The sequence below is a fragment of the Musa acuminata genome, chromosome BXJ2-6, assembly GCF_036884655.1.
Source record: "Musa acuminata AAA Group cultivar baxijiao chromosome BXJ2-6, Cavendish_Baxijiao_AAA, whole genome shotgun sequence".
Lineage (NCBI taxonomy): Eukaryota > Viridiplantae > Streptophyta > Magnoliopsida > Zingiberales > Musaceae > Musa > Musa acuminata.
In genome coordinates this window covers 32073979-32145865 of record NC_088343.1, presented here as the reverse complement: position 1 = coordinate 32145865, position 71887 = coordinate 32073979, and the positions used below count along the sequence as shown (strand labels likewise).

Here is a 71887-nt window from a genome sequence, read left to right as displayed (position 1 = left end):
TCCATTATTTAGCAACTTTTGAATCCTTCTTTCATGGATGTGACTACAATGCCATAGGTATGCACTGTTCATCTCATCTCGTTTCCTCTTGGACACATTTATATTTATGATATGTGGAGTAGTGTCTAACATAAATAAACCATTATGCAATGTTCCTTTCGTGATGATCTTATCATCTAATAATATCGAACAACCATTATTCTCAAAAACTAATTTATATCTACTAACTATCAAACATGAAATGGAGATAATGTTTTTGATAATAGAATGAACAAAATAACATGCATCTAATGCAATAAAAGCTCCACCAGGTAGATGTAGGGCGACATCGCCAATAGCTACTATAGCAATTTTTGCTCCATTACCCATCTTGAGGTCCATCTCACCTCTCTCTAGTCTCCTAGGCCTTGCTAGAACCTGCAACGAATTGCATATATGATAAGCACTACCGGTATCCAATACCCATGTGTTATCATAAGAGTATGATAAATGGAGACTGATCATGAGTGTACCTGAAGCTTCATCAAGCTTTTGTTTCGCTCTTTCTGCAAGGTACTCTTTGCAGTTCCTCTTCCAGTGCCTATCTTTGCCATAGTGGAAGCACTAGCCCTTGTCCTTTGCTGGGTCTTTCTTAGCAACCTTTGCTTTACCTGGTCTGCCCTTGCCCTTTCCTCATGTGATTACAACTTAATCTTAGGCATGTAGGCCCGACAATAAACGAGAAATATAATGGAGGCTCGCAGACCCCAATAATAATAATCACAAGTACATACATCACACGGTCCATGATCATCCGTCCATACATCATACATCACATTATAATTAATCATCATCATGTAGGACTACTAGATAATGATAAAAATAATAATCAAACTAAACCTTTTAATTAATTAGTATTTTATGAAATCAGGGACATATAGGGAATTTTTGAATTCATAAGGGTATTTTCATAATTTGGATAAAAGGACAGAATTTGAATTTATGAAATTCACAGGGGTAAAACTATCTTTTTGCCCAAGAATGCCCTAATGCCCTACTCCCCTACTGTCACCGTCGCTACCCTACTGGCGGTGACCTGTGCGGTGGGGCGAGGGCGCTACCCTCGCTTGTAGGCGGCACGCCCGCTGGTGGCGCTACCACTGCAGGTGGGCGCCCTCGCGGGCGGTTCTACCGGCGGGGCAGCGCCCACAAGCGGTGCTGCCCCTACGGGCGCCGCCGCCTCCGCGGGCGGTTCTGCCTGCGGGGCAACGCCCGCAAGCGGCGCTGTCCCCCCGGGCGGCCGCCCTTGCAGGGGGGTTTCGCCCGCGGGAGCAACGGCGGTAGGCGCTGTTGCCTTGCGGCGCCTCTGCCCGCGGGCTGCTAGCCCTACCGGCCGCAAGCCTGCTGCAAGCAGGCCGCCGGCCGGCTGCTGTAGACGTAGCCCCAATGCTGCCTGCTTGCGGCTGCGCTGCACTCACGTAGATCGAGGGCTACAACTGTTACTGCCCTTTCTCGCTATTGTGTTAACGATTTTGACGTTAAAAGTTTCTTCAAAACACAACACACGCAGTTCAAAACCAATCTATCGCACAAACAACCTGGCTCTGATACCACTGTTGGGAAATCTGAGGGGCGACATCAGATGCGTAGCGGAAGAACAAGAAAAACAAAATCCCCGATTCCCAAAGAGATGTTCATCGTCGTGCGAAGATTGATGCGTAAAATCGTAAAACTGAAAAATTGCGTGTATAATAGATTGTGTTACCTAGGGAGATCGTATATCCCTGTTTCCTTACATCTCCTTAGGAGAGGGTGAAGGAGGTCAAGCGAACTCCTCTCTAGCATTGATCCACATAGCAGGGCTGCAACGATGCTCCTAAAAACTCCAAGCCTGCTCTGAGGTGGAGAGAGGAAGGAGAATAGGAGATGCAAGCAAAGGCTCTAGCCTATGAGGCTCTGAATCCCTCCTATTTATAGAGGTCCCCTATCAAACCCTAATAGATCCTCCCCTAGTGGGTATTGGATCTGCATCCAATAACCCAAGCCTTTTAGATTAGTGGATCTCTATCCAATAATCTCTCAAGGGCTCTTATTGGATCTCGTCCATGGGATCCAATAATTCAGGGGCTTATTGGATATCCAATAAGACAAGGGCTCCGTCGGATATCTCATATCCAAACCTCTACTCATCGCAATGCCAACCATATATGTGTGACCCTCTAGGCCCAATATCGAGCTGGCCGTGAGTCATACCTGTTAGAACTCCTTCTAACTCAGTGAATTATTATCTCTGTAATAATTCACTCGACTCATCGACTACGGACGTACTAGGCCACTACGCCGTAGTCCCCAGATGATACAAGGGAATCCAATCCATTGGACCTGTCTGTCCTTAGTTACCGTGTACCTATAGTCCCTCATCCATCTAATATCTCAGAGACCGTATATCGAGCATAGTGCTGTCAGACCCATACGATTTCTACTCGAGTCTCGCTCTAATCGGATTCTCCCGGAGAACTCTTTTCTCTCAACCCGAATGACCCTGGCCAGGGATTTGTCTGAGCAAGAACACATGGGATATTCCTCTCATGACGCCGAGAGTGGCTGATCCTCTATCGACACTCAATAGCCCTCGTAAGGTCGACTACCACTCCCAATGACCAGCTGTACTAGATTTGGGACAGCCAAATCTATAAGTCTGGTATCAAAGAGTGGAGCACTCATACAGGACATCCTTGGTGTCTCAAGTCTAAGGACCATATATACCACTAGGACTATGGAATCGCTATTTGACAATAAGGCATCATCAACCATCCAGCATTCCATAAGCGGATCAATCAGTGAACTCATTCTCCAATGAGCACCTGTACTGTATCCCTAGTGTCCCTACACGAGAAACTATGAGACCAGTTGCATCCATCATATGAACGGGTATACAGCACACCAGTCTATCCGGTTATCACGATGTCCCTCTCGAGTAACTTATGACCGGGATTATTTAGGATATATGTTTAAAGGTGAATCGATCTCATTTTTGTGATCTCATCACGATCCGATTCCCATTGCACAAATCCAAGGACATCACAATATATATGTGCATATATGCAATAGTTATAAAGTGATATATGCCAAAATATAATAAGCAAAAAGATTTTGTATCAAGTTACACGTGCCATCACTCATGTGATTGGCTTGTTGGGCACCTATGACTAGTATGTCCTGCCTGACCTCTTCATGTAATGCCTTTTATGCCAAGAAGTGTTTTCATTTTGAGATTCTGCCTTGGTTTTTTTTTGGCCGCATGTGCGTGTGCTTCACATGTCTTCTCCACACCCCGACCCACCTTTCTCACGGGTAGAACTTCTTTCGGTTTACTGCGTTCCAAGTTCTTGGCAGGGGGCTTCCCTCCATGGTTTTGAGTCGGTAGGTCCCCTCTTGGACCATGTCGTAGACCCGATATGGGCCTTCCCAGTTAGGCGTAAGTTTTCCCCTTACTCGGGTCGGGTCACTCACCTCTACCCTTCGGAGGATGAGGTCCTTGACTTCGATCGACCATAGGCGGACTTTACGGTTGTACACCTAGGTTGTTGCCTTCTTGTATGCCAAGGTACGCAGATGCGCCTTAGCTCTCTTTTCTTCGAGGAGGTCTAAGTATGCTCGGAGGCCCTACTCGGAAACCCTTTGTTCGTAATTGGAGGTGCGCAAGGTCGGGAACACCATCTCAGGCGGAAGGACCGCTTCAGTCCCATACGTGAGGTTGAACAGGGACTCCCCCGAGGCAGTTTTGAGAGTCATCCGCATTGCCCATAAGATACTAGGAAGCTCCTCTACCAAAGCTCCGTGCGTACCCGAGATCCTCCTCTTGAGGCCTTCCAAAATCGCCCAGTTCATTACCTCGGTTTGGCCATTGGTTTGGGGGTGTGCGACAGAGCTGAACTTCAACTGGATCCCGTATGATTGGCAATAGGCCTTGAACTTAGCGCTGTTGAATTGAGCTTCATTATCGGTGATGATAGCCTTCGGGATCCCGAACCGAGTGATTATGTTCTTCCAGCGGGGGAATTAGTGCAGTGGAAATTTTTCAGCGATTAAAACGAAAGCTACGTTCGTTCGATAAAAAAACGATTTACGTCTAAGTGCAGATTTAGAAAGTTCTGAACTTAGAAACTTGTTCGTAAGATTGCAGAAGGCAGTAAGCAGTTATGATTGAAATCAAAACGTAAACGTAAACTGAAATATGATGATCGTACGAGAAAAGCCGATTTACGTCTAAACGCAGATTCGGAAAATTCTGAACTTAGAAACTTATTTGTAAGATCGCAGAAGGCAGTAAACAGTTATGATTGAAATCAAAACGTAAACGTAAACTGAAATTTGATGATTGTACGAGGAAAGTCGATTTACGTCTAAACGCAGTTTTACGTCTAAACCTTGAAACTCGTTCGTAAAATCGCAGAGGGCAGTAAGCTATTGAGAAGTTTGCAGTGAAGGTAAAATACTCAAAGGAAATGCAAACCGAGATTTAGAGTGTTTCGGTCAATCTTGACCTACTCCACTTTTGGCTTCCTCCACCGACGAGGTCACCGACGTCAACTAGAGGCCTTCCTTCAATAGGCGAAGGCCAACCACCCTCTTACAGATTCACTCCTTTTGACGGGCTTAGGAGACAACCCTTACAGAAGTTTTCTCTCCTCTCTTTACAACTCAAACTTGAAGAATAGAAAGAGGAGAACTAGCAGTTTTGAGCTCTAAGAAACACAGAAAGACAGCAAGATTTCGAGTGTGTGTTCTGTGCTTTCAGTGCTGAATGGGTGGGGTATTTATAGGCCCCAACCCAGTTCAAATTTGGAGCTCAAATCTGTCAATTCCCTGAATTCCGGGATCAGGCGGTTGCACCTCCTGACTGGGGCGGTTGCACCGCCTGGCAGAGCTCGAAGACTGAGCCTCTGGGCGGTGCCACCTCTGTCAGGGGCGGTTGCACCTCTCTGCCAGAGCTCGAAGGCCGAGCTCAGGCGGTTGCACCGCTTGACTGGATAGGTTGCACCGCCTGGCAGAGCTCGAAACTTGAGCTCTGGCGGTGCTACCTCTTGACAGAAGAGGTTGCACCGCCCAGTCTTGCTCGGAGACTGAGCCCGGGGCGGTGCCACCTCTTGGCTGGGGCGGTTGCACCGCCCAATCTCGCTAGGAGACATAGCCTGGGCGGTGCTACCTCCCTACCTGGGTGGTTGCACCTCCCACAGCAACCTGGGTCCGAATGGGTTGATCCATTCGGCCCAATTTGAGTTCTTCAGGGGCCCAATTGCCCCAAGATTAAGCTAATGGGATCACCTCCCATTTCTAACTTAATTAATGTGCTAACTACGATTATTTCCTAAGACAAATTCTGCAGCTTGTTCCGGTGCGTCAATCGCTTCTTCCGGCGAGTTTCCGGCGAACTTCCGTCGATCATCCGACGAACCCTCGGTGATGCTCCTGCGGACTTCCGGCGAACTCCTGGACTTGCGACAATCCACTTGGCAAGTTCCGATGAGCTCCTTTGGCAAGCTTCTGGACTTCTCGGATTTGTTCCCGCAGAACCTCCGACGACTGTCTGAACTTCCGTCGAGCTCTCGAACTCCCAACGTGATCATTGTCATGACTCCGGCGCAACTCCTGCTGCATGTTTTACTTTCATCATAGTCAATCCTGCACACTTATCTCAACACATACATTAGACAACAAATGACAATTGACTTCATCATCAAAATCCGAGATTCAACACCGACGACTGTCCGAACTTCCGTCGAACTCTCAAACTCCCAACGTGATCATTGTCTTGACTTTGGCGCAACTCCTACTGCATGTCTCACTTTCATCGTAGTTAATCCTGCACACTTATCTCAACATATAGATTAGATAACAAATGATAATTGATCATCAAAATCCGAGATTCAACACACCCATCCATAGCTAAGGATCTACATAGCTCCCATTCTAAAGAGCTAGCAAGGTGGGCGGCCAAGTTGCTCGTCTGGGTAAGTGGTGGCTTCTTTTTCCTATTTGACCCCTTTTTGCCCGGGTGTTAACACCGACCTTCACACAGAGTCAACACTATGGCATGGCGTTGGTCGACCGGTTCCTTGATGCCGAGCGCATGATTGGGCGCTAGTTGGAGGTCGACGCCGCCCGCGGGTGGGGTTTCAAAGGTCGTTGTCGTTGCCGCGGCCGAGGAGCGCGCCTCGGCACTGGGTGAGGAGGTGGCTCATTTGAAGATTGAGCTGGAAGAAAGCCGGTCACACATCCAATCATTGGATGACGAGCTACTGACCCTTTCCCATGACGTCGAGACCGCTAGGTCGGTTGCCTGGGGCGCCGAGGAGGACCTGAAGGAGGAGCGGCTGGGGCTACCCAAAAGGATTGAGGAGGTGATCGTAGGGCATAAGGCATTTGCCGATTTCGAACATGGCCTGGTGCAGTCGAGACAGGCCACGTACGAGTACAGGTACCAGGTGGCATGCGCTCGCTTCCGGGCAAAGTACCCGGACCTGGAGTTTGAGTCGAATTCCTTTGCCGACAATCTGGCAGACTAGAACGTCGATATGCCGATGAGCATCCCCTTCGATGATGGCCTCGAGACTCCACCCAACCCCCCCGTGTTTCCCCTCCTCCGATGATGGATCCACCTTTTTTGCTAATCGGGTTTGGGGGCTGTCCTGTTGGGAAATCTTTGGGGCGACATCAGATGCACAGCGGAAGAACAAGAAAAATAAAATTCCCGATTCCCAAAGAGATGTTCGTCGTCGTGTGAAGATTGGTGCGCAAAATTCGCGAAACTGAAAAACTGCATATAGAAAAGATTGTGTTACCTAGGGAGATTGTATATCCCTGTTTCCTTACAGATCCTTAGGAGAGGGTGAAGGAGGCTAAGCGTCCTCCTCTCTAGCGGTGATCACACAGCAAGGCCGCAACGACGCTCCTCAAAACTCCAAGCCTGCTTTGAGGTGGAGAGGGGAAGGAGAATAGGAGAGGCAAGCAAAAGCTCTAGCCTATGAGGCTCTGAATCCCTCCTATTTATAGAGGTCCCCTGTCAAACCCTAATAGATCCTCCCCTAGTGGGTATTGGATCTGCATCCAATAACCCAAGCCTTTTAGATTTGTGGATCTCTATCCAATAATCTCTCAAGGGCTCTTATTGGATCTCATCTATGGGATCCAATAATTCAGGGGCTTATTTGATATCCAATAAGACAAGGGCTCCATCAGATATCTCATATCTGAACCTCTACTCATCGTAATGTCTACCATATGTGTGTGTCCCTCTAGGCCCAATATCGAGCTGGCCGTGAGTCATACCTGTCAGAACTCCTTCTAACTCAGTAAATTATTATCTTTGTAATAATTCACTCGACTCATCGACTACGGACATGTTGGGAAATCATGGGGGCGACATCACATGCGCAGCGAAAGAACAAGAAAATAAAATCCCCGATTCCCAAAAAGATATTCGTCGTCGTGCGAAGATTGGTGCGCAAAAATCCACGAAACATGAAACTACGTATAGAGTAGATTGTGTTACCTAGGGAGATCGTATATCCCTGTTTCCTTGCAGATCCTTAGGAGAGGGTGAAGGAGGTCAAGCGTCCTCCTCTCTAGCGGTGATCCACACAGCAGGGTTGCGACGACGCTCCTCAAAACTCCAGGCCTGCTCTGAGGTGGAGAGGGAGAGGAGAATAGGAAAGACAAGCAAAGACTCTAGCCTATGAGGCTCTGAATCCCTCCTATTTATAGAGGTCCCTTGTCAAACCCTAATGGGTCCTCCCCTAGTGGGTATTGGATCTGCATCCAATAAGACAAGGGCTCCGTCGGATATCTCATATCCGAACCTCTACTCATCGCAATGCCTACCATATGTGTGTGACCCTCTAGGCCCAATATCGAGCTGGCCGTGAGTCATACCTGTCAGAACTCCTTCTAACTCAGTGAATTATTATCTCTATAATAATTCACTTGACTCATCGACTACGGAAGTACTAGGCCACTACGCCGTAGTCACCAGACGATACAGGGGAATCCAATCCATTGGACCTGTCTGTCCTCAGTTACCATGTACCTATAATCCCTCATCCATCTAATATCCCAGAGACCATATATCGAGCATGGTGCTGTCAGACACATAGGTTTCTACTCGAGTCTCGCTCTAATCGGATTCTCCCGGAGAACTCTTTCTCTCTCAACCCGAATGACCCTGGCTAGGGATTTGTCTGAGCAAGAACACATGGGATATTCCTCTCATGACGCCGAGAGTGGATGATTCTCTATCGACACTCAATAGCCCTCGTAAGGTCGACTACCACTCCCAATGACCAGCTGTACTAGATCTGGGACAGCCAAACCTATAAGTCTGGTATCAAAGAGTGGAGCACTCATACAGGACATCCTTGGTGTCTCAAGTCTAAGGACCAGATACACCACTAGGACTACGGAATCGCTGTCTGACAATAAGGCATCATCAACCATCCAGCATTCCGTAAGCGGATCAATCAGTGAACTCATTCTCCAATGAGCACCTGTACTGTATCCCTAGTGTCCCTACACGAGCAGCTATGAGACCAACTGCATCCATCATATGGACGGGTATACAGCACACCAGTCTATCCGGTTATCACGATGTCCCTCTCGAGTAACCTATGACTGGGATTATTTAGGATATGTGTTTAAAGGTGAATCGATCTCATTATCGTGATCTCATCACGATCCGATTCCCATTACACAAATCCAAGGACATCACAATATATATATGCACATATGCAATAGTTATAAAGTGATATACGCCAAAATATAATAAGCAAAAAGATTCTGTATCAAGTCACACGTGCCATCACTCACGTGATTGGCTTGCTGGACACCTATGACTAGCAGGACGTACTAGGCCACTACACCGTAGTCCCCAGACGATACAGGGGAATCCAATCTATTGGACCTGTCAGTCCTCATTTACCATGTACTTATAGTCCCTCATCCATCTAATATCCCAGAGACCATATATCGGGCATGGTATTGTCAGACCCATACGGTTTCTACTTGAGTATCGCTCTAATCGGATTCTACTGGAGAACTCTTTTCTCTCAACCCGAATGACCCTGGCCAAGGATTTGTTTGAGCAAGAACACATGGGATATTCCTCTCATGACGCCAAGAGTGGATGATCCTTTATCGACACTTAATAGCCCTCATAAGGTCGACTACCACTCTCAATGACCAGCTGTACTAGATCTGGGACAACCAAACCTATAAGTCTAGTATCAAAGAGTGGAGCACTCATACAGGACATCCTTGGTGTCTCAAGTCTAAGGACCAGATATACCACCAGGACTACGGAATCGCTGTTTGACAATAAGGCATCATTAACCATCCAGCATTTCGTAAGCGGATCAATCAGTGAACTCATTCTCCAATGAGCACCTGTACTGTATCCCTAGTGTCCCTACACGAGCAGCTATGAGACCAGCTGCATCCATCATATGGATGGGTATACAGCACACTAGTCTGTCCTGTTATCACGATATCCCTCTCGAGTAACCTATGACCGAGATTATTTAGTATATGTGCTTAAAGGTGAATCGATCTCATTTTCGTGATCTCATCACGATCCAATTCCCATTGCACAAATCCAAGGACATCACAATATATATGTGCATATATACAATAGTTATAAAGTGATATATGCCAAAATATAATAAGTAAAAAGATTCTGTATCAAATCACATGTGCCATCAATCACGTGATTGGCTTGCTGGGCACCTATGACTAGCAATCTCCCACTTGACCTAAAGCCAATCACCTATGTGTATGATCCCTATCAGACCCCTGTGACGCTCAAAGATAATCTGAGATAACAACTTTGTTAGTGGATCTGCAATGTTATCTTTGGATGGAACTCTTTCCACTGCTACATCTCCTCGGGTTACGATCTCTCTGATAAGGTGGAACCTCCTCAGAACATGCTTAGATTTCTGATGAGACCTAGGTTCCTTCGCTTGAGCAATCGCCCCATTGTTGTCGCAATATAAGGAGATCGGCTCCTCGCTACTCGGCACAACTCCCAAATCTGTGATAAACTTCTTCACCCAGACTCCCTCCTTTGCTGCATCTGATACAGTAATCTACTCTACCTCTATGGTCGAGTCAGCAGTAGTATCTTGCTTGAAACTCTTCCAGCACACTACTCCTCCATTCAAGGTATACATATACCCTGAATTCGACTTGCTATCATCGACATGAGACTGAAAACTTGAGTATGTGTAGCCTTCAACCTTAAGGCTACTACCTCCATATACTAGTAAAAGATCCTTAGTCCTTCTCAAGTACTTAAGGATATACTTTACTGCTTTCCAGTGCTCCAAGCCTGGATCCGCCTGATACCTGCTCGTGACACTCAGAGCATGTACTATATCAGGCCTAGTACATAGCATGACATACATGATAGACCCTATTGCTGAGGCATAAGGTATCATATCCATGTTCGCCCTTTCTTCTAGAGTCTTTGGGAACATACTCGTAGAAAGCGATATCCCATGTCTCATCGGTATGAGATCTCTCTTGGAATTTTCCATGCCAAACCTTTTGACAATGGTTTCTATATACCTAGACTGGGACAAGCCAAGCATCATCTTAGATCTATCTCTATAGATTCTAATCCCCAAGATATAGGATGCTTCCCTTAAGTCATTCATGGAGAAGTGTCCTTTACTGTGGATAGCATTCCTACGTCATTCCCAATGATCAGGATGTCATCCACATATAACACCAAAAAGGTGATAGCGCTCCCACTTACCTTCCTGTATACACAAGGCTCATCTTCATTCTTAATGAAGTCATAAGATCTGATTGCCTCATCAAATCTTATGTTCCAACTTCGGGAAGCTTGCTTTAGTCCGTAAATGGATCTAAGCAACCTACACACCTTATCTGAGCAGTTCTTGGACACGTATCCCTCAGGTTGCATCATATACAGCTCCTCCTCGAGGTTCCCATTGAGGAATGCGATTTTCACATCCATCTGTCAGAACTCATAATCATAGTGTGCTGCAATAGTCAATAGAATTCTGATGGATTTTAGCATTGCTACGGGTGAGAAGGTTTCATCGTAGTCAACACATTGTCTTTAACGATACCCCTTAGCCACTAGCCTTGCTTTATAGGTCTCTACCTTTCCATCTACTCTGATCTTTTTCTTAAAGATCCACTTGCAACCGATGGGTACAATACCTTCGAGTGCATCAACTAGGTTCCAAACCTTGTTGGAGTACATAGAATCCATCAGAATTCATGGCTTCTTGCCACTTCCCGGAGTCTATACTAATAATAGCCTCCTTGTAGGTCTAAGGATCAATATCCTCAATATCCTCTTCTCTAATATGTCCCACATATCTCTCAGGAGGATGAGATACTCTATCAGACCTACGCAAAGTTGAAACTTGTGTATTAGGTACCTGAACAAACTCGGGCTATAGAGTGGTACTTGAGTTTGGTTCTCCAACCTCGCTCAACTCTATCATTCTCCCACTATCTCCGCCAAGAATGTGTTCCTTCTCAAGGAACATTGCTCTCTTAGTTACAAAGACCTTTTGGTCCTCGAGATGATAGAAATAATACCCACAAGTTTCCTTGGGGTATCCCACAAATTTGCATCGCTCTGTCCTTGATTCTAACTTATCGGGGTTGTGTCTTTTAAGGTGGGAAAGGCAGCTCCAAATCTTAACAACCTTAAAATCAGGCTTCTTCCCTTTCCATATCTCGTATGGTGTAGACACTACCGACTTAGTTAGAACTCTGTTCAGAAGGTAAGCTGCGGTTTCTAGGACATATCCCCGGAATGAGATGGGTAGGTCAGCGAAACTCATCATGGACCGTACCATGTCTAATAGCATACGATTTCTCCTTTCAGAGACACCATTGAGCTGAGGTGTATAAGGAGGTGTCTATTGGGATAATATCCTATGATCTTTAAGGAACTAAGTAAACTCTGTACTTAAGTACTCACCTCCTCGATTTGATCAAAGAGTTTTGATACTCTTTCCAGTCTGGTTCTCCACCTCATTCTTATACTCTCTGAATTTCTCAAAGGCCTCGGACTTGTACTTCATTAAGTACACATATCCATTCCTTGAGAAATCATCAGTAAAGGTAATGAAGTAGGAGTAACCACTAATGGCATGAGTTGACATAGGTCCAGATACATCACTATGTATGAGTTCCAATAGCTCAGTGACTCTCTCCAATTCTACTAAATGGAGAGTTGGTCAGTTTTCCACGAAGGCAAGGCTCACAAGTTGCATATGACACATAGTCGAATGGATCTAGATATCCATCATTTAGCAACTTTTGAATCCTTCTTTCATGGATGTGACCTAGCTTACAATGCCATAGGTATGCACTGTTCATCTCATCTCGTTTCCTCTTGGACACATTTATATTTATGATATGTGGAGTAGTGTCTAACATAAATAAACCATTATGCAATGTTCCTTTCGTGATGATCTTATCATCTAATAATATCGAACAACCATTATTCTCAAAAACTAATTTATATCTACTAACTATCAAACATGAAATGGAGATAATGTTTTTGATAATAGAATGAACAAAATAACATGCATCTAATGCAATAAAAGCTCCACCAGGTAGATGTAGGGCGACATCGCCAATAGCTACTATAGCAATTTTTGCTCCATTACCCATCTTGAGGTCCATCTCACCTCTCTCTAGTCTCCTAGGCCTTGCTAGAACCTGCAACGAATTGCATATATGATAAGCACTACCGGTATCCAATACCCATGTGTTATCATAAGAGTATGATAAATGGAGACTGATCATGAGTGTACCTGAAGCTTCATCAAGCTTTTGTTTCGCTCTTTCTGCAAGGTACTCTTTGCAGTTCCTCTTCCAGTGCCTATCTTTGCCATAGTGGAAGCACTAGCCCTTGTCCTTTGCTGGGTCTTTCTTAGCAACCTTTGCTTTACCTGGTCTGCCCTTGCCCTTTCCTCATGTGATTACAACTTAATCTTAGGCATGTAGGCCCGACAATAAACGAGAAATATAATGGAGGCTCGCAGACCCCAATAATAATAATCACAAGTACATACATCACACGGTCCATGATCATCCGTCCATACATCATACATCACATTATAATTAATCATCATCATGTAGGACTACTAGATAATGATAAAAATAATAATCAAACTAAACCTTTTAATTAATTAGTATTTTATGAAATCAGGGACATATAGGGAATTTTTGAATTCATAAGGGTATTTTCATAATTTGGATAAAAGGACAGAATTTGAATTTATGAAATTCACAGGGGTAAAACTATCTTTTTGCCCAAGAATGCCCTAATGCCCTACTCCCCTACTGTCACCGTCGCTACCCTACTGGCGGTGACCTGTGCGGTGGGGCGAGGGCGCTACCCTCGCTTGTAGGCGGCACGCCCGCTGGTGGCGCTACCACTGCAGGTGGGCGCCCTCGCGGGCGGTTCTACCGGCGGGGCAGCGCCCACAAGCGGTGCTGCCCCTACGGGCGCCGCCGCCTCCGCGGGCGGTTCTGCCTGCGGGGCAATGCCCGCAAGCGGCGCTGTCCCCCCGGGCGGCCGCCCTTGCAGGGGGGTTTCGCCCGCGGGAGCAACGGCGGTAGGCGCTGTTGCCTTGCGGCGCCTCTGCCCGCGGGCTGCTAGCCCTACCGGCCGCAAGCCTGCTGCAAGCAGGCCGCCGGCCGGCTGCTGTAGACGTAGCCCCAATGCTGCCTGCTTGCGGCTGCGCTGCACTCACGTAGATCGAGGGCTACAACTGTTACTGCCCTTTCTCGCTATTGTGTTAACGATTTTGACGTTAAAAGTTTCTTCAAAACACAACACACGCAGTTCAAAACCAATCTATCGCACAAACAACCTGGCTCTGATACCACTGTTGGGAAATCTGAGGGGCGACATCAGATGCGTAGCGGAAGAACAAGAAAAACAAAATCCCCGATTCCCAAAGAGATGTTCATCGTCGTGCGAAGATTGATGCGTAAAATCGTAAAACTGAAAAACTGCGTGTATAATAGATTGTGTTACCTAGGGAGATCGTATATCCCTGTTTCCTTACATCTCCTTAGGAGAGGGTGAAGGAGGTCAAGCGAACTCCTCTCTAGCATTGATCCACATAGCAGGGCTGCAACGATGCTCCTAAAAACTCCAAGCCTGCTCTGAGGTGGAGAGAGGAAGGAGAATAGGAGATGCAAGCAAAGGCTCTAGCCTATGAGGCTCTGAATCCCTCCTATTTATAGAGGTCCCCTATCAAACCCTAATAGATCCTCCCCTAGTGGGTATTGGATCTGCATCCAATAACCCAAGCCTTTTAGATTAGTGGATCTCTATCCAATAATCTCTCAAGGGCTCTTATTGGATCTCGTCCATGGGATCCAATAATTCAGGGGCTTATTGGATATCCAATAAGACAAGGGCTCCGTCGGATATCTCATATCCAAACCTCTACTCATCGCAATGCCAACCATATATGTGTGACCCTCTAGGCCCAATATCGAGCTGGCCGTGAGTCATACCTGTTAGAACTCCTTCTAACTCAGTGAATTATTATCTCTGTAATAATTCACTCGACTCATCGACTACGGACGTACTAGGCCACTACGCCGTAGTCCCCAGATGATACAAGGGAATCCAATCCATTGGACCTGTCTGTCCTTAGTTACCGTGTACCTATAGTCCCTCATCCATCTAATATCTCAGAGACCGTATATCGAGCATAGTGCTGTCAGACCCATACGATTTCTACTCGAGTCTCGCTCTAATCGGATTCTCCCGGAGAACTCTTTTCTCTCAACCCGAATGACCCTGGCCAGGGATTTGTCTGAGCAAGAACACATGGGATATTCCTCTCATGACGCCGAGAGTGGCTGATCCTCTATCGACACTCAATAGCCCTCGTAAGGTCGACTACCACTCCCAATGACCAGCTGTACTAGATTTGGGACAGCCAAATCTATAAGTCTGGTATCAAAGAGTGGAGCACTCATACAGGACATCCTTGGTGTCTCAAGTCTAAGGACCATATATACCACTAGGACTATGGAATCGCTATTTGACAATAAGGCATCATCAACCATCCAGCATTCCATAAGCGGATCAATCAGTGAACTCATTCTCCAATGAGCACCTGTACTGTATCCCTAGTGTCCCTACACGAGAAACTATGAGACCAGTTGCATCCATCATATGAACGGGTATACAGCACACCAGTCTATCCGGTTATCACGATGTCCCTCTCGAGTAACTTATGACCGGGATTATTTAGGATATATGTTTAAAGGTGAATCGATCTCATTTTTGTGATCTCATCACGATCCGATTCCCATTGCACAAATCCAAGGACATCACAATATATATGTGCATATATGCAATAGTTATAAAGTGATATATGCCAAAATATAATAAGCAAAAAGATTTTGTATCAAGTTACACGTGCCATCACTCATGTGATTGGCTTGTTGGGCACCTATGACTAGTATGTCCTGCCTGACCTCTTCATGTAATGCCTTTTATGCCAAGAAGTGTTTTCATTTTGAGATTCTGCCTTGGTTTTTTTTTGGCCGCATGTGCGTGTGCTTCACATGTCTTCTCCACACCCCGACCCACCTTTCTCACGGGTAGAACTTCTTTCGGTTTACTGCGTTCCAAGTTCTTGGCAGGGGGCTTCCCTCCATGGTTTTGAGTCGGTAGGTCCCCTCTTGGACCATGTCGTAGACCCGATATGGGCCTTCCCAGTTAGGCGTAAGTTTTCCCCTTGCTCGGGTCGGGTCACTCACCTCTACCCTTCGGAGGATGAGGTCCTTGACTTCGATCGACCATAGGCGGACTTTACGGTTGTACACCTAGGTTGTTGCCTTCTTGTATGCCAAGGTACGCAGATGCGCCTTAGCTCTCTTTTCTTCGAGGAGGTCTAAGTATGCTCGGAGGCCCTACTCGGAAACCCTTTGTTCGTAATTGGAGGTGCGCAAGGTCGGGAACACCATCTCAGGCGGAAGGACCGCTTCAGTCCCATACGTGAGGTTGAACAGGGACTCCCCCGAGGCAGTTTTGAGAGTCATCCGCATTGCCCATAAGATACTAGGAAGCTCCTCTACCAAAGCTCCGTGCGTACCCGAGATCCTCCTCTTGAGGCCTTCCAAAATCGCCCAGTTCATTACCTCGGTTTGGCCATTGGTTTGGGGGTGTGCGACAGAGCTGAACTTCAACTGGATCCCGTATGATTGGCAATAGGCCTTGAACTTAGCGCTGTTGAATTGAGCTTCATTATCGGTGATGATAGCCTTCGGGATCCCGAACCGAGTGATTATGTTCTTCCATGTGAAGCTTTGGACTTGCTTCTCGGTAATGGCGGCCAAGGGTTCGGCTTCGACCCACTTTATGAAGTAGTTGATGCCGATTATAAGAAAGCGCTGCTGTCCCGACATTGGAGGGAAAGGTCCAAGAAGATCAAGCCCCCATTGGGTGAAGGGCCAGGTCGCATCTATCGGGGTAAGGGGAACCGCCGACTGGTGTGGCAGTCGGGCGTGCCTCTGGCATTGTGGGCACTGCTGTACATATGACGAGGCGTCCCGGCGCATGGTTGGCCAGTAGTATCCCTTCTGAAGAATCTTGAAGGCCAAGGTTTGTCCCCTGATGTGCTCCCAACAGATCCCCTCATGGAGCTCGGCGAGGACCGTCTCAACTTCTGATGGGGGGAGGCAGCGTAAGAGAGGTTGAGAGAAGGCCCTTCGGTACAGCCTCCCACCGACGATGTAGTATTGGGCTTGGGTTCGCCTCAATCGTCTCGCGGTCGCCGGGTCGTTGGGCTACCTTCTGTCCGTCTTGAAGCGGAGGATTTCCTCCATCCAGTTAGGTAGTAGACCTGTTTTGGCGACCTCATGAGTCACCACCATCGGTGCCGTTATGGCCTCAATCGTTGGGATTGACACAAGGTCATGGGCAGAGGCCGACCTGGCTAATGCGTCGGCCCGCATGTTCTGCGCCCGAGGTATTCTAGCGATTGAGAAACGATTGAAGCGGTGGGCGAGTCGCTTCGCCTCCATAAGATATAAAGCCATCATTGGGTCGCGGGCTTCGTAGCTCCCTGTTAGAACCCTTGCAGATTCTAAACTTGGGGTTGATCTCTTTAGGGGATCGGTCTCCTTGGAACTCTATAGGGGTTCCTCCCTCCAAGTTGCTGCTCAAAGGCTGCAGAAAAGATTCATCTATTGCTTATGAAAAGAGGTGGAATACATGACTATTTATAGGGCTTCTAAACCCTAACTCCTAATAGGACTCTTAATTAAGACTCCTACTTCTAAACAACTCCTAATAGGACTCCTACTCAAGACTCATACTTCTAACCAACTCCTAATAGGACTCCTACTCAAGACTCCTATTCCTTTACAACTCCCTATTCTTCTCTAAGAAATAACCTTCTAACCCTAGCCGGCCTCTTCACCTCTTTAATAGGGGTTGGCTTAGGTAGGTTTTACATGAATGTCCCTCTCAATTAGGACTCTCCTAGCTAGAGTCCTAACAGACCCGCCCTCTTCAAATCAGCCTTGTCCTCGAGGCTGACGATTCATGAATTTTGGGAATTTGATCTTCAAGTCATCATAGTTCTCCCAAGTGGCATCTTCTGTTAGTAGGTTTGCCTACTGTATTAGCAATTCAGTAGTGTATCATCGTCGTCGAGTCACGATCTGTCGATCAATAATAGCACTTGGTTGAGTCTGAAGTTCTCCTTGGGTAGTCATATTTGGTGGGTGGCTTTGGGTTGTCTCCAAGCACCTATTTACAACTTCTGTCTGGCCGTTGGTTTGTGAGTGATATGTCGTACTCCTTTTCTTTAGTACCCTGCATATGGAATAACTTTGTCCAAAATCTGTTTGTGAAGATGCAAGTAGAATTTATCATAAGCACAATGCGTCCCTTATAGTGTAATTCTTTTAAGTCCCAATTGTAATGAGCCATGGGGCTTGGTGCTTCCTCCAATTTTTTTATAATCTTACTAGTATCTGAATCTTCCTGCCATTCCATCTTAATATCCTCAAGGAAGTCGCTGGTCAGAAGTGAAACGGTCGAAACTTCAACTTGCTCGGGTAGCTGCGAAAGCGCATCTACAAGAACATTCTCTTTCCCCTTTTTGTAAGTTATTTCATAATCAAATCCAAAAAGTTTTGTTACCCATTTTTGCTGCTCAGGGGATGGTATATTTTGGTCCAAAAGGTACTTGAGGCTTTTATGGTTGGTTTTTATTTAAAATCGTCGACCAATCAAGTATGGTCTCCACCTCGTTGCTGCGCGCACAATGGCGAGCATCTCCTTATCATATGTTGACTTATTTTGATGGGAGGGAGATAATGTCTTGCTAGTGTATGTGAGTGGTCGACCATCTTTCATGAGAATGGCTCCAATTCCGACTCTAGATGCGTCGGCCTCAATAATGAAGGGTCGGTTAAAATCTGGTAGTGTTAGCACCGGCGTCGTCGTCACGGCTGCTTTAAGTTTGTCGAAGGCAACGGAGGCTCTGTCCGACCATTGGAAGACATCTTTTTTCAGTAAGGAAGTAAGTGGTGCACTGATCTTGCCATAGTTTTTCACGAACTTACAGTAGTAGCCCGTTAAACCCAGAAAGCCATGTAGCAATTTTACGTTCCTCGGGGTAGGCCAGTTTTGCATTGCTTCAATTTTGAAGGGGTCCACTATCACACTTTCCTCTGATATGATATGCCCAAGATATTCCACCTTCTGTAGAAGAAAGCAAAAATTCATAATGGTTGTTGTGTGTTCAAAAGGTGGTTTTCGGTATGTCTTCTTCGCGCACTCATATTTGATGATACCCGGATCAAAGGTCCAGCTTTGTAAAGATTTGTGCTCCCTTTCATCTAGCAATTCATCTGCTATTGGAATAAGGTATTTGTCCTTGATGGTTATGCCATTGAGAGCTTGATAATCAATGCATATTCGCCATGTTCCATCCTTCTTGCGTACAAGTAGCACCGGTGAAGAGTAGAGGTTGCAACTTGGCCGAATAACTCCTGTTTCAAGCATCTCTTTTACAATCCTTTCTATTTTATCCTTCTGGAGATGTAGATACTGATATGGCCAAGTATTTGCTGGAGGTTTGCCTGAAAGAATCGTTATATAATGATCATACCGACTGGTAAGAGATAGGTTGTGCGGTTCATCAAATATATTTGAAAATTCAGCAAGCAAAGGAAGTAGGTTTAGATCTTCAAATTCTATTAGCTCTCCCTTAGTTTGCTGCTCAAGTTCTACCAAAAGGCCGCTGCATGCTTTATGCAAAACCTTCTTCATTTGTTGTGTGCCAATCGTCGTTATGTCGCCCCCACGTTTTCCGTTCAGTATCACCTGTTTCTCCTTATTGTAAAATTTCATAATTAGTTGCATAAAATTCCAAGAAATATCACCTAATGTCGTCAACCATTTAATTATGAGCATGGCCTCATGATCATCAAGAGGGAGAAGGAAGAAATCTGCAATTATCTCTTGGTCCTGCAACAATAGTTTCTCCTGCGGACGCCTACGATCACAATTCAAAATCCGTCCGTCGACGACCTTAACGTCAAACCTGCTGCAATTCTCAATAGGTAAGGCCATCTGGATAGTAATCTTACTATTTAGAAAGTTATTAGAACTACCCGTGTCGATGAGAACAGGGATCGGTTGTTGTTTGAGAAGGCCTCCAACTTTCATCGTTTGCGGGTTTGAGTAGCCGGCTATTGCATGTACCGTAACTTCAGTCGGTTGTGGCTCTTCTTCTGCATCTTCTTCTTCATGTTCAAGGCTCTCTTCTAGATGTTCAATGACCTCTTCTTCTATTGGTTCAATCATAAGAAGTCTCCCTTTACTACAGTGATGCTCACGGCTCCACGGCTCGTCACAATGCCAACATAACCCCTTCGCATATCGCTCCCGAAGCTCTTCTCTTGTTAACCTCTTTGGTGTAGGGACTTGGTTGATAGTAGAGGGGGTTGAGGACTTCAATATTACTGGTTGAGGAGTGACCCTAGTCCTCCGAGCTTCATGGTTCAATTGCTCCTCTTGATGTCGTGCGAAAGAGATGGCTGCCATAAGCGTATACGGTTGTCGCGCTTTAACTTCTCCTCGGATCTCCGGCTTCAAGCCCTCAATGAAGGTCCTCAATAGCTCTTTTTGAGACTAATCATGAGTTTGATTAGATAACCTTTCAAACCTAGTTTGGTACTCCTGAATGGTGGAGGTTTGTCGGATCTTTGCTAGTTGTCTGTCAATATTCTCGTAATCGATTGGTCTGAAGCGGATTAGCAGTCCTTCTTTGAATTGTCACCATGAAAGAACTCCATAAATATGTTCAAACCAGTCAAACCACTGTATAGCATCCCTTTCAAGATGTATAGCTGCAATTTTCACCATAGATGCATCCGCGGTTTTGTGGTACTGAAAATATCGCTCCGCGCGCGAGATCCAACCAATCGGGTCTCCTTCTTCCCATCTAGGGAAGTCCACTCTCATGCATGGATAGTTAGGGTCAGTCATAGAGCTTCCCCTCTGTTGGAAGTCATATCTTTGGGCTTGGTGCGATTGGGCAAAGCTCTCTCCTTGATGTGATTTCTTCGTGCTTAGTGGTCGGCCCAATCTGAGTTCGGTAAAGAGCGTCCGAATCTTATCCTCCATTCGCGCCTCGAAGGCTTCGAATTTAGCATTGATTACCACCTCATATGCCATAGTATATGCCTCCAAATCTATGAAGTTAAGATCTCTCTTTTGTTGTCGGGTTAAAGGCATGTATTGGTTGAGAGAGATGATGGTCGAAAGGGTTGGTAGATCGATGGATGTAGGCTACGGTTTAGGCTTGTTTTGTGGCTATTTTGGGTGCAGTTTGAGGGTGTGGTTTGGTGAAGTTTTAGGGCTATAGATGAAAGTTTTAGATCTGTGGTAGATGGTAGCAAAGGTTTGATAGAAATAAGTGGAAGTTGCAGCAAGTATGTGCTGTCTTGTAAGAGTAGAATTATCGTCGAAGAAACAACGGTTTCTCGACGTAATTTCCACCAAAAACTTGAGAGAATTGAGGAGGGAATTGATAGCAAAATCACAGTTTATATGACAGCAAAGATATCTAATTTAATCAAGAAAATTTCTGCAGTGTAACAGCAAGGAAATTGGTGCAAGTTACGATTGTAGAATTCTCGTCGAAAAATTTCAACGGTTTACGATGAAAATTTGCAGCAACACAAAATCATTTTTAGAGATGAATTCCTTAATAGATCAATGTTAGATAGAAGTCAAGATGATCTATGAACTGTATAAGAAATTTCATTCAAAAAAGATTACAAATAGATGGGTTAAGGCAACAATATGCGGCTGAAATTTTCTGTAGCACAGATTTTTAAGTATAGCAGATTAGATGTAAAAGATCAGTAGGTTATATTGAGAATTTTTTGATGAAACTAAAAGGAAATCTACTATTAGGAAGTGTCAAAGCTATCATAAAAATTTTGTAGAGATTTGGATAGAAACAACGTAGTATCAAGATCAAACAAACAGTGCTATGTGGCTGAAATTTTACAGTGCAGATTTTCAAGTATAGTAGATTAGACGTAAAATATCAATGGTTTATATTGAGAATTTATTGACAAAACCAAAGAGAAATCTGCTGTTAGGAAGTGTCAAAGATGTTATAAAAATTTCATAGAGATTTGGATAGAAAAAACACAATAGCAAGATCGAAAAGACGGTGATATACGGTTGGAATTCTGCAATGTATCTTTCGTCGTAGAGATGAAAACTTTATGACGAAAAGTTTATGCAGCAATATAGGAATAATTTTTTTGGGATTTTCAAATACGGATAACTAAATTGCAGCAGCAGTAAGGTAGAAAACCAGAACCTGTTGCAATTCACGGGGAGATCAAAGGATGATCCGTGGTGGTGGAGATGATGGCGAAATTTGGCGACGATCTTTTAAGCAATTGTGGGAATTGCTTTGGACAGTTGTGGAAGGTTGATGGATGGCTGTGGAAGGGCAGCGAGATGCCAAGAATGCTGCTCTGATACCAGGTGGTAGAACTGTCACGCCCCCCTGAATTATCGCATTCAGGAAGTGTGACCCTGTCTAAAAATCAATAATATTATAATTGATCATCAATTCAATCCAGGATCCAATCTAACAATTTGAGGATACTAAGAATCATTCAAAAATCAATATTCACAATTCATAAACATGTACATTACATAAATCATAATCCACTTCACTTAGAGATTCACAAAATCCAAAGACAAGTCAACTAAACATCAACCACAACACAAATCCATAATCATAGAAGTATATACAATCACAAAAAGATAATTATTTACCATGAGTTCTTATCCTTACACATCTTAAACTTATCATTCCATACACATGAGCGGTCCTTTGACATTTTACAACACATAAGTATCAACAGATCCTTAACATTACATCAGAAGTAAAGTTTACTATACAACAAAAACCATCATCCAACAAAGATTAGCTTAAAAATCTTCTAGCCTTTCACTGCTTTAACCCAATTCTAGCTTTTCAGTGCGTGACAAGCTACCCTGAAAAATTTATATAGCAACGGGGTGAGCATAAAGAGCTCAGCAAGCGTCTAACATATCCATGGCGATAGGAGAAGTTCAAGCAAGCTTAGTATCAAGATACAAAAGTAGAAATACAAGTGTTCATTTGAAGTCATCTCTTTCGATATAAAATCACAAAGGTTTACCTCGTTCAAAAACAGGCATTAGACATAACAATAGGAGAAAGGAAATTAGAGCATTTCATTGGCAAAGGAAGCATTTAGGCATGTATCAAATGGCACATGAAGTATTTAGGTGCATATCCAAAGGTATAAGAGTGTTTGGGGGCATAATAATGACAAACGAAACACTTCAAAGTATAACAAGTGAACCGAATAATAAACACAAGCTTGTATGTCATTCTTGATGTAGCATGCATTCCATTTTTATCCAAAGCATAATATGAACTCATAAACAAAACTTTGGATATCATATCAATGAGCATAGATGACGCTGTGGGACCACATACATAATGTGATTCATCCATTTCTGGATGACCACCAAGCATAAGTCTCCCACGTCTGGGAGTTCCATCCACCCACGTCTGAGTGAAGTCAATGGGGCCGGCAGAGCAATCGCGGGCTCTAAGCATAACTCCCTTTACCATTTCTGGCAAAGGTTCACAATATCCCACAAGACACCAGAGTACAAAAGGGTAGTATGAACAATAATATTGACACATATCAGAAACACATGCGGAACAACGAAGATATGCATGTGCCTTATCAAACAAGGAAATGCAAACAAAGCATTACATAATAAATTTCAGTTATACAATAATTTCAGGATGAACAATACAAGAACTTCAAAGGACTAATATAAAGCTCAATTGAAGAAGAATTTAGTAGAAATCATATTTACAATAGGATGAAAATTGAATAGGCAAAACCCAACAAAGTTTTCAACTATGAGAGAATTTGAATGGTACGTTTTCTGAATTGTTCGAGTGACCAAACATACTCCAAATCACTAAAAATAGGTGTCATTGGAAAGCTGTTTCAATCTATTTTCAGATAAACTCAGATTCATAATTTTTTGAGTTCTTAACAGGAAGTTACAACAAATAGAGTAAAGGAAGGTCAGAATTGATCATCCCTGTTTTGCAGACTTGATAGAATCGATTTAAACAGAAGTTTTAGAAGGCAAACATACTTCAAAATTTCCAACTAGGTGTCAAAAGAAAGATACACGAATCTAGTTTCCAAGGAACTAAGTTTTGCTTAATTCAGAATTTTCTCTAGAGAGTTATGAGCAATTTAGTAACAGAAGGTCAGAAATTTCAATCCCTATTTTGCAGAATCTGTAGGGTTAATTGAAACAGAAGTCTTAGTAGTCATTTAAACTCCGAATCATTCAATCTTAGTGTCAAAATAAAGATATTTGAGTCTACTTTCAAATGGAATAGGTTTTGTCTAAATCAGAGTTTATTACAAAATGTTATGACCGAAATATTGAATAGATGTCAGATTACCAAAAAAATTTCAGATTCATGGATTTGTATCAAAAGGAAAGAACGGTTTGGTACTAAGCTGAAATCTTTTGCATTATGAAGAATTAAAAGGAAAACAAAGATTAGGAGTTCTGTAGGAAGAGGTTAGAACACTTGCCTTAAACAAATTTGATTCCCAAATGGGGGGAGTTGATGCAAAACCTCAATCAAATCTTCTTCTTCAATTCCTCTTCTTCTTCTTCTTCCCTTCTCTTCTCTTCTTAAACTCACGTTGGATGCAGCATCTGAAGGTTACATTTAGTTTCTCCTTTAATCTCTTACTTAATTACTTTTTGTTAACACAAGAGTTGTAAAGTTTCAAGGTGGCAAGCATGCATGAAAAGTGCTAGGTGTCATCCTTAGAGCAAACTTAGGTGGCACCATTAGGCTAGCTAGTGACACATGTCCACTAAATTTTTTTTTTTTTTTATAACTTAAATCTGAAACTTTCATAAATCATATTAAACTTCTATTATAATATTATTTAATATAAAAAAATTATTAAATAATCCTCATATTTACAAATAAGCATTTATTAAATTTTTAAAAATGGGGGATATTACAAGAACCCTTGCAGATTCTAAACTTGGGGTTGATCTCTTTAGGGGATCGGCCTCCTTGGAACTCTATAGGGGTTCCTCCCTCCAAGTTGCTGCTCAAAGGCTGCAGAAAAGATTCATCTATTGCTTATGAAAAGAGGTGGAATACATGACTATTTATAGGGCTTCTAAACCCTAACTCCTAATAGGACTCTTACTTAAGACTCCTACTTCTAAACAACTCCTAATATGACTCCTACTCAAGACTCCTACTTCTAACCAACTCCTAATAGGACTCCTACTCAAGACTCCTATTCCTTTACAATTCCTTATTCTTCTCTAAGAAATAACCTCCTAACCCTAGCCGGCCTCTTCACCTCTTTAATAGGGGTCGGCTTAGGTAGGTTTTACATGAATGTCCCTCTCAATTAGGACTCTCCTAGCTAGAGTCCTAACATTCCCATTGACGTGTCCTGTCACCAACTAGGAGTGGTTGAAAACCTCAAGGTTGTTAACATGCATCTCCAGAGTGAGGCGCAGGTCGTGGAGCAATGCCTTGTACTCGGCCTCGTTATTGGTATCTCAGAATTGTAATTGGAGCGACCTCTCGTAGGTTTCTCCCGACGGGCCCTTGAGGATAAGCCCGATACTGGCCGCTCCAATAGTGGACAAACCATCCACGTGCAGGGTCCATGTGTTCCGGTTGTTGTCCTGCCACATGTCAAGGTCTTCAGGGGTTAGCTCGGAAACGAAATCAGCCAATACCTGAGCTTTGATGGTGGTCCTAGGGGAGTACTGAATGTCGAATTCACTGAGCTCGATCGACCATCGCAGCATGCGACCTACCGCGTCGAAGTTGGAAAGGATCTGTTGCAGCGGCTGGTTGGTGATCACTTTGATCGTGTGGGCTTGGAAGTAGGGCCACAACTTTTGGGTCGTCTTCATGAGGGTAAGAGCCAACCTCTCGATCGGGGGGTACTACGCCTCGGGCCCGACGAGGATATGGTTGACATAATATATGGGTTGCTGAGTAGGCGGCACCTCCCGGACTAACACCGAGTCGACTGCTTGTGGCGAGGCTGCCAAGTAGAGACTAAGGGTTTCGCCTAGTTCGGGCGAGGCAAGTCGGGGCAAGCGAGCGAGGCACGACTTTAGCTTTTGGAAGGCTTCCTCACACTCCAAGGTCCACATAAAGTTGTCGGCCTATCGTAGAGCCCAAAAAAAGGGGAGACGCTTGTCGCCTAATTGCAACACGAACCTGTTGAGCGCTGTCATCCTCCCGGTAAGTCGCTGTACCTCCTTGACCGAGTGGGGGGAGTGCATCTCGGCTATGGCCCGAACCTTTTCCGGGTTGGTGTCTATCCCCCTTTGGTGAATGATAAAGCCAAGAAACCTCCCCGAGCTGACTCTGAAGATGCACTTCGCAGGATTTAGACGCATGTTGAATCGTCGGAGCATCTGGAATGTCTCCACTAGGTCAGTTAGGTGTGCACTTGCGGCCTTGCTCTTTACGATCATGTCATCTACGTATACTTCCATATTCCTCCCGAGTTGGTGTTTAAAAAGTTTGTCGACCATCCTTTGGTAGGTCGCGCCAGCATTTTTCAGGTCGAAGGGCATTACTTTGTAACAGTACGCTCCTCTATGGGTGACAAAGGCTGTGTCCTCTTGATCCTGAGTCGCCATTCGGATTTGGTTGTAGCCAGAGAATGCATCCATGAATGTAAGGAGCTCATGGCCCGCGGTGGCATCGACCAATCGATCCACCCTAGGGATCGGATAGCAGTCCTTGGGGCATGCCCGGTTGAGATCGGTGTAATCAACACACATCCTCCAGCTTCCATTAGATTTCTTAATGAGGATTACATTCGACAGCCACTGAGGGTATTGGACCTCGGTAATAAATCCGGCCTTTTTAAGGCGGTCGACCTCATCACCGATCGCCTTCAACCAGTCGGGAGCAAACTTCCTCGGCCTTTGTCTCACCGGCCTAGCCCCGGGGTCGATGTTGAGCCAGTGTTGGGCCACTTCTGGGCTGATCCCGAGCATCTCCTCGGGGGACCATGCGAACATATCGATGTTTGGTAGAACCCTTGCAGATTCTAAATTTGGGGTTGATCTCTTTAGGGGATCGGCCTCCTTGGAACTCTATAGGGGTTCCTCCCTCCAAGTTGCTGCTCAAAGACTGCAAAAAAGATTCATCTATTGCTTAAGAAAAGAGGAGGAATACATGACTATTTATAGGGCTTCTAAACCCTAACTCCTAATAGGACTCCTACTCAAGACTCCTATTCCCTTACAACTCCTAATTCTTCTCTAAGAAAAAACCTCCTAACCCTAGCCGGCCTCTTCATCTCTTTAATAGGGGTTAGCTTAGGTAGGTTTTACATGAATGTCCCTCTCAATTAGGACTTTTCTAGCTAGAGTCCTAACAGACCCGCCCTCTTCAAATCAGCCTTGTCCTCAAGACTGAGATTCCATGAACTCAGGGAACTGGGTCTTCAGCTCCTCATATGGTTCCCATATGGCGTCTTCAAGTGGTAAATTATTCCAATGCACTAGTACTTCAGTAGAGAGACGTCGGCGACGCATCACGATCCTGCGATCGAGGATGGCTTGTGGTTGAGCATGAATAATTCCATCCTCAGTGGTGTTGGGCAGTTGGATCTGGGGTGACTCGTGTTCTCCCAATTTGGGCTTCAGGCATGACACGTGGAAGACAGGATGAATTTTGGCATCCTCAGGTAATTTAAGTCTATACGCCATTGCTCCAATATGCTCTATGATCATATAGGGCCCAAAAAATTGTGGAGATAGCTTCATGGAGGCTCGAGTGTTGATGGAGAGTTGCTTGTATGGTTGTAGGCAAAGATAAACCCAATCTCCTACTGAAAACTCTCTTTCGCTTCGTCGTGTGTCGGCTTGCTGCTTCATTCTGGCTTGAGCTGTAGAGAGATTATCTTTTAACAGTTGTAAGAGTTTGTCCCTATCAATCAATTCTTGTTCAACTTGATCTACCTTTGCTGAGCCAATTACATACTTTGGAATCACAAGGGCCGGTCGACCATACAATCTTCATAAGGGGCACATTTTGTAGATGAATAATATGTAGTATTATACCACCATTCGGCCCAGGGAAGCCATTTTGCCCACTCTTTTGGTCGGTCGCTAGCGAAACACCGAAGGTACGTCTCTAAACACCTGTTTACCACCTCTGTTTGGCCGTCAGTTTGTGGATGATACGCTGTGCTCATCTTGAGTTTGGTGCCTTGTAACTGGAATAACTCGGTCTAAAATTTACTAGTGAAGATCCTATCATGATCACTTACAATGGACCTTGGCATCCCGTGTAGTTTAATAATATTTTCTATGAAAACTTGGGCAATACTAGCAGCAGTGTAGGGACTTCTCACAACACAAAAATGAGCATATTTCGTAAGTCGATCAACCACCACGAGAATTGTGCTTTTACCTTTGGCTGGTGGCAGCCCTTCAATGAAGTCCATGGAGATGTCAGTCCACACCGAGTCCGGTATAGGTAGTGGTTGTAGTTTCCCTGGATTTGCCACAGTTTCACCCTTGTGTTGTTGACATACATCACATTGTGCCACATATTCAGCAATAATTTTTTTCATCCCTCTCCAATAAAAATTTTGCTTCACTCTTTTGTAGGTTCTTAGGAATCCAGAGTGCCCTGCTAAAGGTATGGAGTGCATTTCATGCAGGATGATTGTGATACAAGGGGAGTCAGGTATAAGCACAATACGACATTTGTAGCGTAGATCCCTCGAATCCCAAGTGTAGTGGGCTATTGCACTTGGATCCTCCTCCAATTTTTTTATAATGTTGCTAATCTCTGGATCCTTCTTCCATTCTTCCCTAATGTCCACGAGGAGACTAGTGGTAGGAAGGGAGATGGCTGAAACCTTAGCTTGCTCAGGTAGCCGTGAGAGTGCATCTGCAACAACGTTTTCTTTCCCCTTTTTGTAAATAATTTCATAATCAAATCCAAGAAGTTTGGTTACCCATTTTTGTTGCTCAGGGGATGATATCTTTTGCTCCAAAAAATACTTGAGGCTTTTATGGTCGGTTTTAATTTGAAATCACCGGTCGATCAGATAGGGTCTCCACCTCATTACTGCGTGTATAATGGCGAGCATCTCCTTATCATATACTGATATATTTTGATGGGAGGGAGATAACACCTTGCTAGTGTATGCGAGTGGTCAACTATCTATAATAAATCTGCATTCGATAAGTGGCTATCTATGAACTCTTATATTCCTACCTTGTATTTGGTACCTTATTTGTTTGAAACTATCCTCTTTCATCATGGATATGTTAGTCGCTTGCTAAGCCCTATATGGCTGATGATATGTCTTTTTTCAGTAGAGAAGTAAGTGGTGCACTGATCTTCCCATAGTCCTTAATAAATTTTTGGTAGTAGCCTGTTAGTCTAAGGAATCCACATAGTAATTTCACGTTTGTAGGTTTCGGCCAACCTTGCATTGTCTCAATTTTTGTTAGGTCTACCGCACTCCTTCTTCTGATATTATGTGCCCAAGGTACTCTACTTTTTGCTAGAGAAAGCTACACATTGGTTGCTTAACAAAAAGAGTGTTCTCCCGAAGGATCGTCAGAATAATCCGTAAATGCTGAAAGTGAGTCTCAAGAGAAGGGTTGTAAATGAGAATATCATCAAAAAATACTAGCACAAATTTGCGAAGAAAGCTCCGAAAAATATCGTTCATGAGATTTTGAAAGGTTGAAGGAGCATTAGTGAGTCCAAAAGGCATTATCAAGAATTCATAATGACCATCATGTGTGCGGAATGCAGTTTTTGGAATGTCATCTTCACATACTTGAATTTGGTGGTAACCGGATCGGAGGTCCAACTTCGTGAAGACTCAAGCTCCTTTTAATTCATCAAGAAGTTCATCCACCACTGGTATTGGGTACTTGTCCTTGATGGTGATGTCATTTAAAGCTCGATAGTCGATGCACATCCGCCAAGTTTCGTCCTTCTTGCGTACAAGTAGTACTAGTGAGGAATAGGGGCTGCAACTTGGCCGAATCACCCCTGTTTCAAGCATCTCCTTTACGATCTTTTCAATTTCATCTTTTTGGAGGTGAGGATATCGGTACGGTCGAGTGTTCGCTGGTGGCTTGCCCAGAAGGATTGCAATTCGATGGTCATGTTTTCAAGAAGGAGGAAGACCGCATGGTTCAGCAAAAATATCGACAAATTCAGTAAGCAATTGGGCAAGATTTTGATCTTCAATTTCTATTTTCTTCCCCTCTGGTTGCTACTGGAGGTGCATCAAAAAGCCACCATTTACCTTATGTAAAACTTTCTCCATTCGTTGGGTCGAAACAGTGGTAGCGTTGCTTCCGCGCTTCCCGCGTAGGATTATTTGTTTGCCCTTACAGTAGAATTTCATAATTAATTTAGAAAAGTTCCAAGAGACATCACCTAGTGTAGTTAGCCATTCTATACCAAGCACTGCCTCATAGTCATCAAGTGGTAGGAGGAAGAAATTGGTGATAATTTCTTAGTCTTGCAGTAATAGTTTTACCTACGGGCATCTTTGGTCACACTTTAGGATTCTGCCGTCGGCCACCTTTACATCGAACTTGCTGCAGCCTTCAATATGCAGTGTCATCCGAGCAGCAACCTTACTATTCAAAAAGTTATTAGTGCTGCTCGTGTCGATGAGAACAGTAATCAGCTGTTGTTTGAGAAGGCCTCCAACTTTCATCGTTTGCGAGTTTGAGTAGCCGGCTAGTGCGTGTACCGTAATGTCGGTCGGTTGTGGCTCTTCTTCCATATCTTTTATTTCATATTCAAGGCTCTCTTCTAGATGTTCAATGATCTCTTCTTCTACTGGTTCAATCATAAGAAGTCTCCCTTTTCTACAGCGATGCTCGTGGCTCCACGGCTCGTCGCAATGCCAACATAACCCCTTCGCAGATCGCTCCCGAAGTTCTTCTCTTGTTAATCTTTTCAGTGCAGGGACTCGGTTGATAGTAGGGGGGGCTGAGGGCTTTAGTATTGTAGGTCTAGGAGTGATCCTAGTCCTCCGGGCTTCATGGTTCAATCGCTCCTCTTGAAGTCATGTGAAAGAGATGGCTGCCATAAGCGTGTATGGTTGTCGCGCCTTAACTTCTCCCCGGATCTCCGGTTTTAAGCCCTCAATAAAGGTCCCCAATAGCTATTTTTCAGACCAATCACGAGTTTGATTAGATAACCTTTCAAACCTGGTTTGGTACTCCTGAATGGTGGAGGTTTATCAGATCTTTGCTAGTTGTCCGTCAATGTTCTCGTAATAAGTTGGTCCGAAGCGGATCAGTAGTCCTTCTTTGAATTATCACCATGAAAGGACTCCATAAGTGTATTCAAACCAGTCAAACCATTGTATGACATCCCCTTCAAGATGTATAGCTGCAATTTCCACCATGGATGCATCCGCAGTTTTATGGTACCGAAAATATCGCTCCGCGCGCGAGATCCAACCACTTGGGTCTCCTTCTTCCCATCTAGGGAAGTCCACTCTCATGCGCAAATAGTTGGGGTCGGTCATAGAGCCTCCCCTCTCTTGGAAGTCATCTCTTTGGGCATGATGTGATTGGTTAGAGCTCTCTCCTTGATGTGATTTCTTCGGGCTTGGTGGTCGGCCCAAACTGAATTCGGTAAGAAGAGTCCGAATCTTATCCTCCATTCATGCCTCAAAGGCTTCAAATTTAGCATTGATTGCCTCCTCAGATGCCATAGTATATGACTCCAAATCTGTGATGTTAAGATCTCTCTTTTGTTGACGGGTTAAAGGCATGAATAGGTTGAGAGAAGTGATGGTTGAAAGGGTTAGTGGATTGGTAGATGTAGGCTGCGGTTTAGATTTATTTTATGGCTTTTTTGGGTGCAGTTTGAGGGTATGGTTTGGTGGAGTTTTAGGGCTGTGGATGAAAGTTTACGATCTATGGTGGATGACAGCAAAGGTTTGATAGAAATCAGTGAAAGTTTGCTGCAGAATTGTGTTGTCTTGTAAGAGCAGAATTATCATCGAAGAAACAACGGTTTTTCGACGAAATCTCCACCAAAAATTTGAGAGATTTGAGGAGGGAATTGACAGTAATATCTTAGTTTATATAATAGAGAAAATATAGTATCAAGATCAAACAAATAGTGTTATGCGGCTGAAATTCTGCAATGTATCTTTCGTTGTAGAGATGAAAACTTTGTGACGAAAAGTTTATGCAGCAATATAGGAACAATTTTTTTTTTTTTTTGGATTTTCGGATAGGGATAACTAAATTGCAGCAGCAGTAAGGTAGGAAACCAGAACCTGTTACAATTCACGGGATGATCCGCGGTGATGGAGATGATGGCGAAATTTGGCGACGATCTTTTAAGCAATTGTGAGAATTGCTTTGGGCAGCTGTGGAGGGCTGATGGATGGCTATGGAAGGGTAGCGAGACGCCAAGAACGCTGCTCTGATACCAGGTGGTAGAACCCTTACAGATTCTAAACTTGGGGTTGATCTCTTTAGAGGATCGGCCTCCTTGGAACTCTATAGGGGTTCCCCCCTCCAAGTTGCTGCTCAAAGGCTGCAGAAAAGATTCATCTATTGCTTAAGAAAAGAGGAGGAATATATGGCTATTTATAGGGCTTCTAAACTCTAACTCCTAATAGAACTCCTACTTAAGACTCTTACTTCTAACCAACTCCTAATAGGACTCCTACTCAAGACTCCTATTCCCTTACAACTCCTAATTCTTCTCTAAGAAAAAACCTCCTAACCCTAGCCGGCCTCTTCATCTCTTTAATAGGGGTCAGCTTAGGTAGGTTTTACATGAATGTCCCTCTCAATTAGGACTCTTCTAACTAGAGTCCTAACAGCGTTCCTCCTCAGAAAGTCGATGAGGTGGAGCTAGTCTACTTCGGGGAGTGTAATTCTGACCTTGACGGTCTAGTCAGGTTGGCTCTTTTTTAGGGGCACCTCGGCGAGCCGTTCGGGAGGCTCCAGCGGCACTAGTGCTTTGGGTCCTTCACGGGGGTCGGGGACCTAAGCGGGGTGCAATTTTCCCAGGAGAATAACCGCCGTGAGATAGCACCGCCTTGACTCCCCCGGGTCGCTTCGGGCCTCCCCGATCCCCACCGAGGTCAGAAACTTAATGGCCCGGTGGTAAGTGGAAACCACCACCTTTAACTTGTTCAGCGTCGGTCGACCGAGGATGATGTTGTCAGCCGAGGGCAAATTGACCACCATAAACGTGGGTATCATTGTCTTCACTCTCGGTTTCTCCCCAATGGTGACAGGGAGGGCCATAGTCCCGAGCAGGGATATAGAATCCCCCGTGAATCCTGTGAGTGCTGACACCATGGGAGTGAGATCTCCCTCGGTCAAGCCTAGCCTTCTGAAGGCGTCGAAGTAAAGAACGTCGGCGAAGCTCCCGGCGTCGACCATCACCCTTTTTACTTGAGCATTGGTGACCTGGATGGAGATCATCAATGCATCATTATGGTGGGAGTGCTCGACTTCTCCAGCCCTGAAGGTGATTTCAGGCTCAAGATCAGGCCGGGGATGCTTCTCGATCGTGCTACTAGTATAGGCTTTTCTCGTTGTAGAGCTGTTGCCACCGGTCGCAGGACCCCCGGAGATAATGTCGATTTGTCTTTCGACGGGTTCCTTGGGGTGCAGAGTGTCACTTCCTGGGGTTCCCTGAGATAGCGTCTGAGGTGGCCTCTATAGATTAGTCCCTCTATTTGATTCTGGAGGTCATGGCAGTCCTCCATATCATGGCTGTAGTCTCGGTGGAACCTGCAATATTTAGACCAATCCTTGTGAGTGGCCCTCATGGGACGTGGATATCGCAAGAGGCCTTTTTCCCTAATTTGGAGGAAGATCTCGGTGCGGGAGGCTTTCAGAGGAAGAGGCAGGGGCCTCGGGAGTAGCTCTTGTCGATCAGGCCCCCAACGGGGTGGCACTAGGGTTGCTGAGGTTGTTCCCCGGGATTGTTCCACCCTTGGCCTCTTGCCTTCCGTACGCTTCCCCGCCACCAATGCTTCGACGGCGACGTATTGGTTGGCACGTTAGAGCATTTCGGAGACGATCACCGGTGGCTTCTCAATCAACGATCAAAAGAACCTCGAAGGCTTCAAACCCATCAGAAACGCCTGCATGATTAGCGAGGGGTGAGCATCCGAGAATCATCAGATCTCGGTGGCAAAACGTGCCACGAACTGAGAAAGCGGCTCATCTTCGCGTTGGGATAACACGAGCAGGGTGGCCATGGAAGGCCTAGGTCGCACACTAGTGAGGAAGTTCTACTCGAACTCCTTGGCAAGCTAGTTGAATGATGAGACCGAGGATCGACGTAGCCGGTTGAACCATGCTCGCGCCAGTCCCCTCAGGGTGGTCGGGAATGCCCAGCACATTAATGCATCGGAGGTGCCGTAGAGGGCCATCTGAGCCCGGAATAAAGAGACGTGCTCCGCGGGATCGGAGCCGCCGTCATATGCCTCTAATGCCGGCAGCTTAAATTTGAGGGGTATTGGCTTGTCTTGTACTTCCTGAGTGAAAGGGGACCCGCCTGAGCCGTCTTCGTTGGACTCACTCCACGACTTTCAGAACTCGTGCTAGAATTTGTCCAGACGTTGATTGACCCGGGACAACTGGGCCCTAAGCGAGTCATCCACTGAATTGGATGATACAGTGTCAGGCTCGAGGTGGGGTAGGGTGACTCGGCAGGTTGCGGGTATATTCTGTCCGAGCGGACCTCTTGGGTCCGTCGCTTGATCTCGAGCTTCTCCAGTCCCAACTTGCTCCCCGCTCGGCCTCTGCCGGGCCGGGTCAGTCAGGGGAGTCGCTAGCCACACGATCTAAGAAATGAGTGGAGTGAGCATCTACATCATGCCCGCCATGGCCTGCACTTGCTTGGATAGGCCGAGGAACGCCTCGGGTGTCACAACCGAGGGTCTTGTGACCAATCCGGGAGGCGACAACCTCGGGTCGTTGAACAGGCGCCAGTAGCGATCTGGCGTTGAGGTCGGAATCCCACCATCTCTGGGAGCGAGGAAGACTTGACTTTCGGGTTCGACGAAAGGGAGGTCAGCATGTGGTTCTCCCTCGGGGAGAGCTCCAGCTAGATGCTCCTGTGACATGGCCCTCCTTCTAGTGCCAAAATGTTAGCGAACAAATATGCCATGGCCGGTGAGTCAGCACGACTAGGTCCGCGGGTCGATGTCGGGAGCATATTACGGGATGATTTGGAAGATGAGGTGGTCGAGCCCTCGGGAAGGAGTGTTGTTGGCGTTGGTCGAGATCGGGGTCGATTAACAACTCCACACTGCCGGGCGACCGACGCTCCCATGCCGAGTCCCTCGCCGTCAATAAGTGGTCGCCCTCCTACAAAAATGGCCTCCGCCGGGTGGTTCCTGGCTGTGGCCCCTCCGACGAGCAAGTTAGTAACGAGAGGGATTGCTTTTGCTTTTTTTCTTTTGGTTTTCTCCACCTCCCCCCTAGCCGGAGGCCAGCTAGGGGTTTTATACTATGGCGCGAGGGTTGATGGTGCGTCGATTCGGCGTCGCCACCGACCCCCGAGGGATGGGACGGCCCTTCTGATCGGTCGCCGTTCCGGAATATGTAGAGCGACATCAGGCGGCACCGCCCCGAGCTCCCGGGACGAGACGTGTGGCATATCTTCTTGGTACGAGCTCCTAGGATGGGACATGTGGCATATCTCCTTGGTACGAGCTCACGGGACGGGACGTGTGGTGTAACGCTCTGACTTGGCATGCTATGTCAGTTGTGACGTGTTCAGGCCGCCAAAATATATCGTATTAATTATTATTATTATTATTATTATTATTATTATTATTATTATTATTATTATTATTATTATTATTATTATTATTTTCTCTCTGTCTCAAATTTATTCGAATGGATGAGATAACTAAGATAGTATTAAATTCATCCAATCCATCCATACAAATAGATATGATTGATTTATACCTGATATGTGACCAAATCTTAGTATTATGATACACATGAGAAGTAACTCAATTTATTTTTATTATTTTTTTATTTAAGCTTCTCATTGTGCCTAATAATAGATCTAGTTGCTCTGATTTATTACTTTTTTATCACGATTTAATCAGATAAAAAAATTATATTTGATATAATATTTTGGAATAATTAGAATGCAACAAACAAAGAGAGCCCAATCAAATTCTTTTTGAAATATTTCTTAATTCAAGTGTATTTCATTCTCTTCTATATAAAATAGGAGTCTCTCTCATATATGATTGAGGTTTTTTTTTTTTCATTACTTGTACTTTGATCTTCTGTTTATTTATGTTAGCTCTACAGGTGATCCTTATGATGTGAAAGATTCGAAAAGAGGTTTAAATTTCATGATGTAACAACTTTCAAGAACTAAGCCATATCAGCTTGATGACTCTATGGCATAGATTAACAACCAATTCATAAGATAGAAAGTGATGAATTCTAACTAACATCATTGATACCGGGGTGATGCAAAAAGGGGGGTAAAGTAGAATAGATATTAAAAGAAAACCGATGGTATAGTTTCTCGGGTAGAAAATGTGTGAACTCATGATAATACTTTAATAAGATAGAAAAACAGCTCACCATCAAGTTTAAAATCATAAAGAGAAACAGAAAGTTCACCCTCCAAAGGAAATTAAACAAGGATATATAACTGAAAATAAAAGACTCACCACTCAAGGAAGCATCCAAGAGATACAGAGTTTAACAGAGAACTCCAAAAGAATTTCTGTTAAAATATCATCAGTTTCTAAGATCATTTCTAAGCCCTAAACACCAAAATAAGTACTAGTGCATGAAACAACCCTTCATGCATAGGAAATTTCGAAATTAAGTATTTTACAACCACTAACCAACTCCTTTAATGCATACTTTGGTCATGAAGAAAAGCACCTCGAAATAACTTTAACTTTGTGCAGGAAATATGCTGATAAGCTGTCATATTTGAGTGGGCTGAGTTAAAGATTATAAGGCAACATTGTTGACTAAAAAAAATACTATATAATTAGCAATGTTCATATGAGCAAATTGAAGTAAATTAGATACTCTCATGTGAATCTCCCCTAGTTGAATTAGACTTGTCCTCCAGTCCTTGTATGTTTCATCAACCTGATTATGAAAAGGACTTAAATTAGCAACATTAAATGTTGGGGACACTCCGTAATCTTCAAGTAGCTCGATCTTATATATGTTTTTTTTAATTCTCTTAAGCATTTTGAATGGACCATCAATCTTTGGTTTCAATTTTCTAAATTTGCCCCGATGAAAACCTCTCCTTCCTTAGATGAATCCCGACCAAATCACCAACATTAAACTCCATATATTTTCTATGTTTATTGACAGCTTCCATTTACCTCTCATTTTGCTTTTCTATATTTGCTTTAACACCCTCATATAGCTTCTTTATCTACTTTACTCTCTCATCAGCATCTCCACTAAATTACTTAATTATCGAACGAGGGATGAAGTCCAAAGGACTAGTAGGATTAGTATTATAAGCAACCTCAAAAGGACTCTTACTAATACTATGGTGCATAAAACGATTGCAGGCAAACTCAATTTGTGGAAGAATGAGATCCCACTGCTTAATATTCTTGCCAATATAGCTTCTAAACAAATTTCCCAAGCTTCTGTTCATTATCTTAGTTTGCCCATCGGTTTGTGAATGATACGAGCTACTGAAATTCAAAGAAGTACCCAGCTTCCTCCAAAGAGTTCTTAAAAAATGACTAAGAAATTTTGAATTTTGATCAAATACCATAGTTCTTGGAATACCATGTAATTTAACAATCTTCTTAAAATACAAATCAGCAATATGAGATGCATCATTTGATTTATTGTAGGGAACAAAGTGAGATATTTTTAAAAATCTGCCAACTACAACCATGATAGAATCCTTGTTCCTTTGAGTTCTTGGTAGTCCTAAAATGAAATCAAGACTCACATCCTCCCATGTAGCATTTGCACAAGCAATAAAGTGTACAATCCATAATTTTGACTTCTTGTTTTTGCCAAATGATACATTCGATATTGCTTTACATGTCTCTCCACATCTCTAAACATCTTAGGCCAATAAAAGTTTGATTGAACAAGAGCTAGAGTCTTGTCTCTACCGAAATGTCTACCCAAAATACTATAGTGAGCTTTAGTTAGAATTATTTGTCTTAAAGAACAAGATACAACACATAAAGCATTAGCTCGAAAAAGAAAACCATCAAAGATAGAGAATTATTGAAAGGAACCTGATTTGCAATTCTACCATATTGAGCCAAAATCCACATCATTCTCATAAAGATCTTTGAATGTTTTAAATCTAACCACTTTGACTTCCATTGCTGATAATAAAGAATGCTTTCTACTCAATGCATTAGCAACTATATTTTAAATACTAGATTTGTGCTTGATTGTAAAGTTATAAGATTGCAAAAACTCCACCCAAGTTGTATGCCTCTTGTTTAGCTTGTGCTGGTAATTAATGAACTTTAATGCCTCATGTTTAGAATATAAGATAAATGGCTTGGCAAGAAGATATTAATTTCAATGAGATAAAGCTCGAAAAATGGCATAAAACTCCTTGTCATAGGTAGAATATTTTTTTCTCGTATCATTCAGCTTTTCACTAAAAAATACAATGGGCTTTCCATCTTGACTCAAAATAGCACCAATTCCTGCATTAAATGCATCACATTCAACCTCAAACACATTGTCAAAATTTGGTAGAATTAAGATAAAAGCTTCGGTCACCTTTTTTTTTTAAAGCTCAAAAGTATTATTAGTCTCACTAGTCCATTTGAATTTATCACATTTCAGACATTCGATGATTGGAACGACAATAGAGTTGAAACTCTTAATGAATCTTCTATAAAAGGAAGTTAAGCCATGGAAACTGCTTACATCATACAATGAAGCAAGTGTTGGCCAATTAAGAATAACTTCTACCTTACTTTGATCCATCATGATTTCATCTTTTGAAATAACATACCCCAAAAACATAACACTAAAAGTAAAGAAATCACACTTTTGTATATTTGTATAAAGCTTTTGTTGTCTCAAAATAAGAAATATCTCTTTCAGATGATTCATATGCTCCTCTTCGCTCTTACTGTATACTAATATATCGTCAAAGGAAACTACAACAAATATTCTAATACATGGCTTAAGTATGTGATCCATAAATTTCATGAAAGTGCTAGGAGCATTAGATAGCCCAAATGACATAACCAACTATTCATATAAGACTTCTCTAGTTTTAAATGTTGTTTTCCACTCATCTCCAGGCCTCATTCTTATTTGGTGATAGCCACTTCTCAAATCAATTTTAGAGAAAATATAAGCACCACACAATTAATCAAGTAAATCATCTAACCTTAGAATAGGAAAACGATAATTTACTATGATTTTGTTGACATGGGAGTATCAAATTTGCTTCAATTTGCTCATATGGACCTTGCTGATTATATGATTTTTTTTCAACCAATAATGTTGTCTCATAATCTTCAACTCAACCCACTCAAATATGATACCTCATTAGCATATTCCATGCATAAAGTTCAAAACTTTTTTAAGATACTTTTCTTCGTGACCAAGGAATGTATTAAAGGAGTTGGTTAATAGTTGTAAAACACTTAATTTCGAAATTTCATATACATGAAGGGTTGTTTCATGCACTAGTACTTATTTTGGTATTTAGGGCTTAGAAAAGACCTTATAAATTGATAATATTTTGATAGAAGCTCTCTTGGAATTCTCCCTTAAACTCTATATCTCTTGGATGCTTCCTTGAATGGTGAGTCTTTTATTTTCAGTTCTGTATCCTTATTTAATTTCTTTTGGGTGAGCTATTTTTCTATCTTATTGAATTATTGTTGTAAGTTCATACATTTTCTATCCGAAAAACTATATCATCGATTTTCTTTCGATATCTATTCTACTTTAACCCCTCTTTTTGCATCACCCTGGAATCAGTTTGGTATCAAAGCTAAAGGCTAGAGATCATGGCAAGGCTGGATGGAAAAGATATAGTTGGTGAAGGTAGTTGCCATAAAGATGATACTGAGTCATTGAGGCTGCAACTACGAAGATTGCTGTGTAGTCTACATGAAAAAAATGAAATAATCGAATAACTTCAAAGTAGACACAACTAGCATGAAAATGATGTCCATGAATTTACTTTTGATGATGATACACCTCCTTATCCAAGGGAGTCAAGAAGATTTCGGGCAAGATATAGAGTTCGAGTGGCAAAACAAATACAACCCAAGGTTGGATATTCCATAGTTTGAAGGCAAAATAAACGTTGATGACTTTATTGATTGGCTTAATACAGTAAAAAGAATTTTTGATTTTCATGAACCACCATAACAAAAAAATGTAAAACTTGTGGCACTCAAACTTAGACGGAATACATCTTTTTGGTGAGAAAATATGAAGAAAGAAAGAGAACGTGAGAGGAAGAGTAAGATCGTGACATGGGAGAAAATAAAAGGGGAGCTGAAAAGAAAATATTTACCTCACAATTATAGGCAAAAGATCTTTCTTAAAATCCATAATTTCAAGCAAAAAGATCTTAGTGTGGAGAAGTACACTACAGAATTCGATAATCTGATATTACAAGAAGAGCTTGTGGAACCGAAAGAGCAAACCATTGTAAGATACTTAAGAGATCTAAAATTTAAGATTGCTAAAATGGTTCAACTACAGCCATATTAGTCTTTAAATGATGTGAGCAAGCTGGCATTAAAAGTTGAAATGCAACAGAAGTTTAAAAACAGTTCTCGGTACGGTTCAAAAGAAAGCTATACAAAAGGAGGAAGTTTCAAGTCTACTGTCCAAAGCAAGGTGATATCGAAGGTGCAAAAAAATGGTGAAGAATCTGCTGCTAGTAAAAAAAGCCTAATTCTTTTACCCCAAGTAGTCGAAAATGCTTCAAATATCATGGTTTTGGGTATATTGTTTCATATTGTCCAAATAGGAGGATTGTAACTTTGGTTGAAGATCATAGTGATGGAAGAGTATATGAAGCCGATGACGAACCAAAATATGATGAAGATGAGGAAGAGGTTACTTATGCAGATTATGGTTTGTCTATTGTATTGTAGCGTAGCCTACAAGTGTCTTATGTGGCCAAAGATGAAAGTTGGGTGAGAAAATACGTGTTTCACACTAAATACACGTCTCTTGGCAAGGTGTGCTCAGTGATCATCGACAGCGACAACTTTGAGAACATGGTATCTTTGGATATGGTACAGAAGCTAAAGTTGGATACAAAACCTCATCCACATCCATACCAATTATGTTGGTTGCAAAAAGGAAATGACATCAAGATAATTAAAAGATGTTTAGTTTCGTTTTCTATTAGCAAATATTATAAAGACAAAGTATGGTGTGATGTTGCTCCTATGGATGTTTGTCATTTGCTGTTGGGAAGACCTTGGCATTATAATAGAAATGTGTTATATGATGGCTACAAACATACTTATTCTTATAAGGTGAATGAAAAGAAAATTATCTTAGCTCCAATACAACTTTCCGAAATCAATAAACCAAAAAAAGGAAATTAGCACTTTTATGTCCTATGGTAAATGCAAAGGTGATTTAAATAAGGGTGATCATGTTATGACTCTAGTGGTAGTAGAGGAAAATGAACAACATAATGAGACACCAGCAATCATGAAACAAATCCTGAAGAAGTTTAAAGATGTTATACAGGAAGAGATTCCACGTAACCTTCCACCTTTGAGAGACATCCAACATCATATTTATTTTATTCCGGAGGCTATTTTACCTAATAAAGTAGCATACAGAATGAGTCCCAAGGAGCACGAAGAACTTCAGATAAGTTGATGAATTAATGAAAAAAAAATTAATTTGAAAAAATATGAATCCTTATATGGTACCAACATACGATGATTCTCGTATGGACAGTTGTACCATCATACGATAGAACGCTTGAGCCTCCTAAGAGTCCTAAGTTGGAGTCAATCTTTTGCAAGATGGCAAGCAGGAGAGGCATTCACTGGTCACCCTATGGAACTTTGATGCTCGATCTAAGAACAGAGTTGCAAAGAGACAACTGGCCACTTCAGATATGACCACACACATTGTTTTGGTTCTCGTCATGGAAACAATAGGCTGCTCAAATAGGTTCCTCTCACACTGTTGCATTAGATGGTAGCAATATAATGCACATAAAAGTAAAGAGCAGTGTGTTAAAGCTCCAAAGTAGCAGCTTGCTCATTCATACATGCATCACAAGTTTATAAGAATGGACACATTTATTTGTTCCACATGAAGCTTCTTAATTTATTTATCTCTTGCATGAATTTATTCTATAATTTCATTCAAGTAATGGGAAGAATTCTCATTAGAAAACATAAATTACAAAGGCAAATATCAAATATCATAAATTTGGATGATAACAATTATAACGTCTTAGATCCCTAATCCAACAATTAATCCCTGCCTAATCTCATCTAACTATGGAATCAAGAGTGCTAACTGCTCTAGCAAATAATCAAAATCAGATTGGGTCACGCTCATCTTTGGGCTCTGGTCAAAGTTTAATATAAAATATCACAAGCATGAATAATTAAAATTTTCACGTATCATGTGGATCATCATATATCACAAATAATTAAATTCCTTTGGGAGATTATCCTAGTCATGTCTTATGGCACAAGCATGCTAATGTAGACTAATAGATAGCTTAATTGGATAGAAAAAAAGAAGAAGATGTTCTTCATCTTGATTAAACCAATAAATAGCTCCACTGTCTTGTCTCTCTCATGCTACTGCAATGCAGACTAGGAAATAGCTCGTGTGATTTCCAATGTCAACATGGAAATATGATGCAATAAAATGGTCCTTGGGGTACTTCAATTTTGACAACGAATGTAATTATCTAATTTAGTCCCACATAAGATGTGATAAAAGATTTTGAGTTAGTTTATAGAGACAGATAAACTTATTATTATTAATTTAAGCTTAAATAATTCAAACAAACTGAATATTGCTAGTCCATTCAACACACTTAACAAGAGCTTAGAGGTGACATCTCACATCTGTATCTTGTAGTAAGAAAGGATGTGAGATAACAAAAGGATCTCAAAATAGTCCTAAAAAATTTCTGAAATTTTATTACTAGTTAAATAAATCTTGACTATTGCAGATTAGCACAATTATGGAGAATTGTTTAGGTAAATGAGAAAAAAAAAAGGATTAGCACATACCATATTAACTAACGAAATCATATTTATTGTTCTATTGCACAAACCTACATACATATATACATGTTTATTTGCAAGATTTTGGTATGATTTGGACGCCAAAATCTAACCAATAAATTATAATTCCATTAGTTGGAGGAGATTATTTGCCAGACTTTATTTGCTTAAAATGTACAAACATACATACATGTTTATGCGTGTATATGTTGGCCAATGGATTGATGAGCTAAGATTTTGGTACGGTTTGGAGGCCAAAATCTAACCACTCCTCTCCCATGAAAGAAGTCAATACACGCAAACTCCCACCACATTGCTGTCACTGGTTTAAGTAGGCAAAGTAGGTGATCAAACTAACGTGCATACGCAAATCAATTGCTTCATGAATTGGATAGTGAACAAAAGACATGAATAGGGTTCATTTAGTAGGCTTGTGCCAATTTGACTGTCCTTATATTAGCATTAAGATGGAAAGAAATGCATTAAGTTGTAGTAATTTGAATCAAAAATTAAATTCTTTAAATTCTAAATTATGATCAAAAGAAAAAAGGATTCTTAGAACTGAGATAGTGATGAGTGAGCTTTCTTGGTGGAGACTCGAGAAAAGCAAAGGTAAGAGAGCTACCAAGAACTACCCATGGCAGCATTCATAGGCTTCCCTGCACAAGCTTCCTCTCCTACGGACCATTCCCAGCCACCACCTTCTTTATAAACTCTACAGGAGAGTGCACATGAAGTAAGCTAAGCCTGGAGAGGTAGGCTTGTCCAGAGAGAAGAGAGAGAGAGAGAGAGAGAGAGAAAGAGAGAGCAGCAGCAGCAGCAGCAGCAGCAGCAGCTGCAGCCGGAGGCAGTGACAAAGATGGTGAATTGGGTGGAAGCACAGAAGCCCATCTTGCACTGGCTGGTGCGGGGTGCGGGGCTGCGCCAGCAGACCATCGAGATCGAGCCCGGCACTGTCATCAGCATGTGGGTTCCCAAGGAGAAGGTCATGGCCGCCAAGAAGAAGGCCACCAACAAAGAAGTAGTTCCTGACCTGAGTAGCGATGGCAGCAGGGACGAGGAGGAAGACAAGAGGAAGAAGAAGAAGAAGCAGCGAGGCAAAGAGAAGGAGAAGCCGGCGGTGGTACTGGTGCACGGATTCGCAGCGGAAGGGATCGTCACGTGGCAGTTCCAGTTCGGGGTGCTGGTGAACCAGTACGAGGTGTACATCCCCGACCTGTTCTTCTTCGGGGAGTCGACCACCGCCGCCGCCGACCGCTCCCCGGCCTTCCAGGCTGAGTGCCTGGCCGCGGCGCTCGACAAGCTCAGCGTGCGGCGGTGCACCGCCGTGGGGTTCAGCTACGGAGGGATGGTGGCGTTCAAGATGGCGGAGCTGCGACCGGACCTGGTGCGCTCGCTGGTCGTCTCCGGCTCCGTCTTCGCCATGACGGACTCCATCAGCAGGGCGACGCTGGACCAGCTCGGCTTCGCCTCCTCCTCGGAGCTCCTCTTGCCGGAGTCCATCAAGGGCCTCAAGGCCCTGCTCTCCGTCTCCATGCACAAGAAGCTATGGTTCCCGGACTTCCTCTACAAGGACTACCTCGAGGTACCGACTGCATGCATGCAAATGCCTGCTGATTCCATCCACTGATCGGTGTGGATATGAACAGGTGATGTTTAGCAATCGGAAGGAGAGGGCAGAACTGCTCGAGGGTTTGGTGATCAGCAACAAAGATGCGAAGGTTCCCTCTTTGGATCAGGTATGTGTGCAGGTATCCGATTTCTTCCATTACCTGCATTACTTCAAGGTTAATTTCCTGTTCACCAAAAATGTTGGAGATATTTCTACACATATATGCATAAACTTGTACACAAAAAACATACAATCCTTTGCGAAGCCAACCTCTTGTATGCTGCCAAAATGTGGAATTGAAGAGCATGATTATTCTTGGTGTTTTCATTTTCACATGATGCAGAGGATACTCTTGTTGTGGGGAGAGAATGACAACATATTCAACCTAGAGCTTGCCAAGGACATGAAAGAGTAAGTTTTGAATCCATCATCATTCTACTTCCATCTTTTTCTCTTCAAAAAAAAAAAAAAGGCCAGTCAATATAACAATTAATTATGCTTAAAAGTGAAAACATTTGGCTGTCATTCTTCTACAAAACCATGATAAAAATATCATTGTTTCTCATCTAGTTAGATAGCATGAAGTCATATACTGCAGTAAAGTTCGTAGACAATGCATAGAATTTGGGGAATAGAGGGAAGGAAATCTTGTCACACAAGTTGTTACATAAGAACAATAGAATTTGACAGATTTCTTGTGCAATGACAACTTGAATGAGCTGATAACAGAACAAAGGGCAAAGAAACAAGAATTTCAATCCTACACCTTTTGCATTATTCACGCAGAAATCTGCTGACTAAAACAAATCTATCAATGTCTTTTTTGTTCATAATATGCAGACAACTGGGCGAGAAGACCATACTACAAAGCATAAAGAAAGCAGGGCATCTTCTTCATGTTGAGAGGCCCTGCGCTTACAATCGCCACCTCAAGAAATTCCTTGCACTCGTAAAAGATGAAGGCACCGAGAAATGATCAAGTTCAAATGTCCTTTATTCAATTATAAGTTTGTGGACCAGCATTACTATTTATTTCTATCATTGCATTGAATAAACCATGTTCTTGTGCTTTCCAGTTATATTTCATAGTTAGTTCCATTGTTATTCTGTTGACTTGTGAACTTGCTGAACAAACAGCTTAAAGAACTTGTAATACTAAAGGGGAATTGGTTTTCTCAAGTGCCTCGTTACCAACATCTCGAGTTTGAATACCCTCGGTGCAGATCTTGCCCACAGTGAAACATGCTCGATAAATGCATTATCTTGTTCGCCACCAGAATACGCCACAAAAAGCCTAATAATAGAGAACTTACCTGATAGACTACTGTGATTCCTCGAGAGTTCCTCCCTTGATCTCAGGCACCCATATTATCACTACAGTAATGTGAAAGCAGTCATGGTCATGTAGATAGTAAAGATCACCAGTGAAAGAGAGGAATGAAATTAGATGCAAGTACATGGAGTGGTATCGGTATCTTGAGAGCACACATTTCAAACTCCGGTGCTCCAGCCCAGAAGTAACTTTGCAATCATTGTTATCACAAATGATGTCATCCGGTTGGCAAGTATTGTGGAACTATTAGCAGGGCTCTTGATATTAACAGGAAGTATCTGCAATAAAAGAAAGAATGAATGAACCACAAGAAGAAATATCCACAATCATCATCAATCTAAAAGATTCATAGAGCATTGCAGTTTGGAGTCTGGGCATGAAAATTTTCAATAGATATGAGGTCTCAAAGAATCAAGTAATAGGTATTGAAGAGTAGAATAAACATAATGAAGACTCCAAAAGCACATACAACATGTTCCTTATCAAAAATAGAGCTAACATAATAAACATAAAAGTAAAAGTTGATTTAGTTCATCTAGTGATATGGTCATCCTTAGAGCTCAACGGCGAGAAGATTCAAGTATCTAACAAAAAAATAATTGTGACTTATAGCATGCTATTATTGTTGTTGTAAAATGATTTGATTTTTTGATGAGTATATCTTGCAACAAAGGCAAGAGCAAAAAGTTAATAAAATAAATTGCATACTTTCACGCTAAGTGTCATGTGTCTTGAAAAATAAAAAAATCATAAGCATTTGCATGCTTATAATGTATCATTATTTACATATGTATGTAGAGATTAATAGGTAATGGTCCACATGTTCAAATAAACATACATATTCATGAGGTAGGCTTGCAAAACAGATCTCATATGAATCTAATTTTATTTGACTACTAATTCTGATCGTAAGGTATAATTAGAAGTACTATATTTATCTGACAATATGAAAAATAAAGCAAGATTGAAAATCCATGATTTTAGTATATCAAAAAACTGATTTTAGTAGATTGAAAATCCTGATCGGACAGCAATAACTACTCCATTTTTTAAACCATTTCAAAACTTCAATTTCTCGAGCCATTTGCTGGCAGATTTGAAAAATGTTGCCTGGATAAAACAGGAACCTGTTGATTGACTTGATTCCACTTTGCTGCTGCAGTGCATGTAGATCAATGCCTAATGGGATTGGTGTCCTGGTTGATCAGGCCACTGAATTCTGCAAAAAGCAAGATAAATTTAGTACCATACGAGCAGCCTGAAGTTAAATTTAGTATCTGGGAGATTCTGATATAAAAGTACAGACAAGGATTTCGCATGGTGAGATTCCTCACAACCATGGTTTGTTAGAGTTATTTGATCTAAGATGCCTGAAAAAACTCATAGAATTTGCAGTTCAATAACATTAAATTAAAATAAGGAGCACAAGTGAACCAATATAACCATAGCAAATTTGTGTCCAGAACAGCAAAGAAATCTACACAGAGGTTCAGATAGAGACATGAGCATCATGAACACTTGTCAGTCGAGATTTGTACTCATTTTGAGTTATCCAAACATAAGCGAAAAGGTACAAGACAATAGCAAGATTTTCATCTCAAGACAACTCAAAACTGTGACCTTTTACTTTGAGGAGCCTCCACCGAACAAGCATACCCATCAGATAAGCCAAAAAAAGGTCAATGGCCACAGAAAGCTACGAAATAAGAAAGCTAGAATGAATAAGATGCAGAACAATCATAAGTTTCGGAAGCATGGAATGACCTGATCCACAGAGCCGAGTGCCCCTCTCAAGTTCTTAGGAACAATCTCTGATAGTTCTTGGGAACTATCAGGCAAGTGATAAGACGTCTATAGATCAAGAGTCGGACCGCATAAAACTCCACCATAATGGATCAAACGCTTGCAGAAGGATGGTAACATACTGTCTAGGAGCTCACACTGACACTGAACCCTTCCAACAACAATCACGTCAAAGACTCATCATGATCAGATCCTGACGGGAACCAGAAAAAAGGTCAGATCTGCTTCGCTCCTTTGCGCCCGATGTCCTCCGCAATGTCCGCTGGAAATATTCCCCACCATGGCTCCGATGTTGGACAGAGAACCAAGAGTCGAGAACTGGCACCACCAACACACATCGCCGTCACGCCAAGCAGTAAAGAAACCGTCACACCAAAGAGAACCGGAAGGGAGAGGCCGAGGTTGGCAATGATCTCGTCCAGGGTGAGGGAAAGTGTAGCGGGCGGTGAAGCCCAACTGGATGAGCCAAGGAGGACGACGATGGTGCAGAGGGCGACGGAGATGGAGCCGTTGCGGATCGGGAGGATGTTGGCTCTGATAACTAACCTTTTTTTTGTTTTTGTTTTTGTTTTTTTTCTTTCAAAGTAACTACCTGTTTGGTTGTCTTCGAGTATCTATTTATATTAATTAAAAAAATAAAATATACATTTTTAAGAAATAAAAAATTTTATCATATCTCAATAAATTTTTTTATTATCATCTATTTATTTTAATCTAAATTTTTATTTTTTATTTTATGTAATCTTAACTATTTTAATTAATCTTATCATACTCTTTAATTCAAAATAGTTATAATTTAAAATTACCTTCAAAATAATAAAAAATTTATTTTGCTAAAACTTTTATAAAGATATCGACAAGTTGATCTTTGTTGCTATAGTATTTTATTTGAATTTCTTTTTTATCAATCAATTCATAAATAAAATAATATCGAACTTTAATATGTTTGATGCATTCGTAGAATATAGGATTTTTCATCATTGTATTAATAGATTTATTGTCGCAATAAATTTTAGTTGGTCCATCTTATTTTTTTTTAGATCTATTAGAATTTTTTCAAATTGTTTGACATGTTATACTTATAGCCACAATATACTTCAATTCAGAGTTTAAGAGAGCAACATATTTTTATTTTTTTATTATCTATAAAATCACACTAGAGCCGGTATAAATCCTAAAGTATTTTTTCTATCATTTGTACATAATTTAAAATATTTTATCTACTCATAACAAATGCCATACTTGAGAGTTCCCATGTATCTAAAAACTCTTTTAGTTGTCTTTAGGAATTTATTGACGCTTACTGATTTTTTTACTTCATTCATCGTAATTAATGCTTTTCTTTTTTCTCTTGAATCCTTATTAAAACCCAAGTTAACAAAGACAGGGTCATTAGTTGTACCTTTAGATAATGTTGACCTTTTTTTTTTTAGCTTCTTAGTTGTAAGCTTGATATTATTGGAGTTTAGGGCCTTATCCTTTTCATATAGATAAGAGATATCTAATGAAAGACTCAATAATATAAGATATCCAAATAGTCTCTTCCATACAAAAATAACTAAGGAGGCATAAGTTCTTAATCATATCCTTAAGATGATGAAGTGGATAAAGAGGCTCATAAATCTAGAAATGGTGCTAGATGATAGCCTGTGTATATCTTGTACTTCAGTCCCTCACAAATTTTTTTTTTAAGTTTACAATAAATTTTAATATAAACAAATTTGAAGTGACTCTCCTTGAGATTCTCAATATATTAAGGGAGGCTTAGAGTACTATCAAGAAAGAGAAATCAATTCTCTATGTTGGTGAGATCAGAAAGAAAAAAAAGGCAAAGAAGTCTCTTAAGAAGGGCAAGGGTAAAGGCAAACTAGAGAAAGTAAATATTGCTAAGAAGGACCCGATAAAGAACAAATGCTAGAGCTTCCACCACGGTAAAAACGAGCATCGGAAGATGAACTACAAAGAGTATTTGCAGGAAAAATGTGAAATAGAAGCTTGGAAAAACTTTAGGTATGTTCATGATTGATCTTCATCAGTCTAAATATTATGATATTACATGGGTATCGAATACCGATAATGCATCTGATATCTATAATTTGTTGCAAGTTCGGGCAAGACTTAGAAGATTGGTGAGAGACAAGGTAAATCTTAGGATGGGAAATAACGTAAAAGTTACTATTATTGCCATCGATGATGTTACCATATAGTTGTCTGGTGGAGCTATTCTTTCATTAGATGCATGTTATTTTGTTCTTTTGATCATTAAAAATATTATTTTATTTTTTTATTTAATAAATAGTGTACATAAATTAGTTTTTAAAAATAATAGTTGTTTATTAATTTTAGATGATGAGATCATTAGTAGAAGAATATTAAATAATAGTCTATTTATATTAGATGTTACTCCATATGCCATGAATGTTGGTGTGTCTGAGAGGAAGCGAGATGAGGCGAACAATGAATATATGTGGTACTGTAGGCTATGTTGGGAAATTCTTGGGGGCGACATCACATGCACAACGGAATAACAGAAAACAAAATCCTCAATTTCCCAAAGATTTGTTCGTCGTCGTGCGAAGATTGATGCGCAAAATTCGAAAAATAAAAAATTACGTATAAGATAAATTATGTTACCTACGAATATCGTATATCCCTGAATCCCTACAGATCTATAGGAGAGGGTGAAGGAGGTCAAGCGTCCTCCTCTCTAGCGGTGATCCACACAACAGGGTTGCGACGATGCTCCTCAAAATTTCAGGCCTGTTTTGAGGTGGAGAAGGGGGAGGAGAATAGGAGAGGCAAGCAAAGGCTCTAGCCTATGAACCACTAAATCCCTCCTATTTATAGAGGTCCCCTGTCAACTTAACTATAATGGATCATCCCCTATTGGGTATTGGATCTTCATCCAACTACGCAAGCCTTTTAGATTAGTGGATCTCTATCCAATAATCTCTTATGGGCTTTTATTGGATCTTGTCCATGGGATCCAATAATTCAGAGGCTTATTGGATATCCAATAAGATAGGGGCTCCGACGGATATCTCATATTCGAACCTCTACTCATCACAATGCCTACCATATGTGTGTGACCCTCTAGGCCCAATATCGAGCTGGTCGTGAGTTATACTTGTCATAACTCTTTCTGGCTTAGTGAATTATTATCTCCATAATAATTCATTCGACTCATCGACTACGGACGTACTAGGTCACTATGCTGCAGTCCCCAAATGATACAGGGGAATCTAATCCATTGAACCTATCTGTCCTCAATTACCATATATCTATAGTCCCTCATCCATCTAATACCCCAAAGACAGTATGCCGGGTATGGTGCTATCAGACTCATACGGTTTCTACTCGAGTTTAGCTCTAATCAGATTCTCCTGGAGAACTCTTTCTCTCTCAATCCGAATGAGCCTGACCAGGGATTTTTCTGAGCAAAACCACATGAGATATTCCTCTCATGATAACGAGAGTAGATGATCCTCTATTACTATCCAATACTAATATGTTATCATAAGAGTCTGACAAATATAGATTGATCATGAATGTACTCGAAGCTTCTCCAAGCTTCTATTTCGCCCTCTCTACAAGGTACTCTTTACAGTTCCTCTTCTAATGCTCATCTTTACCATAATAGAAGCACCGGCCTTTATCCTTTATCCGGTCTTTCTTAGCAACGGTTGCTTTTCCTAGTCAGCCCTTGCCCTTGCCCTTGTTAAGGGATTTTTCTACTTTCCTTTTCTTTCTGGTCTTACTAGTATAGAGGACTGGCTTCTCTTTTTTTTGATAGTACTATCTGCCTCCTTCAACATATTGAGGAGCTCTGGGAGAGTCACCTCAAGTTTGTTCATATTAAAATTTATTATGAACCGTGAAAATGAATATAGTAGGAACTGAAGCATAAGATCCACACACAGGTTATCCTCTAGGACCATTCCTAGACCTGTGAGTTTCTTTATCCACTCAACCATCTTTAGGACATGGTTCTGAACTGGTGTCCCCTTAGTTATCTTAGCTAGGAAGAGGCTCTTGGATATCTCATATTATTGAGTCCTATATTTCTCAAATAGTTTGCAAACATATAGTAGTATAGATCTGACATCCATCTTTTCATGTTGTCTTTGTAACTCAGGAGTCATAGAGCCCAACATGTAACACTAAGCAAGAGTGGAGTTATTAATATACTTAATGTAGCAAGCGATCTCATCCTCGCTTGGCCCTTCCTCAAGCGTAGGCATCACCGTATTAAGGACATACGTGATTTTCTTCGCCATGAGAACAATTCTCAAGTTGCGGAGCCAATTCGTATAATTTGGACCAGTGAGGTGATTTGACATCAAGTATGCCACGTAAGGGATTTGAAAGCGATAATTTCCGAAAATAAAGATGCAGTAGAAATAAATAACATGCAGATTTTGCAGAAAATAAACAATCAAGATATGGACTTCTATCTTAATATGCTCCCACTATTTTATTAACGAGTCACGTGACACCCTCAGCACATGAAAGCTCGCCAAGAGTTCATCAGGAGCTCATCGAGAGTTCGTTGGAAGTTCACCGAGAGTTCGCTAAGAGTTCGTCGGGAGTTCACCGAGAAGTTCGCTGGAAGATCGCCGAGAGAATAATCAAATATACCAGAAGATCACCAAGAGAACAATGGTACCACCCTGTTAGGCGATGGTACCACCAGAGCTTGGTCTCCGAAGCTCTATCAGGCAATCGTACCGCCCAATATTAGTCTGCAAGCGATAGTACCGCCTAATAATAGCGGTGGTACTGCCAATACCCCGAAATCTAAGGATGTGACATTTTTTTGCTCCAATTCAGAAGCCATTGGGGTCTATAAATACCCCACCCTTTTCTACATGAAAGGGTATGAATAATATCTTGAATTCTTAGGGTGTTAAAAGTGTTATAAAAGTGCAAAGAGTCCTCCTCCTCCTATTTTAGTGTTGTGATCATTCAAGAGAGGTGTGAGGCTTGTAACGGTTATCTCCTAAACCTGTGAAAAGGAGAAAGCACTGTAAAGAGGTGTTCATCTTCGCCTATTGAAACAAGACTATTAGTGGATGTCGGTGAGCTCGATAGAGGAGGAATCGGAAGTAGATGTAGATCACAACGATAGAACCACTGTAAATTCTGGTTTGCATTTCTATTATTGTCATTTACTTACTTTGCAATTGCCTCACTTTCTCCTTACTTGGCTTTCACTACCCTTACGAACAAACATGCTTTCAAGTTATCTTCTGATATCGAATTTTTTAACGTACAAAGAATTTTAAATCGACGTTTTTATCCACTGTACTAATTCACCCCCCATTTTAGTGCCAACTCGATCCTAATACTTCTCCTCTTTCTTCCCTTGCTACCTACCCCTAACTTGGGCATGAGGATAGTAAGAAGGGCTAGCCCCTTCTTGTTTTGCTACTATGTGATGATGCGTGAAGGTCAAGAAAGGACGTGTTGCGAGAGGAGATGCGTCGTCGCTTCATCCATCGTGTGAATCACCGTTAGGAGTTTATTAGAGCTCCATCATCCATGGACTAAGATTTATATATTAGGAAATATATGATCTCTCCTAGGTGGGAACGTCTCACACATCTTACGTAATTTTTGGTTTCATGAGTTTTTCACTTTCAATCATTGCATGGCGATTTGATATAATTTTTTGAGAAATCAGTTTTTATTTTTCTTTTCTACTATACTTTTCCCAAGATTTTTCAATAGTTTTTATATAATATTTTTTAGTATTTGAGTTTTTAAATATATCCCTAAGCTATGATAAAAATTTGGTCTATAAAAATCGACTCATAATATACGATATCCTGATATTAATTGAACTTCAAAATTATAGGATCAATCTCAAACGTCCAAACACCAAAATTTTTAAGCAAGCTCTCAATTATGACCACATGGACCTTTACAACAAATTTTTAAATTGAGATTTTTTTGATATTTTTTGTTTATTTAAACTGGGGTTTTTCTATTTTCTCAATTTTTTATTTCGATCATAACATAAATATCTTTATATAATATTTTATGATATTTACCTAGGTATGGTAAAAAGTTAGTCCAAAATAATCAACTCTTGAACGTTTATAAGAATATTTAATTGCAACAACATAAACCTCTATAACAAATTTTCTAATTAAGCGATTTATTTTGATAATTTTATATTTCTTTTCAAATCTGAACAGTTTGATATTTTTTATTTTCTCAATTTTTTCATTTCCACGAAACATGATGTCTTTATGTATTATTTTTTGACATTTTAGCTTTTAAATATCTTTAAGTTATGATAAAAGTTGGTTCAAAACAGTCTACTCATGATATTTGATATCTTGATTTTCATTAGAACCTAAAATCAAAGTATCAACATGGTACAAATGCTACAAAATTTGTAGGAAAACTTTCAATTATAACTATATGGACCTCTATAATAAATTTTCTAATTTAGAGATTTTTTATTTTTATTTTTTGATTTATTCAGAATTCGAATAATTTAGGGTTTTTTATTTTTTTTCCTTGCGTTTACCAATTTTATCAAAATATGATGCCTTTATGTGATATTTTTTTGATATTTGTGCTTTTAAATGCATCTCTAAATGTTAAAAGTTTAGTCTACAAAACACAACTTTTGATATATGATATCTTGATTTTCGTTAGATTTTAAAATTAGAGTATCGACCTTAAAGAATAATTCAAATATTATGAAATTTTCAGAAAGATTTTAATTACAACCACATGGACCTTTATAATAAATTTTATAATTTAGAGAATTTTTTGATATTTTTTATTTATTCATAATCTGAATAGTTTGAGATTTTTTTATTTTCTTTATATTTTTTTCAATTCCATCAAAATGTAATGTCTTCATATAATTTTTTTTTTTTTATATTCAGACTTCTAAATATGTCCTTAAGCTATGATAGAAATTTGCCCCACAAAAGTCAATTTCTAGCATATGATGCTATGATTTTGGTTGGACCTCAAAATTAGAGTATCAATCTCAAAAAATAGTTCAAATGTTACAAAATTTTTAGAAAAGCTTTTAATTGGAACCACATGGACTTCTATAATTTTTTAAAAAATTCAGAGAAGTTTTTAATATTTTTTTGATTTAGTTAGAATATGAACAGTTTGAGATTTTTTTTATATTCTCCATGTTTTTTCTTTTGACCAAAACATGATGCCTTTATATAATATTTTTTGACATTCCAGTTTCTAAATATGTCTCTAAGCTATTGTAAAACGTTGGCCCTAAAAGTTCAACTCTTAGTATTCTATATCCTGATTTTGATTGGACTCCAAAAACTTTAAATTATTGACATCAAGAAATAGTGTAAATGATATGAAATTTTTTTAAAAAAATTTCAATTTCAATTTCAACCACATGGACCTCTATAATTAAATTTCTAATTAAGAGATCTATTTTGATATTTTTTAAAAATTTGAATAGTTTGATATTTTCTATTTTCTTTATTTTGGCAAAAATATGATGTCTTTGTACAATTTTTTTTTTTTTTTGATAATTGAGGTGCTAAATATGTCCCAAAGGCATGATAAAAATTTAATGATAGAAAATAAACTCTTTGTATCTAATATCCTAATTTTGATTGATCCCAAAATTAGAGTATCTATTAAAAGAGGGAAAGAGTGTAATACGAGTGAGTTGAAGGAAACTGCTTGTTTCATCTAACTAAATCAGCAATGGACATTTGAACAATGTGTATGCTAACTTATGTTTAGATAATGTATTTTGTAAGATTTTATTAGATATATGAAAAACACAAGTTAAATTCATGAAAAATATAATTGTTTGAGTATTTTTTGAATTTCAAACTTTCGTAGGAGAGTTTTAGATAACTAAGGTATAAATCTATTATGAGTTATTGAGTAACTCTTTACTGATGGCAGCAATGCTAGAAATCGATGATGAAATGTGTTGGAACTCAACAATAACACTGGAAAGGAGGTGACTGGGAATGACTATGATAAACTCAATGGTGGTACTGAAAACCCTAAAACCTTAAGTTATAGGAAAAAAAAACTAGAATAACATCTACGAATAAATATTGTCAATGTAGAATAACCCTAAAACCTTGCAGACATTCTCTGGAATTAGAAAAACTATATACGATGTACGTAGCCAATCAATTCATAATTAATTAATTAATTAATGTTTTTTATTCGAGCCAATATGAACGAACCTTTTAGTCATTCTACAAAAGTGTATTCCAATTATTTAAAAAATAAAGGCGCTGTTAAAAAGTTTTCTAAGATTAAATTAAATTTGGAATTTTTTTTCCGAAAATTCGCCCATAAAACAATTCCATAAAACAATATGAGTAATTTTTTTAACCCTTGCAGGGATGATTGGCCATCGCCTCCGCCCGCAACCCCATCACCACCACCTCCTCTCCTTCTCCGCTCCCATGGGAGAACAAACCATCCACTCCACCCAATCTCTCTCCTCCTCCGCCCTTTCCACCACCACCACCACCGCCGCTGGCCCCCCTGCCACCTCCAACAACCTCCCCACCGACCCCGCCGCTGTTAGCACCACCATCATCACCGCCGCCACCACCGCCACCACCACCATCTCTCTCCGCCCACGAAAGATCCGAAAGGTTTCTTCCTCCTTCTCCTCCTCGGTGTTGGCCGAAGACGCCTTCAAGAAGAACCCTTCCTCCGATGGCCGCCTCGCCGTCCGCGTGATCCCTCGCCCGCTGTCCGCCGACGGGGAGATCGTCGTCGCCCTCCGCCACCTCCGCGCCGCCGACCCCCACCTCGGCCGCGTCATGGACGCCCACGAGCTCCCGGCCTTCCAGTACCTCCACCCGCCCTTCCACGCCCTCGCCCGCAGCATCCTCTACCAGCAGCTCGCCTTCAAGGCCGCCGCCTCCGTCTACTCCCGCTTCCTCTCCCTCTGTGGCGGCGAGGCCGGCGTCGTGCCCGAGGCCGTCCTCGCCCTCACGCCCCATCAGCTCCGCCAGATCGGCGTCTCCGGCCGCAAGGCTTCCTACCTCCACGACCTCGCCCGAAAGTACCACACCGGTATCCTCTCCGACGCCGCCATCGTTGCCATGGACGACAAGTCTCTCTTCACTATGCTCACCATGGTCAAAGGCATCGGCGCCTGGTCCGTCCACATGTTTATGATCTTCTCCCTCCACCGCCCGGATGTGCTTCCCGTCGGCGACCTCGGCGTACGTAAGGGGGTGCAGATGCTTTATGGCCTTGAGGAGGTTCCGCGGCCTTCGCAGATGGACCAGCTCTGCGAGCAGTGGAGACCCTATCGCTCCGTTGGTTCCTGGTACATGTGGCGCATCGTCGAGGCAAAGGGCACCTCCACTATGGCTTCATCCAGCACTGAAGGGGGAGGACTCGATATTACTACCATGGGAGAAGGAATAGTGCAGCAACAACAGCTTGTCGATCCAATTCAGATGCTTCCCAGTCTTGGATGAGAACTGTACGATGCCTACTGGTACTGCTTAGATTTTCCACCAAAGCTAGCTTATTGAAATGGATATTTGTTCTTCTTTGTTTCCTCTATTCAATGAGCTGAGCTGCTGTCTGCACTGAAGTTGTCTGCTATCTTAGTGTAATTCATCGCATGTCCAGTGTTGTGTTTTTTTCGTTAAGTGGAGAATCCCAATGCCACTGGTAGGGCAGCCTGTATGGTACTTAACTGTGACACTTATACATTTCATTGGCAGATGGTGGAAACAGAATAATGTTGTAATACTGTTGGTCATCTAGTGACTGTAAATTACAAGCTAGAACAAATTTGATCATCCATAGTCAGGATTGTTGCAGTTTTATTGCAAAATTATTTATGATTATGTGCGATTGGATATTATTATGCATGTTTATTTTCATTGTCACTTGATGGCAACAAGTAGTGGTGATCATTCAATGAGTTCAATGGTGGAAAACGATTCATGTGGATGACTCCATGTAATTGGTGTATCATGAGATGTTTTAATTATTGCTAGACTTCTTCACCCAAAATGAAATGCTACGTTATTACATAATAGAATCAAAGTGCAATTGTGCTCATTGGTTTTTCTTTATGACATTGTATTATTTTTCATAAGACTTTATTATCTGATGTTGTTATTCATTATTTACTGATTGTTTCGAGTTATATGGCCAAAGTGTATCATGATATTACAACTCATTGAACTCTGTTGAAGGCAATATCACTTGTCAAACTAAAGAGCAATTGATTTTATTATTATTATCATTGAAGTCTTCTCAGAACTTTATCTTTCCTTGCACTACCATTTTCAGTTTATTCAGTTTGACTAATTGGCACTTCTATAGATCTTCTATGGACATATCCATACTATCATAAACATTTTTCCTCATCTAATCCTTCGCCCTAATTGTTCTTGATTGTTATTATTTTCATATGCTACCTTTCTAAATGACCTCACATTTCGGCACACTATTTAAAATTCGTTAGATGTGAGCATGTTTAGCAATATATTAGAAGGAATAAAATGTGTCTTCTGAATATTCATTAATATAAGAATGATGCATGACGTGCAAAATGCTTGATTCTGTAACAAATCTGTTTGTTTGTACATGATTTGCAAGTTAGTGCTGCATGTTAATGGCATCTCAGTACTACATGATTTGGAAGTTAGATACTTGTACATACACATTTCTCAATTTTCAAATGTTCTTTAAATATCCCTCTTTCCATACCTCATAAGATAATCTTGGATTGTTTCTATGCATATCTTTTTCTTTCTGTATATCATATATTTCTTATATTTTTTAAAAATAGATATACAGATACTATAATTTATGGCTTGCTGAGACAATTGGATACATGTTCTTGTACAACTCTTGCTTCTGTGTCCATGCAACACTTGTTTTGGATGAAAACCAGCACCTAATCTTTTCTTTTTAAGTCATGCCATTCTAGGACTACAACCCCTTTCTCGTGTCTTTTCTGCTTGAAAACTATGCATTTCACACATGTAACATGCACTAGACGAAGAGGTTTTTGAGTGATGTAACAATTGATATTTGTTTTATCAAGTGAGCATTGAATACTTATGGAAGAATATGTCATCCTTAAGTAGCAAGTCTTCACCTCTTAAGATTGCATATCTATATTGACATTGGCTTGTCGGATTGACCTAGAATTTGATTCTCTTAAGGTGATCACGAGATCTGAACCTGAGTCTCAATCTGCAACAGAAATCTGCTTGAACTATATCTGATTTCTATAATTTTCGGTAACCCATGTGCAGGGTAATAGCTGATGGTACTCATGATGGTTTCCTTGTGTTCTTAGATAAATGATGAATGATACATTGCAGCATTTATAGAAAACATAAATGTGTCCATTTTATATTTTCTCAATGGAAAGAAGAAATACAGAACTACTTTTTCTGATGTTGTGATGTTGCTAGTCTAATAGTATAAAGGCTGTGCATCTATCTATAACTTAGTGAAAGATTTACTTTTATCAGGTTTGTATAATGTTAGATCCAGATAATTAGTTGTAATTTACACTATCAACAAAAAGGGTGTCATTCTAGATTATGTGGATAAGAAAAAGAATATAGAACTTTCACTGACGTGGCTATTACTAGTCTGATAGGTGAATGCTGTGCTTATATAGATATATAGAACTTATTAGGTTTGTTTATACAGATTCGGATAGACTTAGATTTAAACACGATTCAAACCATTATTCTCAGTGGTCTATATCTGAAGCTATAGGTTATTGGATCTTGAGACAAGAGAAAAGGATTGAATCAGTTCAGTTGGTCTGACAATTTGGGTTTATATCCAGATTATATGCTTTTCATTTAGAAAATTATCTGCTAATTCTTTGGACTGAAATAATTTCTGTGAAAAGAACATCATTATTATGAAACTCTGTTAATATTGGTGTTGGTTGTGTTAATTGACCATCTACAAGTTGACCAGCTACGAAACTTGAAATTATATCTCAATTCAGTTCATCTAGGAGTTGTGTTTCATAAAAAAGGTTTTGGAAATCCTATTCTCTTTTTCAAATGCTGGTTTTAGATGTCAATATTGTTTTTCTTGTAATTATTAGTTTAATTGGCATGTTTTATGTGTTGTAATTTGATATTGAGCATCCTGTCACCTTTTTATGTATGATAAGTTTGATGTTCTTGTCCTTTTAAGATTAATTGACACATTTTTTTTATCCAATAAAATATCGGGCATCCTAACACCTTTTTTATTCATGATTTTTGGTATGTGGATATAATACATCAAACAAGGCACTTTGGCCAAGTAAATAGTGGATATAAGCTTAGAATGTAAATTGTAGTAGATCTGTATTTCGGCTACTTAAGGGTCAGCATTGAATTTTAAGCCTGTGCTTACACTATGGATTTCCTTATTGGTTTAATAACTGTAGTACACAAATGCTGAGATGGGTCTTGTGCAAGTGATATAAAGTGAATTAATTAAAATCGCTGCCAGTTCTGTTATTTTCTTTTAATTTTTTTCCTTGTCTTCTATGTTTTAATATCAAGAATTTCTTTCCAACACATGTAGATGCTTGTTGTGGCTGTAGGGTAGATTTTACTTCATGTCCACATTAGTAAGTGATAACACATGTAGATGCTTGTTGTGGCTCTAGGGTAGATTTTACTTCATGTCCACATTAGTTAATGTAAGTGATAAGACCCCTAGGGTTTTATCGTAGAAGAAGAGAGAAAAGGGAATAATCATTTCGAGGGGATCGACCTCCTTGATCACTTTGAGGGGATCGACCTCCTTGATCACTTTGAGGGGATCAACATCCTAGGGTTTGTCAAAAGACTGAATAATATTTCATTGATTGTCGAAAAGAAACAGTTACATCCATATTTATAGAGTTCCACCTAAAGTCCACCAAGACTTGGACTTTTAATAATAAATAAATATTAAATAAACCCCTATTCGACTTAGTGATTTAAAAAGCGCTAGGCGCCAAAAGTCGTCACGGTCCAAAAATGCCCGAGACGTTAGGCGCTCGCCAAGGCGCTCGCTCGAGCGAAGTGAGGCGCTAAAAATTAATAATATTAAAATTAATAGTATTAAAATCAAAATAATAGTGTTATGCTGTATATAGTTAACAGTATACAGTATAGCAGTATACTGTATACTTTTAACAGTATACTGTATACTGTTAACCAAGTTATGCAATATCGTATCGTACCGGTGTTTCGAGGTTGACTTGGTACGATACGGTATCGGCGTACCGAGCGGTACACCAGAGCTTACCGAGCGATTTTAAATAGTTTTCCTCTTACTGTAGCACTGTAGCACTGCTACAGTGTACATTGTAGCAGTGTAGTACGGTCCATCCGGTAGCGGGCGGTCCGCGTACTGGTATGCCGTTGGACCAGTACGTACCGCCCGTACCGGACGGTACCATTCGAAATTGCATACCATGCTATTAACAGTATAATTTCGATTTCGAAAGAGGAGAAGCCAAAGAGAAGAGAAGAGTGTAAGGGAAGATCGAGGGTGCTGAGAAAAGCGGGAGCGGCAACAGCGAGCGATGACAGTGGCAGCGGCAGCGGTAGCGGTAGCAGCGAGCAGCGGGAGCGGTGAACGGTAACAGAGGTAGCGACAACAGCGAGCAGCGGCAGCGACAGCGATAAAAGTGAGCAGCGGTAGTGAGAGCGGTGAGCGGCAACAATGGCAGCGGCAGCAGCGAGCAGCGGGAGCGACGACAACGGCAGCGACAACGGCAGCCGAGCAGCGTGAACGGCGAGCAGGGTTAGGGTTGGGGAAGTCGCACTGATATCGGTGCTTTAGTTGGTTCGATTGAACCAACTAAAGCACCGGAGACCGAACCAGACCTAAACCGCTGGTTCGGTCACATGGTTTAACCCAGGCGCTCGCCCGAAGCGCCCGGCGCTTGGGCTCGGGTGAGCGCCTAGGCGGCACCTCTTTGAAGCGCGCCGCCTGGAAATGAAGCGAGGCGCTCGGGCCTTACCTTGCCTCGCCCGAGCGCCTTTTTAAATCACTGATCCGACTCTTACCGAATTAAGCAAACTCATAAGCAGCATTAAACTTGGGGAATTTCTTTTTCAGCACTTTAATCACAAGGTATCTACGATACATCACAACCTGTTGATCAAGTATGGTCTTCACTTCTTGATAGTGTAAGCAATATGTCGGTTTTTCGATGTAGTAGTCATTGTAGTTTTTGAAAAACCATCTCCATCCGATGGCTAAAGGCAGTTGTGACCTTACTTCCACGTCTTCCATTTGGGATCACCTGCTTTCTATTAATAAAAAACTTCATGATTAGTTTAGAAAAATTCCATGAAACATCACCCAAGGTTGATAGCATTCAATTTCAAGCACCACTTCGAAGTTTTCTAAGGGTAGCAAAAAGAAATCCACAAGCAACTCTTGGCCCTGTATAATCAACTTTATCTTCGGACATTTGCTATCACAAGTTAAAATTTGTTCATCGACGACCTTTACTTCGAATTTGTTACAGCCTTCAATGTGTTAAGCTAATCAGTCAGCAACCTTACTGTTCATAAAATTGTTAGTGCTATCAGTATCAATCAAAACTGTAACATGCTAATGTTCCAAAGTTCCTCCAACTTTCATAGTTTGCGGGTTAGAGTAACCGACTAATGCATGCACTGTATGTATGATAGGTCCAACATCTTCATCAAAATCTATATCTTCATGATCGGAGTCCACATTGTTAGCTTCCAGTTCCTCCCCAATTGGTTCAATCATCAGAAGTTGCCCTTTGTTTACATCGGTGCTCCATACTCTACTTTTCATCATAGTGTAAGCACAAATCCTTCGTTGATCTTTCCATGAGTTATTCTCAGGTTAGCCTTCGAGTGTTAGGGTTTCAGCTAAGAATAGATGGGGGCGAGTGGCTTGCTGATTATCCGTTTGTTATCACTTCTGTTTCGATGATTTTCCCTACTAATTTTTTCCTCGTGTAAACATGCAAATGATATTGCGGCTCTCGTAGTGCGGGGTTGATGAGCTTTGACTTCACATCAGATCTCTGGATCAAGTCCTTCGATAAATGTACCCACTAATTGTCATTCGGACCAATCTCTGGCTTGATTTGACAATCGTTCAAATCTGCTCTGATATTCTAAAACTGTGAAAGTTTGACGAATTTTGGCGAGCTGTCCATCAATATTCTTGTATTCAGATGGTCCAAAGCGAATAATAAGTCCTCTCTTGAATTGCTCCCATGAGAGAATCTCGTGACAGGTTTCGTACTAATCATACCATTGGATTGTATCTCCATCTTGTTGGATTGAAGCTATTTCCACTTTGGATTCTTTTGGAGTTCTGTGAAAACGGAAGAATTTTTCTGCCCTAGAGATCCAACTAGTCAGATCTCCATCTTCCTATCTTGGAAATTCCACCTTCATGCGTCGGTAGCTTGTGTCCTATTCTTGGTTCCTTTTTCCTGTGTCTCCAGATCGGTTCAATATAAAACTTGAACTTTTATTTTGTTGAAACTTGCTGAAGCTCTTTAATAGACGCTTTTTAAAATCGGTTCTCAATTCTGGTTTCCAAGGCTTATAATTGGGCTTTCACTGAGTTGTCGGTAGTCATTGCGTACGACTGCAGATCTATAATTTCCAATTTATGTTTTTGGTGTCGGGTCAAGGGCATCAATACTGCACTATTCGGTGTGGCTGCTATGAAGTTTGGCTCGGGGCAGCGTTGGGGTGAGAGCACTGCGGTCGCTGCGAGGAGGCGGCGTCGACGTGGGGAGTGGTTCGTTGGCCGGGAACAGCGGCAGTGGCCCTTTCTCGCTCGAGCAGGATGGGGCATGGCTGCCCTCACGCTGCTCTCGATTGGCAGGTATGTTGCTGAGGGCTGAGAGGTTGCTTGCGGATGTTGAGGGCTAGGTGGCTGCGGTGGAACGAGGGGAGATGGTCGAGTGGCAAAAGATGCAGAGGATGGTGGATCTAGTGGTTGTGGTTGTGACCCAAGGGGAGGCAGCGAGAGTCGCGGCTGGGAAGCAGCGGTGGTCGTTGGCCGGGAAGCGGTAGCGGTGGTGGTGGCAACCGGCAGCTATGACAGCAGAGGGACCGTTGACTGCGGTGACTGCGGCGGCTACGGTTTCCCTGCTTCACCTCTTTTCTTCTTTACCTACCGTGGTGGCAACCGGTGGATGTTGTGGATGCCGATGGAGAAGCGGGGGTGTGTTGGCCAGGAAACAACAACGGTGGTGGTCGCTGGTTGGAGAGCAGCGGCGACGGTGGTCGTTGGCCGGAAGAAGGGGAAGCGGCGGTGGCGTGACTGGGAACAATGCTCTATTTATGTCGCTGCGAGAAGGGAAGGTTGTTGTCGGGGTTAAGAGGCAGCAGTGGTGGTACGACTAGGAGTAGTGTCGCCGAGGGCGAGGAGCAGCAAAGGGTCGCCGAGGCTAGGCGCTATGAGAGGGTGGTCCGTTGGCCAGGAACAGCGACGGTGGCCCTTTCTCGCTCGAGTGGGATAGGGTGGCGGCTGGAGGGCGGCTGTGGCGCAATGAGTATGGGGGAAGCCTCGCTCGAGAAGGATGTGGCTGTGGACCCCTAGGGTTTTATCATAGAAGAAGAGGAAAAAGGGGATGATCACTTCGAGGGGATCGACCTCCTTGATCACTTCAAGGGGATCACCTCCTAAGTTTTGTCAAAAGACTGAATAATATTTTGTCGAAAAGAAATAATTACATCCCTATTTATAGAGTTCCACCTAGAATCCATCAGGACGGACTCTTAATAATAAATAAATATTAAATAAATTCCTATTTTTATCGAACTAAGTAAACTCAACAAAATATTATTCAAAACCTCAGGTATCCTAATAATAAGATAATTTATTTGTTTGGAAGATCCACAATTTAATGATTTAAAGAGCTTGTTCCTACATTGCACAAAGTAGAAGTTAGAATACACTCAATATTCCATACCTAAGCTATCTGTTACCTATTTTGGTTATATGATATATGATCGTCTTTGTTAAATTTATGATAATTTAAAATTATAGTTAAAAAGATGACTGGTGTGCAGAACAATGACATGTGGTTTGCTCAATTTTGACCAGAATATGAACAATTGTTGTTGTGTTCCTGTGGACAGTTTGTTTTGACTCTGATATAGATCAACACAAATGGTCCTTTTCAACAGCCCAAATGGTCCTTTTCATTTTGCATGACAGGTCCGAATTATGTTTATTGTACATCTAAACGCATGATACTAATTTGCATTTATCTTGTGGTATTAATGTAACTATTGAAGTGCATATTTACAGATGGTACATGTGATTATTTTCAATTTGATGACATTTTAAGGGTGAAATTGATGTATCACTTCATAAATGTTAAGATTCCTTCCTGAAACAAGCACCTACTACTTGTTGAAAGTTATTATTAATTCTTGGTCAGTAGTGTTGTAGTTAAGTGAATGTTACTTTCTACTCTAACATGGATAAGATATGCCCATTAGTGCTCAAATAACTTTAAGCTGGACATGGTGAGCTTGTACATGCACTAGAAGTGCAATCATGCTGAAACAGAAAAAGGAGATCCAAGGTACACAGGTAATAATAGGTTTGTAGGTTGTCAACTAGTTTGAAATGAATTAGAATTCTCCTCTTTGGATGGAAATTGAAAACCACTCAATTTTTAGTGGTTAACAGTTGTAATGGCAGTTCTAGAAAGACTTTTCTACTCATTTTTGTAAAGGTTGTAGTGCCGCAACAATCTGACTTTGTGCCTGTGCAGACTTTGAAGTTGTCTTCTCCGAGGCTTCAGATCTGACATGCTTGTGAATTGTGATAACTAGCTTCATATTGAGTTGATTTCATATCAAGAGGCTAGATTGAGTGATCAGGTGGTCCAACAGATGAAAATATCTCATCACTGTGAGTGATCAAGTTGAAAGGTCTGTTCTAGATTATTATGGACAGAGGAGAGGAGGTGTCCCAGTTTGTTTCACTTCCATTTATGTGATCAATCACACCTTTTGATATCTACCTGCTCAGTGGTCATGACAGAATTGCCTAATGGTGTGGCATAGAACTTGGTTGTTGGCTGCCTCATTTTCAGGTTCGTGGTTTCTGGAGCAGGAAGGATCAGCATGGATGAAATACTCACCATGTGGAGCCAAATTTTGTTGTGAGGCCTCTGCACCGTAGAGGAAGAATGGAAGATTTGAGTTGCGGAAGCTTCCCATTGCCATCTCACACATGAAATTAGTCATCTCCCAAATGAGTTCCACCCTTGTTGACTTTATTTCTTTTTTCTGATGACTTATTTTTCTTACTCTCTTTCTCTCTCTCTCTCTGTACAATATTGGAAGAGTAAAAAAACCAAAATTATGTAATAGACAGAAAATTTAAGATTTTTTTTTTTTTTTGTATGAATCATGTCTGGGAACTTAAAGACTTATCTTGCTCCATCAGTAGCAATAGATCATGAACAGCACTTAAAAGTTGGGAGTTGATGCAATCATCTGCTCTGAATCTTCTCATTTTCATGTAGCTTACAGTGATGGGACATCCGACTTTTGCCCATAATCTGTCTCTCATCAGCAGGGCATTAACTTCTTTGTTCCAATTAATTTGATGTGATGGTGGGTTCAGTGAGCCAAGGCCAGCAAATTGTTGGGCATGGATGGATGAGAGGAAGCGATGCACCTGTTGTTTTGTGCCACAATAATAATATATTTGATATGACCTTGTAAATGTCATGCACATACTGATCCCCCCTCAGCAGACATGCTTGAATCTCAGCCAACAAGAGGCACCAGGTATTGGCCTCATTCTGTGGTAACTTTGTGCTTAGAGAGAGAGAGTTGAACATATATAACATGTACAATTTTATATTCAGGAGGGCTTGAGGAGGAAACAGTGGTGGTGATGCAAATGCATGGAGAGTTGGGAATGGGTTGGCTCATATGTCCCACCTAGTGTGGGCGGGCGGGGGGGAGGTGTGGGAATGGATGGATACGCTATCACATCCTTCTTTTTGGCTTTTGAAGATTTGGTCATTTGGGGCAACATTGGATTCCATGCACACAGGGACATGGTTTCCAGCTAGCACAAAGGACATCCCCCTCTTCAACAACATTCACATCCCATCATCTCCCTTGTACCACGAATCTCTCTCTTCTCTTATTTTCCAACATGATCTAATCTTATACTAATGTTTTCTTTTTCTCTTGTATATTCTTCAAATACAAGTAATTTGGATTTTTTTTTTTTTTTTGCCCGGTTTCGATTTCAACGCTTGAAAAATGATGGAAGGCTTTTTCTTAATCCCAATTTGGTGCATTTTTACCTTTATCTATCCACTTGTATCGAATAAGAGAAGAAAATAATTACTCCATAGAATTTTTCAATGATAGTACAAATTGATTTGCAAAATCACCGAAAGTAATTTAATTTTAAATGTAATATCTTTTGTATCTTATTCTTATCTGAAACACATTCTTTCCTTTTGGACTCAGCAAAGCAGTCAACATGCAACCCAAACAGGAGAAGAAGAAGATAGTTGACACTGTAATTGTAGATTAGTGATCAAGGTAAAGAAGTTCTTTGCCTAACAGTAGATAGTGACACAAAGTTGCCCGAAAAGTGTTCTACAACATATCCAACTAAGCTTTCTTGCTTTTTTTAATATATATACAGCAAATCCCCAAATTATTTTGACAGAGATCCTACGCTCTACATTTCATTTCTCAGGAGGCTGCAAAACCCTAATTAGCATCTGGGGTGTGTACTCAGGGACATGACATCTGATACAACAACATATGGCAGGCATGAAATCCAGACTGTTGACATGATCGGTGTGCACAAGTGAACAGTAGCATGCACTTAACTCAGTACTGACCATGAACGCTGCATCATTTCGACAAATCAATTGGTGTGCAGCAGCAGTTACTTTCACAAAGGACACCCAGTCCACCACCACCACCACCTACACTGCAGGCTGATGACAGCATAGGAGGATGACCGTATGCAGGTGAGAAGAAACCCAAGCAAGGAGTAAAATAAAAGATTGGAGTGGAGGGCTTTGCTTAGACAACAAGGTGGCGGAAAAGATGAAGAAGAACACAAGGGTTGACTCGAAAGAGTGGGTGCATCCTTTCTGGTCCTTGGAATCTGACACACCAACAAGACTGCTGTGGTGGGAATTCATGGAGGGGCCCCATTAGCAGCTTTGATCCACAGTGATCAACAAGGAGATATAGGAGGATGATGGACCTCATTAGGGTGCATGCAGCATCACACAAGAAGGTATGTTGCAGAAGATAAGCTAAAATCCTTTTTTCTTACATCTAGAGGATAAAGTTAAAGGCTCATAGGCCACACATGCACACACAAACACAAAGCTACAAATAAATGTCACCAGCGGAGAGAGAGAGAGAGAGAGAGAGAGAGAGAGAAGATAAGAGATAAGAAAGAAGAGAGAGATAATAATTGTGGATGGGACCAATGTGCAGGGGGTGGGAGTGGTGAAGCATGACCCTGTCGGTTCTTCCTCAGCTTGAATCCCTCACACAGATCTCCCCACAATCCCCATCTCTCATTTGAGCAGCTGCAGTAAGCTTTTATAGCACTCCTTCTCCCTTCATTCCACCCTTGGTTTCATCCTCCCCACCCCTCTGATGGCAGGTAGGGCACCAAATCCCACAGCCTTCCTACTCCCTTCCAAGCCTCACCATCATTTCTCCCTCATCCTATAGCTTTAGTACTGCACTCTCTTGTTCAGTCCCTCTCATCTTTGCTGCAATAAAGAGGTGTGTGTGTCATGGAGAAGGGGCCCTTCTTCCCTCAAAGATTTTTCCAGCTGATGATTACCTTCCCCCACTGAGTTCCTTCCTTTCCCTCCACCTCCTGAGGAGTGGTGCAGTGCAGAAGGTGAAAGGTTTAAGTCTCAGCTATAGCTATATATTGAGGTTCGACTCATGGAGTTCAGAAACCTGGATGGTGACTTAGGGTTACCTCCTCCCTCCTCCCCCTCCTCCTCTCCCTTGGTTTACAATCCTCCTCCCATCAGAGGATCTGCTTTCTCTAAACCCATCCTTCCCCTCTCTTCCTCTCTTATACCCTCAAGAGGAGGAGGAGGTTGCTGTGACACTGCTGCTACTGGTGGTGAAAGAAATGGTGCTTCTTTTGGGAGCTCCACCATACCAACAGCAACCGAGGAGAATAGTTCTTCCCATTCTAACACAAGAAATCCAGATCCAGCTCCCATCTCTGTCTTGTCTCCAGCTGGAGCTGGTGCAAGTTTGCCCAACTCCATACAGTCCGCCGAAGTTAAGACGGCGGTCACCACAGTTGATGCTTCTGTAAAGTACAAGGAGTGCCTGCGGAACCACGCCGCCGCCATCGGCGGCCACGTCCTCGACGGCTGCGGCGAGTTCATGCCCGAGGGCGGCCCATCCACGCCCGAGGCGCTGAAATGTGCGGCCTGCGGCTGCCACCGGAGCTTCCACCGCAAAGACGGCGACACCGATGTCAATGCCGACAACTCCTATCACCACCACCACCATGGTGCCTCTCATCTTCCTCTCTTGCTCCCGCCTCCCCACCCGCAGTCCCACCCCTACAACCAGCAGAAGCCGTTCCCCTTCGGCTTCCCCTCGAGCCCGCCGTCGCGGGCGGTCCCGCTATCCTCGGCGGTCATGGCGTTCGGCGGCAACACCTGCGGGAGCGGAGGGACGACGACGGAGTCGTCGAGCGAGGAGCGGATCAACGCGGGGGCACCCACGCCGGCGATCGCACTGAGGAAGCGGTTCCGGACCAAGTTTACGGCGGAGCAGAAGGAGAAGATGCTGGCTTTCGCTGAGAGGGTCGGGTGGCGGATCCAGAAGCAGGAGGAAGCGGTGGTGGAGCAGTTCTGTGCCGAGGTCGGTGTGCGGAGACAAGTCTTGAAGGTCTGGATGCATAACAACAAACACGCAAACACGAAGCAGCAGCAGCTGCAGCCGCCACCGCCGCCCGTAGAGCAGGATCAACTGCAGGTGCAACAGCACCAGGAACAGCAGTAATAACAGATTGATGAGGAGAAGAAAGAAGATGAAGAAGAAGAAGAAGAAGTATCCTTGCCATGCTTTCCCTTTTGTCTCAACTTAGGCACTGATTCTTACACGAAAATTTGCAGTGATTTGTGTTGTTTGATCGTTTAGATTACCAGTAAAAGTTAGAATAAACCCCCATCTTCTCAGTTTAGTGGTAGAGATTGTTTGAGGTCAGAGAGCTTCCAAGTTCTTTGTGGTGGCTGCACTTGTGGTCAGAGAACTTCACAACGTGGGTACCGTTCCTCCCTTGAGGTATCTCGTTTCTTCTAAGACATTAATTCCTGCATTTATTGTTCTTTCCATGTTTTCGACATTGACCACTCATATGAAGTAAAACCCCATAGCAATGCATTAAATTCTTTCTTGGGATCCAAGGATGGTACTGTCTCATGATCTCACAACTGATAAGACAAAAAGAAAAAGAAGAAGAAGAAAAGAAGAAGAAGAAGAAGAAGAAGATGATGATGATGATGATGAAACGCATGCATGCTTGGCATCCGGTGCAGATTATTAGAGCAAATCTAACACTGTATCCAATACTAAGCTAATCCATCCTTGGGATCATAGACACATCACACTGTTCCATTAAAGACAGAGCCCAAAATGGAAGTCTCAGCTTTTAGGGACAGTCCCTTCTTTTACTGGCATTGGGATGGGGATTAGAAAAGCAAAGCAAGTTTTGTGACATTGCATGCTGCTTCTCTCTCTCTCTCTCTCACACACTTTGTTACAGGGAAGCATTTCTTGGCACTGGTGCCATTGAGCCAGCATGCAGTGCCTTTTTCTTGTCTGTACTTCCACCATGGTTGCATTAAAGGGATCAAACATCTCCTGCTATTTTCCTGCCTGTATAGCGATTCACAGCTAAAAGTTGTAGGGGTGCAGTAAAATGATTGAAGCGTGTTCTTTGTCTTCTTTATAACTTGGGGAGGCTTAAGCTTGGGATTTTAAAAGTTCTTCTCACACAGGAAGAGAAGACAAAGTCTGTAAGTGGTTGGATTAGGCCAATTCCTTGAGGTTGTTCATGTATGTTAAGCGTGCGAGGATTTAGCATCGATACATATGATAAGCCCATCAAGATTCACAGATGTGTCATGGGGAATGACTAAAATGAATGTGCCATGGCGGCCTCGTATGACTCCGAGACTGCCTGCTTTGTTTGCATTCCCGGCCTTCTCCTACTCCACGGGGAGATGAGGCTTGTCCTGCCTGTTCTTGTGTTCCGCGCTCTCTCGATGGCGGAGAACATAGTGGAGACCTTCGTCGAACACTTGTGTGGATTATGATTCATCGGTATGTGATGAATAAAATCAAGAAGCGATTGAAAACACAGTCCCACATGTATCATGCCCGATGCAGTACTACTGCAAATGGTGTTTTGGTTTTCATTGAGGTGTGCATAAAAAGGTTATAGACCCCCGCCCTTGTCCACCACCGCAACATAGGCATCAAGACTTGAATTGATGCGTATCTTGCATTGGCCATTCAAGACTTTTATCCAAAAAAAATCTCTTCAAAGGTAGGCATCAAGGAATTATAGGGGAATGACAATAGAGGAGAATAGAGAAAACACTTCAAAACTTAAAAGCACAATCTACGATTTCTTAGACAGATAGTATCTAATCATAAATTTTGATTTAATATTCTTGACGGCCAATTACATCTGGTGATTTGGCATGATATTCTACTCCAAGAGTTCATAGTATCGGACAAAATGGGATATCGGTTATAGGTCCAAGAGATTTATGCATAGCGTGTAGTAATAAAATGTATTTACTTTATTTTCATGGTGATCTCGATTTTCTTGTTATTTGTATGCATGATGATGTTCATTTTTTTTTGAAGTTGTAAGTTCGAGGTTGATCATGTCACTTGGGTATCATAAAACTAGACAAAACCACCGACTAAATATATAATATTTGAGAGTACATGTAATATTTGAACCAAATTAATAATAGTATATTTGTCAAATTTTAAGTATATAATATATATATTACTTTCAATGTGGAAGAGGTGTTTCGTTCCTTTAAAAAACAAAAAAAATAAAAAACAAAATCTTCTCTCATGCCTAAATTTTCTAGAAATATATTACAGACTTATATTAAGTACACCAAGGCAGCA

At 41.7% G+C, this 71887-nt stretch overlaps 4 protein-coding genes and 2 long non-coding RNA genes across 11 annotated transcripts in view; 3 read left to right on the top strand and 3 right to left on the bottom strand.

Moving 5' to 3' along the window:
• Positions 1-32722: 32722 nt before the first annotated feature.
• LOC135613930 (uncharacterized) lies at positions 32723-34125 on the bottom strand. Its single transcript, XM_065110931.1, has 2 exons — positions 34024-34125; positions 32723-33403 (listed from the first exon to the last, which is right to left on the bottom strand). Exons 1-2 carry the CDS (start codon positions 34123-34125, stop codon positions 32723-32725), a joined length of 783 nt encoding a protein of 260 aa, XP_064967003.1.
• A 9682-nt stretch (positions 34126-43807) lies between these two features.
• Positions 43808-45673, top strand: LOC103988751 (uncharacterized). 2 transcript variants are annotated; one of them, XM_009407382.3, is made up of 4 exons: positions 43808-44533; positions 44598-44687; positions 44904-44971; positions 45401-45673. In XM_009407382.3, exons 1-4 carry the CDS (start codon positions 43808-43810, stop codon positions 45534-45536), a joined length of 1020 nt encoding a protein of 339 aa, XP_009405657.2. In that variant the 3' UTR covers positions 45537-45673. The 2 variants fall into 2 exon arrangements, with proteins under 2 accessions (XP_009405657.2, XP_009405656.2); XM_009407381.3 differs by having other exon boundaries at positions 44598-44699.
• LOC135615264 (uncharacterized) lies at positions 44529-48439 on the bottom strand. 5 transcript variants are annotated; one of them, XR_010487944.1, is made up of 6 exons: positions 47658-48439; positions 47021-47112; positions 46018-46171; positions 45874-45934; positions 44831-45013; positions 44529-44720 (listed from the first exon to the last, which is right to left on the bottom strand). It is a non-coding gene; the product is annotated as an uncharacterized LOC135615264 (long non-coding RNA). The 5 variants fall into 5 exon arrangements; XR_010487942.1 differs by lacking the exon at positions 47658-48439 and adding an exon at positions 47514-47647; XR_010487941.1 differs by lacking the exon at positions 47658-48439 and adding an exon at positions 47514-47633 and having other exon boundaries at positions 47021-47105.
• A 7618-nt stretch (positions 48440-56057) lies between these two features.
• Positions 56058-57564, top strand: LOC135615261 (uncharacterized). The gene has a single exon (XM_065113520.1). It carries the CDS (start codon positions 56072-56074, stop codon positions 57167-57169), a length of 1098 nt encoding a protein of 365 aa, XP_064969592.1. The 5' UTR covers positions 56058-56071; the 3' UTR covers positions 57170-57564.
• A 10640-nt stretch (positions 57565-68204) lies between these two features.
• On the top strand, positions 68205-70061 carry LOC135615262 (zinc-finger homeodomain protein 6-like). The gene has a single exon (XM_065113522.1). The coding sequence runs from the start codon at positions 68651-68653 to the stop codon at positions 69734-69736; it is 1086 nt and encodes a 361-aa protein (XP_064969594.1). The 5' UTR covers positions 68205-68650; the 3' UTR covers positions 69737-70061.
• Positions 70062-71809: 1748 nt separating this feature from the next.
• Positions 71810-71887, bottom strand: part of LOC135615263 (uncharacterized) — a 1686-nt gene continuing 1608 nt past the window's right edge. The window contains exon 2 of the long non-coding RNA XR_010487939.1: positions 71810-71887. This exon is cut by the window's right edge and continues 178 nt beyond it. This is a non-coding gene — a long non-coding RNA (uncharacterized LOC135615263).

Excerpts from the sequence above, each read along its gene's own strand:
- LOC135615261 (XM_065113520.1), top strand. The coding sequence starts at position 56,072 with ATGATTGGCCATCGCCTCCGCCCGCAACCCCATCACCACCACCTCCTC.
- LOC103988751 (XM_009407381.3), top strand. The coding sequence starts at position 43,808 with ATGGTGAATTGGGTGGAAGCACAGAAGCCCATCTTGCACTGGCTGGTG. Across the intron at positions 44,534-44,597 it reads TCTACAAGGACTACCTCGAG|GTGATGTTTAGCAATCGGAA; the intron begins GTACCGACTGCA and ends GGATATGAACAG. Across the intron at positions 44,700-44,903 it reads TGGATCAGGTATGTGTGCAG|AGGATACTCTTGTTGTGGGG; the intron begins GTATCCGATTTC and ends CACATGATGCAG.
- LOC135615262 (XM_065113522.1), top strand. The coding sequence starts at position 68,651 with ATGGAGTTCAGAAACCTGGATGGTGACTTAGGGTTACCTCCTCCCTCC.
- LOC135613930 (XM_065110931.1), bottom strand. The coding sequence starts at position 34,125 with ATGGCCCTCTACGGCACCTCCGATGCATTAATGTGCTGGGCATTCCCG. Across the intron at positions 33,404-34,023 it reads ACCGGCTACGTCGATCCTCG|AGGCCACCTCAGACGCTATC; the intron begins GTCTCATCATTC and ends ACTAATCTATAG.